At 46.8% G+C, this 72,089-nt stretch overlaps 1 long non-coding RNA gene across 2 annotated transcripts; it reads right to left on the bottom strand.

The window, feature by feature from the left end:
* Positions 1-33,468: 33,468 nt before the first annotated feature.
* Positions 33,469-57,404, bottom strand: LOC139049811 (uncharacterized). 2 transcript variants are annotated; one of them, XR_011508574.1, is made up of 3 exons: positions 57,353-57,404; positions 56,979-57,263; positions 33,469-34,206 (listed from the first exon to the last, which is right to left on the bottom strand). It is a non-coding gene; the product is annotated as an uncharacterized lncRNA (long non-coding RNA). The 2 variants fall into 2 exon arrangements; XR_011508572.1 differs by having other exon boundaries at positions 57,061-57,263.
* Positions 57,405-72,089: the final 14,685 nt, after the last annotated feature.

Below are 72,089 nucleotides of genomic sequence, written 5' to 3'. Positions count from 1 at the left end.
TAAGAGCACAATGTCTTTGTACATCGTCGTCCAGATGATTGTTTCTATTCTGTATCTTTCTCTCTCTTCTTTATAATCATTATTCATTGATGTCACATCTTACTCGCGTCGTATTTCATGCGCAATTACATGGACCTTTTCTCATTCAGCGTCGACTCTTGGTTGACTTTCTCTTTTTCTTTTTGATCAGGAGGCAAGCTGGGCTGATGCCGAAGATTGTGCTGTCGTCTATTGCGCAACGGTGTTGTTTCGACAATGTTAGCGCTAATTAAGGCCGTACGGTTAACTTTACCTTCTCTACCACTAGTTCTCGTTTGGTGCGGGTACCAGCTAAGCTGCCTTTACGACACCATTGCCTCGCGCGAGCTCTCACGCGAACCATTTCCCAAAAGTTTGCTGTACGGCGGCTTCGCCTTAATATTACTATATCTACGGCGGTGCACGCTTTACAGGAGTGTAGTGCAATGCGGTTAATTTTTGGCGACAGTGCAATCTCGGTAAACAACGAGGGTTGGCCGTAAAGTTCCCTATGATTTTTCACAATGAAAAACATGTTTATTGGAATTGAATATCGCATTTTTGGAAATCTTACTTCCCGTATTTTTCGACACAATTGCCGTTAAGGGCAATGCATTTTTCCTTGCGGTGTACCATCTTCTTTAAAGGCAAGCTGAAACGGTTTTCAATTTCCATGAATTGCTGGGATTGGGAAGAACAGACCTAATAATTTACGGTTCCGAATTTTTTTCTTCGTTTTGTTAATATAAGGGGCGGAAATCGCTTTCTAAATCACCCCCGCGAACACGCCCCCATGGCTTCCCGGAGCGTCGGGTGAGGTGGTTGCCAGAGGGCGGTGTTGCCATTGTTATCCATAAGAGCATTGCATGTCAACTTTTACAGCTACAAACGCCTCTCTAAGCAGTGGCGGTTCGAGCTGTACTCCTAAACAAACTCATCACCATTAGCTCTCTTTACATACCCCCACATTACAAATTAACGAAGCATGAATTCCAATCCTTTATTGACCAATTGCCAGAACCTTACGTTGTTCTTGGCGATTTCAATGCTCACAGCTCTCTGTGGGGCGACTCTCGTATAGATGCGCGAGGTCGTCTTGTTGAACAGTTCCTTTTCTCTTCTGGTGCGTGCCTTCTGAATAAGAAGAAACCCACATATTACTGTCTTGCAAACAATACCTTTTCTTCAATTGATCTGAGCATAGTTTCTCCGTCCATACTGCCTGAACTAGAATGGGAAGTTACGAACGATCCTTACGGAAGCGACCACTTCCCCGTACTATTAAGAACACTTAAAGAAGACGAATATCCACCACAGGGTCCTAGGTGGAAGACTGAGACAGCAGACTGGGAGAAATTCCGAAACTTAACTAGTATATCATGGGATGACATGTCCTCGTTAGGAATTGATGCTGCCGTGGAATATTTTACAGCTTTCATAATAGATGCCGCAACTAAATGTATATCACAAGTAAATGGATTGGCATGCAAACGGCGTGTCCCGTGGTGGAACGACGATTGTAGGATCGCTCGTAAGAAACAAAACAAAGCGTGGGGGATGCAACGCGCCTCCCCCACTGCGGAGAATCTTATCAATTTTAAAAAAGTAAAATCCCAAGGCAGGCGAACCCGCCGACAAGCCAGAAGAGAGAGTTGGCAGAAGTTTTTATCTGGTATCAACTCCTATACAGATGAGGCCAAAGTCTGGAACAGGGTTAATCGGATAAAAGGGCGACAAACATATTCACTTCCTTTGGTGAACACACAAGTGGAAACACTGAAAGATCAGGCAGACACACTTGGAGAGCACTTTGAGAGCGTGTCGAGTTCACACCACTATTCGCAATCATTTTTGAAATACAAACGAATAGAAGAATGTAAGCCAATAATACAAAAATCCAGACAGAATGAACCTTATAACCGGCCGTTCAGTATTGCGGAGTTGAGAGCTGCTTTGACCACATGCAAAAGCTCTGCACCGGGACCTGATAGAGTCATGTACGAAATGATCAGAAATTTACACACCGACACCAAACTTACACTACTCACGCTTTTCAACGCTATTTGGGCTACGGGATGCCTCCCATCCGCATGGAAAGAAGCGATTGTGGTCCCTGTTCTTAAGCAGGGTAAAGACCCTTCCTTGGCGGCAAGCTACCGTCCGATAGCTCTTACAAATTGTCTTTGTAAGCTTTTTGAAAAAATGGTTAACCGCAGACTTGTACATTTCCTTGAACTTAACAATATCCTCGATCCCTTTCAGTGTGGCTTCAGAGAAGGGAGGTCCACAACCGATCACCTTGTGCGCATTGAGGGAAACATTCGCGACGCCTTTCTACATAAACAATATTTCCTATCAGTATTCCTCGATATGGAGAAGGCGTACGACACTACGTGGCGCTATGGAATCTTGAGAGACTTGTCGGGAATTGGCATCCGTGGCAATATGCTCGTCCTAATAGAAAGCTATTTGTCCAACCGTACATTCCGCGTGAAAGTCGGCAATGTATTGTCGCGGCCTTTTATACAGGAAACTGGTGTACCTCAAGGAGGTGTACTTAGCTGCACGCTCTTCATCGTGAAAATGAACACCCTTCGTGCTTCATTACCACCAGCCATTTTTTATTCTGTTTACGTAGACGACATACAGATGGGTTTCAAATCCTGCAACCTTACTGTATGTGAGAGGCAAGTTCAACAGGGCTTGAACAAAGTGTCCAAATGGGCAGAAGAAAACGGATTTAAAGTTAACCCCAACAAAAGTTCTTGTGTGCTTTTCACAAGAAAAAGAGGGCTCATTGCAGAACCCACTATCGAAATGTATGGTCAGCGAATTCCTGTGGAAAAAGAACACAAGTTCTTAGGCATCATACTTGATTCCAAATTAACGTTTATCCCACACATAAAGTACCTCAAGGACAAATGCTTAAACACAATGAACTTACTTAAAGTGCTATCCCACACAACATGGGGCAGCGACAGAAAATGTTTAATGAATCTTTACAAGAGCCTCATCCGATCACGGTTGGACTACGGTGCCGTGATCTATCATTCTGCAGCCCCGAGCGCGCTAAAGATGCTAGATCCGGTCCACCATCTAGGAATCCGACTGGCCACTGGAGCTTTCAGAACAAGTACTATTGAAATCTTATATGCAGAATCAAATGAGTGGTCACTTCATCTGCAGAGAACATACACCAGCCAAACATGTTTTTTGAAAGTCCACTCCAATCCTCAACATCCGTGTTTTAATATCATTACCGATACGACATATGCTACACTATTTAATAATCGCCCTTCCGTAAGACAGCCTTTCTCGCTGCGTGTGAGGGAACTTAGTCACGAAATGCGTGTCCCAATCCTCGAGCTTTGCCCAATGCATCCAGCCAAGCTGCTACCTCCTTGGGAGTGGCAGCTGATACAATGTGATATATCCTTCATGCAAGTTACAAAACATGCTCCAGAGATTGAAATCCAAATGCATTTCCGGGAACTCCAGCACAAATACTCCTGCACGGAGTTCTTCACAGACGCATCGAAGTCACACGACGGGGTGTCTTATGCAGCCGTCGGCCCATCCTTCTCTGAAACCGATGTACTGCATCCGGAAACTAGTATCTTTACGGCTGAGGCTTACGCACTGCTGTCGGTCGCAAAGCATATAAATAAGTCTAAACTCCAGAAATCAGTTATATACACGGACTCCCTTAGTGTTGTGAAGGCCTTGATGTCTTTCTGTAGCCACAAAAATCCGGTAATTAATCAACTCTACTCCGCACTGTGTAAAGCATATATATCTAACCAACATGTCATTATATGCTGGGTACCTGGTCATAGGGGCATTGAGGGAAACGTACTAGCTGACCAGATGGCCACATCCATTTCATTGCATGCAGTTAGTCCTACTGCTTCGGTCCCTGTCACAGACCTGAAGCCTTTCTTAAGAAGAAAACTGCGAAACCACTGGCAACGTATGTGGGACGCAGAAGTAAATAATAAACTGCACGTAATAAAGCCACAGTTAGGTTCTTGGCCCTCCGTAACAAAATCGCGGCGAACAGATGTCCTATTCTGTCGCCTCAGAATAGGACACACATTTGGCACGCATAACTATTTACTCACTGAAAATAATCCTCCAACCTGCGGTAGATGCGGGGAGAGGCTGACCGTCCTCCACGTCCTCCTGGAGTGTCGGGCAGCCGAATCCGAAAGAAGGAAACATATTTCGCTAGCATACCGGCAGCACATCCCCCTACATCCCGTAATGCTACTCGGCCCAGAACCTTTATTTGACACCAACGCAGTCCTAAGTTTCTTGAAAGATGTTGTCCTGCATGTTTTTAGCCCCACATGTTCGTAGCGGGTCCTCTCTTCAGAGGATGCCGCTGCGATAGCTCTTTAGTATAGCACATGCCTCTAGGCCCTTGGGTTTCAAGGGCTCTGGCGAGGCAGCAGTGCTCCAAGTAATTTTACCATCCTATATATTTTTATTTTGCATCATCCTTTTACGATGGATTTTAATGTTCATAGTATTAGTCATTCGTCAACGCCATAATCTTATAGTACATGGATTTTACGCACTTTATAGCGACTATTTTTAGGCCACTTTACAGCCAAGTCACATCCTCCATAATACATCGTTAACACTACCACTTGTCATGGCGCTCTTTGGCCAAACCTGGCCCTTGCGCCAAAAAAACACCACACATCACACACATGACAATAAGCCGCTAAAACGGATCTAACACCACGCTAAGTTTCATCTCCTTTTCCCAATTAGGTGGTTCACAGTGAATTTGTAGATATTGTAGAATTCCCGTCTGCTATGCGTTTGTACTTGCACACGTCACTATTTCATAAAAGAATAAGAACAAATTACTCCACAGTCAAAATTTCCATTCGTTGGCTGTATCCTTCAATACTTATAATAATAAGATAAAGAATAACATATACATGGATGCGTCGATTGAAGTAAAACGCACCGCAGCTTCGCTGCTCCTCTTTCCCCACAGAGTGGAAAGATCGGTGAATTTTAGTTTTCCACAATTTTATAGCAAAGCTCTTAGGTGCCCCTTCCTGCGTTGGCTGTCGGCGTCAGCGTAACCGAGCGAAGGAGCACAGCGAAGTATGAAAGAGCGAACTGGGAGAGCAGCAGGGCATGAAAAACGGCAACAGCGAAGAAAGTGCGAATAGGAAAGCGGAGGAGGAGGATGTGGCGAGAGACATGCTCTGCGCGATAACCACTACAAGATGGCACCAGACTAGGGCGTCGTGGTCTGTTCACCGATGACATGCGGAAAGCACGTCGACCGATACCATATGTGGAAACAAAGCGCTGCATGAGCGGTGGTCTGTCTGCGGCGACTGCTGTGAATCGCGCCCGCGCTTCACCCACGCGCTGCCTCTCGCGATTTCTCCATCAGCGAGGCAGTCGCGCCACACTTTGCTCCGATTGCAATGGCTCGCACGAGACAGATTGTCCGCGCCAGCCCATACATCGCGAAATGAAAACGCGTACTGGTTTCGCATAATAATTAGGGAGCGTCGTGTACGTCGGCAAATGTTTTTACTCCCGAAAGATACGATACAAGATGGGCCGAACCCGAAGGCGGTACAATATCTCGCGGCATCTTCGTAGCGCACAGCTACGAGGAAACGGCTGGGAAATGGAAGCCGGCCCCGAAGCCGGGGGAGCAGTTTAACACAGTGTCTCAAAGCATTAGCTGCTACTAGGCGAGAATGATGCAAACCGACACGCTGCCGGACGTGAAGCGAGGAAGGACCTCATTAATTCTAGTAGCCGAATGGACGCTAGAGCTTGAGAGCTAGAGCTAGAGCTAGAACTAGAGCTAGAGCTCCTGCTATGTGGGACGCGATGTATTCGTGCCAGTCGTGCCAAAAAAGTTTCATACAGTCGAACGTCTTTATCATTTCATTGTCTCTTCACAATAAAGGTCGCGCAGCGCAAACGCTCCCACAAGAACAGGTCATTCCGTTCTACATAGCGGTGCTCGACTGGACTTCGCGTCCGCGTGAGAGAAACATGCGTCTGTGTGTCGATACCACCGTACATGAAAAATCACGGAGTTGGGGCTAGCTAGCATGGCCATCGGAGCCAAATAATGCACGCACCAGCCTACCTCTTATTGCTCCTAACCACCAATGTCACTGCGGCTATCTTTGTGGTCTTTTGAGAAACACTTCGTCAATGTAGGAGTAACGAGAAACTCAGAATAGTTGTCGTGTACCACTTCGGTGGCAGCGATAGCGTTTTAGCTCAATATCTCCTATGCAAGCCCTTAAATAGCATAAACGCGATGCTGAAGGTCACATTTGGCAAGAACGCGCTTTTTGAGAGTCGGGAAAACACCACAATCTGTACTCCGACCCTCATTTGCAAGAACAATTGCATGAAGGGAACGTCACCGTGCGAACGTGATGTGGTGATACTTTCAGTGACACAAGTAACCGTCAGAAAAGGTTCGTTGAAGAGCAGCAGATAAACGGAAGCTCCTGGGGCACGTACCCAGTGGCACACACCCTGTAGCCGCGTTATACATAAACACTGGTATGTATATTATGCATTTTTTATACATCGCCTGACTGCTTGCCCCATTTACATAATTAAGTGCGCAACAATGTTAACGTACACATCAAGATAACATCTGGAATATAACTGCTGGAGCTCCACATCGTAGCTTTACCGCGTCGGCCTCCGTGGGCGGGGTGCACTTCAATCGCAATTTGCACTAGTTTTGTACCTTATTTTGTACCTGGTACCGCGAACGAGGCCTGCCTCGTACAAATGGCTACCTTTCCCAAAAGCAGACACAGGAAAATGCGTTTTCTAGTAGGCCAGGCTTTAAGACGTGCAGTGCGATATCACTGGATCCACCGTGAGAGCCTTCGCCCCGTCGTCTGCTCCACATGCCAGTGGACTGACTTCTGTTCGCGGCACTGTTGGCCTACACGTCGCTTACGACAGCCGCCCGGTGCATATAGTTGGCTCGAGCCATATAGTTATTCGACGGCGACAGCGTCAACAAGAAAATCCGTGGACAGCGAAGCACTTGTTACGAGTTGTGAATGCGAACGAATGAATATCCAATTGCACATCGCTGAGTGGTCCTTCGAGTTATGATCTCTTCGCGGACAACGAGCGCGTCGAGGCGCTTGACCAACGCCTCCTAGACAGCACAAGGCAAGTGCACTTATTTCTGTGACGTCACGCTACCTTGTCCAGCTGTAATATAAGCTAATGGGGATGCTCTCGAATAAGCCGTGGGGATTTTTTCGTCACCGCTTCCGTCACGCCGGGCTTGTCGATGGAAATTTTTGCTCCAAGTAGCATGACGTCTTAAAGCAGAGCACACAGGCCTGTCATCTAGGAGCAGCTGGTTTAGTTTAGTTGGTAAGAGACTGGGCCTCTGAGCGTGCCGTCGTAGCTTCGAAACCCACTACCACGAGCGCCTTTCCTCTCCAATATATTCTGAATAAGGCGCATTAATTTCTTTATAGCAATTACCGACGCGAAGTGAGAACGCAGGCTAGAACTTGCGCGGACACGGTACGATCGAGTAACAAAGGCCTTCGAGAGTGAGAGTGTCGTGGCGTCGCGACGTTGCCCTCTCCCCTCACGCAACACCTGCCGTGCCGCCCCCTCTTCTCCGTCGAGGCACGGACATCTCGTGGCGTCGAAGCCAATAAGAATTTAGGGGATGGTTCGCTGCTACAGACGCCAGCCCTTTCTCTTAGTGGGCCATTTGATGCTGTCGCCCATTAGCATCTTCAAGCCTTTACGGCTGTGACGGCTGCGATGAATAGTCTCAAATGAAGGAAAGGTGGAACCGCTCCAGAGGATTGCGGTACTATACCTAACAAGACCAGAAGCGGACTAAGACTGTGAAGCTCAATATGGCTGTTGGCTATGCAAGAGTTTCGTCGGGCAGCAAGTGCGCAGAGTGGTGGCGCATTCACTGGCGGTTCTCAGTATTACTGCTTTGTACTACGGGCTTCAAGCTGACGCATATCCTTTAAACCTGATGGTACTGCTAAAGTACATGCAATGGTCAGATGCCAAATTAAGATGTAATTTGTGCAACATACAAACTTGGCTAATTATCAGAAACATCGCAAGTTTGCAATGAACACGAATGTAATATTCGACCAATACCTCTGCTCTCTCGCCAGGTTTTGGACACTGCAAGGAGAAGTGCGGCAGATCACGCGCTGACACTCTTGTGTGCGAGGCATCACACTCACGAGCCAATCGCGGCTAAAAGCTTCCGCCACGCAGAAGGTATACGTTGTTGCAGGCTCTGCGAACGCCCCCATATTGGGCCTTAGAGCTCTTACAAGCTTCTCTTATCTGCACTTACGGGGACGTAGTATGTGACATGGATGCGTTCGCCTGGCTCTGCCTGTGCCTAAATGAAAGGACAAAGGCTCCGCTTGGGACTTTGCAAAGAAAACACTCTGCTTAGTATGCGGAACAGGGTTGCTACAACGTAAAGTCATTCCACTCTGACTTTATTCCAATATTCTGACGTCATATACTTAGGAGTTGTATACTTAGGGGTTGCAGAGAATCCTTTTCTCTGCATCCACTCCACTCAATTTGGTGAGGTTTGTTCCACGTAAGTGTGACTGTTAGTGGCGAATTTTCTACTTCGGACGTCAATTTTCTGACAAATATTGTTGTGAATCGCAAATGCCCGGAAAACGGAACTGTCAAGTTTACAAAATTGGACGAAAAACGATACTACAATTCTGGGAATTGCATCTGATAGATCTAAAACGTACACACTGGCTTGTTATACGTGGCTATCAAATAGGCCGCTGATATGCCAGTAAGACTTTGCTAAGCCCTTGCGAACACTGAAACAAAATCGCGTAAGATATAAATTGATATATCAAACTTGTCCTCTTTAGATTCTCTAACTTATGCAATTGATGGAAGTGCGATATTTGTTTTGATGCATTAACTCTGCATCAAGACATAAAAATCCCGCTTCCAACACTCACTAGGACCTACCTTTCTCTCTCAGATGCACCATATATGATATAATAGGTCCAGGGGTTATCTAAGAAATGCATTTGTGTGGTTTACATCTGTTTGAATAGGCGGCATCGGAGTTGCACCCCTGCTGAAGCTTGCTCTTGAAGAGGACGTGTTCAGAATCTTGCTGGCACACCCGTTGCATTTCAGTTGCACCACGCTGGAAGCCGCCGTACATGTGCATTCTTGTCCTTCCAGCTTTCTCAGTGCATCTTCCACACTTGACGTCAAGTCTTGTTCGCTATGGAGGCAGCAGCGGACTTCGAAGGGCCTCTGCTCTTATCCCACTCAGGGAACGAACATTCTCGCCGGTCAGCTGACTCCCTCTTTTATGCACGCTGTCGCTGGTGAGCTTAGGATAGACACGTGTGGTTGCAACATAAACGTTGCGTGCCATTTGCTTCGTCTGCTTAGACAGCCATTTGTCAGCGAAGTTCGTCACAAGCTTCTGTGGCGAGACGACGGAAGAACCAGAAGGTGACGAAGGCTCGCCTGAAGACTGAGACGCTATTTTGTTGTTGAGGTGCCCGTAAAAGGTGCGTCATTCTCACACGTTTAAGAACTCGAAATTGCAAAGTACAAAGTAATAAAAGTTTAAATATACGCCAAGTGTATGCTTTGTGCTTCTTCAAAGAGCTTCCTGTCGAAAATGAAGGAATGTTTTTTTCTTATTAATATTAACATATCTCATGCAGCCAACACCACTAGAATTGTGGTGCTACATTCTTTCGCCATAGCAGTCACGCAATTACCGCTATAGCGTACCCTTCTTTGCCAAGTTGTCCGCGAGTATTGGTGACGATTTCTCGACGCCCCATTTCAAATGGGATAGCAATGTGTTTAGAAAAACTTTATTCAGCAACCAACGATACGGACAATGAGTCACAATCACGGCACAATTCCACCAGGTCGATGACATATACAAAGTACGAAACACTGTATACAGGGCACGTTTTTATAGAAGTGTCTTAGTCTTCACTCACTAACACATAACCCGATACACCCACGGAACACACAGTTACACAAATACTAATTGTCGCGTTATATAAAATGATGTGCATGCAAACAGTGTGCAAAATGATTGTGTACAATGATGATGCGACAGAGACATTTCACATAATTTTGAAGTGTTGCTATGAGATGGGTATGTACAAAAATGATTAGGTATACGAGATCACGCACACACACAAGTCACAGGCACCTACATTCTGTACACATTCAGTGAACACCTCTGGCGGCCTGGCTACAACAACCAGGCTGGTCGAAAATTAAGCCATAGGCGTCTATCAGGCACCGACAGGAAACGGCATGACCACTGTCGAAGGAACTCTGCCTCCCCAAGGACGAGCAACTCCTCTGACAGAAACGGCAATAGCTCAAGGTGGAGCCTTCCCAGAAGTCGAAACGGAGCGGGGCGACGATATCCCGCGGCAACTGCTTCGTACCGGTTACGTTATAGACAAAAGGCCGCGCAGCAATTGAAAGTCGCGCAAAGCGGCCACGTGAGCAGCGACCAGATGTGATAAAGTGGTTAACTCCAAGGCCACGGAAACCAGTATGCACGGCCCTCCAAAATACCCTGGCAACGACGCATTCTAGCAGCACATTTTCATTGGATTCCTGAAAGGGCGATTTGGACACAGCGAAGATGGGACTACGCCCCATCGCTCTAACTTGCCCCGATTTGGAAGCACTTGCCAACCTAGACGCCACATGAAGTCGCGTAGCTGGCGTGGCAGAAATGACGCCATTATTGCATCCCACGAAACCTTAACGGAACGTTGGCGGCGCGCAATGGGAACTACAGGAAGCAGTAAGGCTGATATAATATCTACAAAATGGTTTTTGAGAATGTCTGCATCAGGACATACCTGTTATATGTGGCGATAAAGTGCCACGGCCGTAGGCGTAGTACCTTCCGCTGCGTATGGAGCCGCACAGTTACGTATGCCATGGTAGGGCTCTCGTTTAGGAAACAGCAAAGCCACAAGGTTTCCCTAAGTTTTCCTGTAAACTCCAGCTCTCCAAACTGCCGATATAAGCATTTTTAGAAGCCAACGGTTATATATCGCTCGTAGCAGAGAGGCTTACTTTATAAGCTTCAATAACATAGCACCAAAGTCGGGTTTACGCGCGAATATCACTGCTCTATTTTTAACCATTCCATGCGTTTGTACTCTCAACCTCGGTTCAGCGTTGACATGGTTCGGAAGAGGTACTCGCTCTTTTTCCATTCTTCATCATGATACCCTTGTTACAAGGGTATCCCTAACGACATCGCTAACCGCGATTAGCCCGACTACAGAGATGGAGAAGCGATGGTTAGGCGGCTAACCTCGGTCACCGTGGCGGCGGTTACCATTAACCGTTATTAGGGCAGTTTCACAGCAGTTAAATCGGCCACAAACACGCTAACCGTGTTTGATGCCAAACCGAGCTCGGTAGCTTCGCCTGAGAGGTGTCAGGTGACGGATCTATCGACATTGGGGTGCAGAGCGGGCACTTCGCAGTCTTCCTCCCAAATGCGCGTCGGCTGGCCCGACTCGACAATGGCGACGCTGATATACAAAACTGGGGCGCGCACGTGGCTAGGACGTCTGGAATGGCCGCCTGTGCGCCTTACAAATCAGCAGTAGTAGCTGTTTCTCCTCGTCCATCAAAAGAAGTACTCGACTCGAAGATACCTAACACCTCAAAGAACACAAACTTTTGTCGTAATATGACTCATTAATTTTATTTCCGAGGGCATTAAAGAAGTGGAACATGTTCTCCAATGATCTCGAACACAGCCATTCCGCCGAGTCTATAACAGATCTGATTGAATTTACTGTTCCTGAAATGCTTGATTGGAACAATAAAGTAAATAAAATCAGGCTGGTGGCAGTGCTCTAGTGCAGCGCACTACATTTGAGTGCCTCTACAACAAACGGCTCTACAACGAAATAGCATGTATAACGAAGAGAATATCGTTTCCAAGTTCCATTGTAAGTGGTGCGGTGCGCGCCCTTTACAATAAAGTGACCTGTATAGCGAATTTAGTTATAAGGGCATTCTCCTATATGAGGCAGTAGAGCAGAACCAGAGGGGCTATAACGCAACACTATTCCAAACTTTTCTATTCCATTACTGCAATCAACCCTCCGCGATTGGTCAAAAACATTTTGCACCTCCCCCACTTCACCTGTCTGTCAGGCGACGTCATGAAACCGCCACAGCTCCCCGTCTGATATGACGTGTACACACTGATTATGCATGCTTTGACCAAACAAAAGAAAAATTCTTATTTCTAATGCGACGCCTTTTCGCCATTAGCCCTCGGTTGCTCGTCAAAAGTTTTTGGGCTGCACCCACTTCGCCTGCCTGTCACACGGCGTCATAAAACCGCAAAAACGTTCCACGTCAAGGTGACGTGTACGCTTTAAAGATGCATTAATATGCCGAACAAAACTGAATTTTCTTCTGAATAGTCGCAGGCTGCCCCGTTCCGAAAGGAATAAAAGACCGCTGCCGCCGTTTCCTCAGGCATTGGCTACTCGCACCAGCCGGAGAAGATGGGTTTATTTGAGTGTAATAAAACTTCCTTCGTAGCTGTGTTACGTTTGCGAGCACTTTCGGCGCGTTTATGACCTCTTTCTGCCATCTCTTCTTTGTTTAGGATCCGTTTTAGCGTCGTTTATAAGATTCCGTTGCATGCCGCCGCGATTTTTGACCAGCCACTGCAAGCTCAGTAAGGGAAAGCGCACCAATCGCAGACACCGGCACTATCCTCTTCATCCGGTTAGCGAATTTCAGTACAGTGGCTCGGCCCCATCGAATCCCTCTCCTCTTGAGTGTGATCCTCGCCTCTTGTCAGCCAATTCGATAAGGAAATCTGCTCAATGTGGGTAACTGTTGGGTCGGCTGGCGCTCATCTTGATAAGAACACTCTGCGAAGTGCGCATGCGCCACTAAGTGTTCAAAGCAGAACGCCCCTTGCTAGGGGCCCTCTTTTTTTGCCCGAGCCTCAACCCACAAGCATGGGTTAATACACGCCGTTCACCCGGAACTTGTCTGATCCTTTCGGTACGGCGTCGCATAACGTAACAGTAATTCTATTCAATTTGAATGCAAAAAAGAAAAGTGACCCCCTATAAACGAGGAGCGCGTTTGATTGGGCTTTTCAAACAAGGCTGCCGATTACCACCCAATGACTGCGTCGGTGGTTACATAAATTTGACGTCGGGAGATCAGAATAGTCTTGTGTCGGTAGGGCCCAAAGTCACAGATAGACTTGGACAAAGTGGACGACCTGGAACTCGGTCCAGCAAGCGGATAGCGTTGCCATCGCTAGCACTCCGCTTAGCTTTTTGTAACTGTGAACACAGCTTCACTCGAGCAAAAGGTTAAGCTTAGCAGTTCATTGCCGCTTAATCTTCGTTGCTACAAGTTCAAACGGTTTCAGAGAAAGAACCTTCTAAAATTTCGCGCCGAACTAATGTCAGTGCAGCTGCATCTGAACGCTGTATTATGGGCGTCGAGGAACATAGTAACGGGAGCCATGTTGTTCAGCGTCTGCAGTGACGGCATACTTCTTCGCCACCACGGCAGCATGAAAACGGTAAAACTGGTGTCCATACAGGGTGCCCTATTGAGCATGCAACAGTTTAACAACAAAAAAAAACGTGTGCTCCTGTGTGGACAAAACCAGCAATGGGTTCTCACCTCCGCCCAAAGAAACCTCCAATACCTTTTTTTTTTCCTTTTGCTAATAGATCAAACGGACATAACTGCTTAATCTACTGTTAGACTGGTCCGGACCGCAGCACTATTGCATAAGTGCGCGCAGCAACATCGTGACGTAAACGTGTGGCTTCCATTGGCGCTTTTGTCGACGTCCCTTTAGTCACGCGCTGCAAGTCAACCCGTCCTATACGCACCAACCTCGCGTCAGTATATGAACAGGCCAGCGTCAATTCGGCACCCGCGCCTGTGGGTGGACCATCGCGGGAGGCAAACGTGCGTCAAGGCCCTACAAACTACGCAGTTCCGGCCCAAGACGAAGGCGAAGCGGGCGCTGTGGGCCGGAACTGTCACACTAGCTTATGTGCCGGGAAGGCGTCCGCATTTTGTCTCCCTCTTGGCCCCTTCGACAACTTGCGAGGAGATCCGTAATACGCTGAAAAACGGTTGTTTATTGTAACAAAGTTGACTGCCAAAAGCTCGAAGCGATGCACGAGAGTTACGTTTCCTTGCGTTTCACAGCGAACAAGAACGTCTTCCCCCCAAAAAATATACTCTGTAGACATTTGGTGGAAGGATTGCCTGTTCAGGGCTTTCTATGGCGGGCATGATGCATCCAGGGACGCCGGCGACAAAATAACAGAGTTTTCTTTTGTAACCTCACTAATAAAATGCTCCGTTTTTGACCAATACGTTCGTTGTCTACGCAAGAAATCCTTCTATTTGGACGAGAACGTGCCAGCTTGTTCGTACCGTGTTATATCCTTAACTTAAACTTGGCTTTGCAACGACTTACTGCCAAAGAATTACTTTTTACCGGAATAAACAGTTCATAGATGCGAACGCGTGTGTGATGCACCTGTACAATACCGCGGTGGCGTGCTGATTGCCATGCTGAAGAATCTTAGCGTTAAGTGGCGTGCGGACCTTGAGATTGTGCCGTAGACTGTGTGTGTTGAATTTCCTGTTAAATGTGGCAACAATGGGCTGCTCTGCGCAGCTGACCACTCCTAACATGAGTAACTTGCAGTTTTCTTAGCATATTGTTACGTAGCGTAGCGAATGTTGGGGAGAATACTATAACGTCGTCTAAGTAGCATAGGCACGTGGACCATTTGAAACCGTGAAGAAGGGAGTCCATCATGCGTTCAAAATTGGCAGGACCGTTACATAGGCCGAACGGCATCACCTTGAATTGATAAAGACCGTCGGGTGTTACAAAGGCAGTCTTCTCGCGGTCGAGATCGTCCACGGCAATCTGCCAATAGCCGGAGCGAAGGTCAATAGAGGAGAAATAGCGAGCACCGTGGAGGCAGTCAAGGGCGTCATCAATCCGAGGTAGGGGATACATGTCCTTTTTGGTAACCCTGTTAAGGTGCCGATAATCCACGCAAAAGCGCCATGAGCCATCCTTATTTTTTACCAGCACAACCGGTGACGCCCATGGACTACATGACGGTTCAATAATGTTCTTGGCAAGCATTTTGCGAACTTCGGTGTGAATCACTTGACGCTCAGCCGGTGATACTCGATACGGGCGGCGATGAATAGGAGGGGCATCTCCGGTATTAATGCGATGTTTAACAACTGTTGTTTGGGCCAAAGGACGATCGTTGAAGTCAAAAATATCTTGGTAGGAAATGAGAACGCGGTAGAGCGCACGAGCGTGGTCGGACGGCATGTCGGGTGCAATCATTTTCTGTAAGTTGGCGATGGTACAAGTCGCCGACTGCGATGGTAGAGGAGGATCGGTTGAATTGTCGTCTATTGAAATCGATGCTACAGAGTGATCCTCGAATGAGCAAAGTTGGGCCAGAGACATCCCGCGTGGCAGCACTTGTGTCGTCAAGGCAAAATTGACCACTGGCAGACAGACGCAATTCGCCGTAATAGATAAAATAGTATGAGGTAGTGTGATCCCGTGTGTAAGGAGGACGTCTTGCATAGTAGCCGCGAAGTAGTGACCGTCGGGCACTGGCGGGGATGACACGAAGTCAACGTAAGTCAGTGCCGAAGGTGGCAAGCGAACGAAGTCGACGGAACTGAGGCGAGGAAGGTGTTCTTCAGCGGGATCCAGAACAGGCAGGTTGAGGCGGAGAGTACTGGCGGAGCAATCGATGAGAGCAGAATGTGCGGAGAGGAAGTCGAGGCCGAGGATGATGTCGTGGGGACAGTGAGCGATGACTGTGAATAGCACGGTAGTGGAGCGATCGGCGAAGGAGACGCGGGCGGCACACATACCAATTACGGGGGCTGTGCCGCCATCGGCGACACGGACAACAGGCGTCGTGGCGGGCGTGATTATTTTCCTCAGCCGGTTACGAAGATCCGCGCTCATTACCGACAAATGCGCCCCAGTGTCTGTGAGAGTTGATACAGGAACACCGTCGACTTGCACGTCAAGAAGGTTCAGATGGGTGGGCAACGTCAGGAGAGGATTTGGCGGCGTAGGGAGCAATGCAGCGTCACCTCGAGGCGCTGCAGCGGCTAGTATTCCGGCTGGGAGCGGCGTCCGAAGGGAGTCGGCGAATAGGAACGACGGGGCTGGGGAGAGCGAGATTGTCGTCGTTGGGGCGAAGGCGAACGAGAATAGGGTCGGTTCGGCGCAGGAGAATCGGTGGCGGCAGTATCGGAGCGGGCAGCATAGGGACGAGAAAGGCCACCTGGGGGGCGAGAGTAGGCAGTATATGTAGACTGGTTCAGGGAACTCCAGCGACTGCGGCAGTGCCGAGAAATGTGCCCAATTCGATGGCAGTGAAAACAAATTGGCTTGTCGTCGGCAGTGCGCCATTCAGAGGGGTTGCGGAAACGTGGAGAATAAGAAGGGGCGGGACGGGGTGGAATCGAAGATGCCGGGTGGGGATCAGGGCGATGGGCCGAGCAGATGGTGTGAATACCCATGTTGGCGAACTCCTGGCGGACAATTGCCTGGATCAGGGAAACAGTGACTGCAGGTGCATTGGGGGGGCTGGATTCGAATGCAGCCGGATAGGCGGCCTCGATCTCACGCCGGACAATCCTGGTAACATCGCCAGTGTTGTTGGGACGAGGAGCGTCTGCACAGGAAGATGTCGCTGGGGTGTTGGGCAGACGGGCAAACTGTTGGTCGATACGTCGGCTTTTAGCGAATTCCAGGCGGCGGCACTCTTTTATAACTGCATCCACCGTCGCGACGTTGTTAAACACGAGCAAGTTGAAGGCGTCATCGGCAATGCCTTTGAGGATGTGGGAGACCTTGTCGGACTCAGTCATTTGTGCGTCAACTTTGCGGCATAGAGCCAAGACGTCCTGAATGTACGTGACGTAGGGCTCCGTTGACGTCTGCACACGACCGGAAAGCGCCTTCTGCGCGGCAAGTTGGTGACCGTAGGGGTTGCCGAACAAGTCTCGAAGCTTTTGCTTAAGCGAATCCCAACTGGTCAGCTCATCTTCGTGCGTCCGATACCAAACTCGAGGTGTGCCACCGAGGTAAAAGACAACGTTGGCGAGCATGATAGTTGGGTCCCACCGGTTATTGCGGCTGACGTGTTCGTAAAGGCTGATCCAGTCCTCGACGTCTTCCCCATCTATTGCCGAGAATACGCCAGGATCACGGGGAGCGGAGAGGGTGATGTAGGTCGTCGAAGTGGCAGCAGGTGTCGGAGCCGGTGGAGTCGGGTTGGCGTCGCCGGGAGCCATGAAGGTAGGCTCGACGGACCGTCCACTGCGAAGCTCCGTGACGAGGTACAGGGAACGTCCACCTCCACCAAATATGTTACGTAGGAAGACACCGACGAAAAGCTATTTACAAGTATATTTACAAGGCAATACGCCGCAGTTGACCAAGAGGCAACAGCCCGCGCTAGCTTCCAATCATCGTCTTCGTCTTCTTCCTGCGCGGCTCTTCGTCAGTGGGAATACGACCCCGTAGCAATATTATCTGAAGGTATTGATGTTGCAAAATATAATGTCCTCGTGGCTCTTGATTTCAATGTTCCATCTATGGTTGGGGTTTCCTCACGCAACATCCGTATCTTTGTCATCCTCTCGCGTTAGTTCGCTGTTCTTCTCTATGGAATTTCTTCGATTAACGCAGTTTAACGCGGTTCCAAACTCAGCTGGCAGTGTTATGGATCGGATTATGGCTAATATCGGCCTTGCTGAGATTTCTGTTGCTGTTAGCTGTTTGATTCCTTTTGACCACTGGCATGTTCCGCTCGAATACGCAATTTTTTTAGAGGTGATTCATGTGTTGAGCGAACCTGTTCGCTCATTTGTTTTTCCCAACGGTGACTACCTAGGTATTTACCAATATTTCAGTGATTCCGACTGGTCTGGATGGTACCGTGCTACAGATGTCAACAAACCGGGTGGCATACTTACTGATGATGTAGAATTTGATTTGGCAGCCTTCAATACCCGAAGATAGTTTTGTCCTGCTCGCTATGCTACATGGTTTTCTGAGGAATTGCATGGCTTACATCGTAAATCATCACTACGTAGCGACAGTGATGCATGCGTTAAGTTTTTCCTGAAGCAGGTAAAATGCGATCCCAACGTTTCTAGACCTATGTTAAAAGATTACAGTTCGGAGTGAGCTGAGGTTAATGTCATAAATCATCCATCTCGCTGAATTCCTCAAATCAACACAGTATCGCCAACGAATTTGCTGAACATTCTTTTTAGCGTTTTTTCGCTGAATACAACGTATATTATTAGCTCTGGGGACTCGCAGCACATCTGCAGTGACCATTTGAACATTTCATGTTTTTCAGAAGACGATATTGCGGTGGTCGTAAGTAAGTTGAAACCGAAGCCTTCTCTTGCTTACACCCACATACCAATTTTTTTTCTAACATAGGCTCTTCTGTTTTTGTTCCTCTCTTTACGCACATCCATAATCTTCCTTGCGTACAAGTGCCCTTTCTTCTTGTTGGAAGAATGCATAGACGTGCCAGTTCATGAAAGTGGCAGCATAAATAACATTCAAATTATGACCTCGTGTCCCTCTTGTGTCCGCTTGCAAAATTGTTTGAAAAGTTGCGTTTGCACATCTGTCGATTTTCTTTAAGCATAAGATTAGTATATACCAACATGCCTTTCTTCATGGCCGGTCTGTGGAATCAAAGCTTCTTTCCTTTCTTGATGCTGTGCGACCAGCTTTTGACAATCGGAGGAACAATTTAAGGCACATTTTCCTTCCTCGCTCTTCCCAACTGTAGTTGCGTCCGGCGCATGCATGTTTGCTGTGCATTGACGCCGATCGTAAAGGCACCGGCATGTTCGCACTCGTCGCCACAGATGGCTCTCATTGCAGCAAGCTGCGTCAAATGGACCATGACTGAAGATTGGGCTAGTTCCTAAGACTATAAGAATGACGAAGAATCGCAAATATTAAAGTAACTGCAACGGACAGTGAAAGCGAACTTACCGACATATGTGCGAGCGTCGAAGCAGCTCAAGAAACAGAAAAGGAGACCTACGGCTCCTTTTACAGCGAAGCTCTATATAGTGTACCCTTCGTCAGTGGTCGATGTCCGCCAGTCCAAGGGTCACGTCGGCACGAAAGAATTTTCGTCTCCAGTTTCTCAATAGCCCTCAATATAATGTTGGTATATTGAAAAGAAATATGCCTAATTTGACCGCTATACCGACTCTATCATTTCGCCGAGTTTCATTTACTTGCCTTAATCGCTTAGTTAACAGTGCAGCTGCAAGCTTTACAGAATTCCCCTCTGCTGTTAATACGTGGCCATCTAAGGAGGGAGTATGGTCGCAGAAAACGGCTGTAACCCTTGTTTTATCGGAACTATCCCGAAACGAATTGCATGAATATTAACCGCTTAGACGACTCTCAGATTACGCTGAGTTCTATCTACTTCTCTTAATTAGGTAGTTCACAGTGAATTTGTACATATTGTGGAATTCCTGTCTGCTATGCTGTGGTACTTGCACACGTGTCTACTTAACAAAAGAATAAGAACAAATTATTCTACACTCAAAATATCCATTCGTGGTCTGTGTCCTTTAATAATAATAATAATAATAATAATAATAATAATAATAATAATAATAATAATGTACATACATACATAGATGCGTCGATTGAAGTAGAACGCACGACATCTTCGCTGCTCGTCTTTCTCCACAGAGTGGAAGTACTGGTGAATTTTTTTTTTCATAATTTTAACGCGCAGCTTTTAGGTGCCTGTTCCTGCGTTGACTATCGGAGAAAGCGTAACAAAGTGAACGAGCACAGCGAAGTATGAAAGAGCGAACCCGGAGAGCAGCAGGGTATAAAAAACAGCGACAGCGAAGAGAGCGCGAGGAGGGAAGCGGAGGAGGAGGATACGGCGACAGACATGCTCTGATGTAACAACCGCTGGGAAATGGCGCCAGACTATTGCGTCGTCGTCGTTTCACCAATGCCATGCGGAGAGCACCTCGACCGACACCATATATGGAAGCAAAGCATTGCATGAGCGGCTACGGCGTCTGTCTGCGGCGACTGCTGTGAATCGCTCCAACTCTTCACCCACACACTGCCTCTCGCGATTTCTCGATCAGCGAGGCAATCGCGCCACACTTTGCTCCGATTGCAAGGGGTCGCACGAGACAGATTGTCCACGCCAGCCAATACATCGCCAAATGAACACGAGTAGGGATTCGCATCATAATTAGAGAGAGTCTTAATCATCGGCAATCTTGTTTCACTCCAGAAAGGTACGATACAACCTGGTATAATCCGGAAGGTTGTACAATATGGCGCAGCACCTTCGGAGCGCAAGGCGAGGAAAGGACTGGGGAATGAAAGCTGCCCCGAAGGCGGGGGTGCAGTTTAACACAGTGCTCCAAAGCGTTAGCTGCCACGAGACGAGAATGGTGCAAACCGACACGCTCCCCGTCCAGACGCGAGGGAGAAACTCATTAATTCTAGTAGCCGAATGGAAGCTAGAGCGCACGCACTTAAGTGCTTTAGCTCGTGTTATGTGGGACGCGACGTATTCGTACCACTCGTGTCAAAGAAGGGTAATACAGTCGAACGCCTTTGTAACAAAGTGCTTGCGGCATCCGAAACTCTTCGTTATACACGTCACTTCATTGTAAAGGTTGCGCGGCCCAACAGCTCACACTAGAACCGGTCATTCCGGTCAACAGAGCGGTACTCCACAGGAGCTTGCGTCTGCATAAGAGAAGCATGCGTTCCCGCCGTACGCAAAAATGTAAATAGGTCGTGGCTCCTGTTGAAGCCAAAAATGACACGTACGAACCTACATGCTATCGCCCCTAACCAGCACAGCCTGGCAATCGTTGTAGTCTTGTGACAAACACTTCGTCAATGTATTATTCATCCCACCGTGCTTAGAAAAAGTTTATTTAAACAAGGGACGATGCGAAAACCGAGTCACAATCACGGCGCAATTCCACCAGGACGATGACACAGACAAGAAACGATGTATTGTATGCACAGCGCGTTTTCAAAGTGGTGTCCGAGTTCTCACTCAGAAAAGGAGAAACCATGCGGGCAGCGCTATTGGAGCCAAATAATGCATGCACAAGCCTACATGTTATCTCTCGTAACAACTGCAGTCACCCTGGCAAACTTTGTAGTCTTGTGAAAAACACTTTGTCATTATATGAATAACGAGAAAATTAGAGCAGTCTTTTTCCACCAAATCGGTGGCAGCGAAGGCCTCTTAGCTCAATATCCTCAATGCGTGCCTTTAAAGAGCTCAAACGCCGTGTTGAAGGTCAGATTTCACAAGAACGCGCTTTTAGAGAGAGGAGAAAACCACAACGATTCCGACCCTCACCCGCCGTGGTTGCTCAGTGGCTATGGTGTTAGGCTGCTGAGCAGAAGGTCGCAGGTTCGAATCCCGGCCATGGCGGCCGCATTTCGGTGAGGGCGAACTGCGAAAACACCCCTGTACTTAGATTCAGGTGTACGTTAAGGAAACCAAGCTGGTCTAAATTTCCGGAGTCCTCCACCACGGCGTGCCTCATAATCAGAAAGTGGTTTCGGCACGTAAATCCCCATAATTTCATTTTGCTTTACTCCAACCCCCATTTGCAAGCAAAAACCGCGTCGCGGGAACGTAACCGTGTAGGTGTGATGTTGTGACAATTTCAGTGACCCAAGTAGACGTCAGAAAATGTTCATTGCATTGCATTCCACATCACGCGCTGACACTCTTGTGTGCGAGCATCGCACTCACGACCCCCCCCCCCATCCCCTCCATCCACGACTCAAGGTTTCCACCTCGCACGAGGTATACGTGGTTGCCGGCTCTGCGAACACCCCAGCTTGGGCCTTGTAGGTCTTACTAGCGGAACAGTGTCGCTATAACCTAAAATGTTTCCACTAGGACTTTATTCCCATACACAGACGTCATATGCTCATGTAACCGCCGACCCAAGCACGCGCGGTTACTCCTGCTATTGTTTTAACAGTTCATTCAAACGCTGTCCTCCTTGGCAGGAGTGACTTGTTTGGTTACAAAGCGGATAGTATTACCTGCCGCAACTGGTTATCCTATATGATATGACTCAAAATAGAGATAAAGAGCGCGTAGGAGACGAGGCGCTTTCGTTGGGGCCGAGGTAGCGCAGTGAAAGTAGATGACAGGGTGAGCAGGATGGTGCCGGCGTCTCCGATTGGCTCGCTTCCCATTGCTTAGCTTGTGGCCGGCTCGTCCGTAACTTTCCCAGCGTGAAAGCGGCGTTCGAAGAGCCACCAAAACGAGTGCTCAATGAAGATTTCGCAGAGTGATGTATTCACGCCGAAAGGGTTCAGCAACGGTTATGTGGCCACGCAAAATTTTCTTTATGCGCAAAGAAATAAATTCTCGCTGGCAGCTCAGAGTACCGCATTTACTTGAACATAAAGCTACGTTTTTTCTTTTTTTATGCTACCCTGAGGGCGCCATCGACCATATTACTAACCTAAGAATCTTGACCTACTCGTATATTCATGAACAAGGTTAGCAAAATTACCGAGCTAACGGAGTTTTTCCGTGGTACCCACCAGAAGGCAAGTCTAGAGATTATTCAGACTGGCTTTAGTAAAAGCTGCAACTGCAACGAACTCTAGGGCACTGAGTATGACTTAGGGGTGTCGAGGACACCACTGAGTCTTCTGACGAGGACGACTTCTATGTCAGTTCTGACGAGGATGCAGCTTATGGCATCGAGTATAAAAAAACTTGGTAGCCGAGCTTAAGGTAAGTGAAGGTGTGTCGTGTTCCAAGTCAGCAATCATTCTTACGCTAAGAATTTCTAACAGAAGCATTGTGTTAAGGTTTCAGTGTTGTGTGGCTGATGGGCTATTATTCCAGGTGTATAGTCAATATAGGTAACCTAAGAAGCAATAAATTGACATCATTCATTGCTCCCCGAAAAAACATTTCCTCTACTCTTTTAGAATATTTCACAACAAATTGATGAATCTCATCAAAACATCAATAAAGCTGTAAGAGGAATCCTTAGCTCGAGAGCTATCTAAATACATGGGAGAAGAGGAATTGTTTTCTCTACAACCACCTCACGAAATTTGATGAGGCTTGTTGCACGAAAACTAATTGTGACTGTTAGTAGCAAATTTTCTGCTTCGGTCATCAATTTCTTTTAATAAATATTGCTCAAGATCGCAAACGCCCAGTAAACGGAACACTCATGTTTACAACTTTGGACGAAAAGCGATACCACAATTCTGTGAATTGCATTTGATAAGAGATCTGAAGTGTACAAAATATATTTGTTATACATGGCTATAATATAGACCGCTAATATGTCAGTAAGGCTTTTGCTAAACCCATGTTAACAATGTAACAAAATCACGTAAGATATAAATTGAGATACCCAATTTATCCGCTTTAAATTCTCTAATTGATTCGGTTGACAGAACTGAGTTGTGTGCTCTTGCTGCGGGGTTGCGGATTTATAAACGTCGTGCTTCTGTTTCTTTTTTTTTGAGACTTACCAATGTTCTGCACTTTTCGTAATACTCAGGTCTATCATAAACATTCCTCTTTCAACAGTCACTAGAACCTATCTTTCTCTCTCAGATGCACCATATTTTATTTAATTCGCCCATGGCTTATCTCGGAAATGAATTTGAGTTTTACGTGTACTTGAAATAAGCGTCATCGGAGCTGCGCCCGTGCTAAAGCATCTCTTTAAGCAGGATGTGTTCAGAAGCTTGCGGGTACACCTGTTGCATTTCAGTCATCCACAGACCATTGAGTGGGATAACAAACATATTCACATAATAACTACTCATCATCGATGCTTTCAGCGTGATTCTTTTAGAGGCGTCAACCGTTTTAGAGCGTTTCATGCCAACCTGGGTTGAAGGGTATGCGCCGGTGCCTATGTGGCACTCTTAAATGAACCTTTCAAGGCCCAGCACATATGTCGCTGCGTATGTGAAACTAGGTATGCGCCATACTTCATTCAACCTATTTGATGTAAATTGTGACCATTGAATATGGGCAACTGGGTCTGCGCAACGCTTCAGCAAACATCTTTACAAATTGGGTCATTGGTGATGTGCCACTGTTTATGGGACACAAACTTTGTGCCGCTGTTCAGTGAAAGTCTTTTACGCCGGCTTGGCTCACTAGCTAAGTGTTATTCTAACCGCTTTGCTGCCAACTTGGGTCTCTGGCAGTGTCCGTTACATGGTCTGATAAGGAGCCATATTGGATGTGCCTGACGCCAACATGTGTGGCTGGGTATATGCCACAGGGTATGTTCTGCTCTTCACTGAATCTGTGGCGACGAGCGACCTCGTAGACGGGTAACGTCTCGGGCTCTCGCAGGAGAGGAAAAACCGACACTCCTTCTCTTAGCGTAGCATCCCTTTTAATAATCTTTCGGAACGCTATCCCGTGCGGGAGCGTGGCAACCGCTCGTGCCTCGTGTAGACGCGAGCGTCTACATAACTCTCATGCGACGCCGATGCTGCTGCCGCTACAGAGGGCTCCCTCCTTAGAGAGCAGGAAAGTTAGACGAACGATAGAAAGTCCACATGACGCGGCGTGTCTTGGCGGTGGTCTTGGGTGTCACGTGCGGAGGTGGCGGTGAAGGATGCAGCAGTGTTGCGTCGCACATTGGTGGAGCCGGTGGTGCGGGTGCTTCAATGTAGGCGCGGTTGAGACGTTCCATGGCAATTGTGTCTTAACGGCCGTTCACAATCACGTCAAAAGTGCAGTTGCGTCAACTGTAGTGCAGACATAGTCTCAATCAATGTGGGTAGCAGACACTAAATAACGCAATGGTGTACTTTTGTGTTGCGTTTCACTGAAGTGATGTCTATCGTTTCAATTAAACGAACTAGCACGCGTTTTATTTGAACCATTCTTATTTTCGTCCAATCACTTCGACACTACTTCACGAAAGAACGTGAGTACGTTTTATTTACATTTAGTGTGGTTTGGACCTGCAATAGTATTTATCTACTGTCATAAACAAAACTCGTGGCCTGCAGGGTTTGCTACAAAAAATTATACTATTGGGAACAACGTCGCCAGTCTGTGAGAGCTGAAAGCATTGCAGTTCAGCCAGCATAGGAATGATGGTTAGTTCATCGATTTGCTTAAACTTTGTCGTTCCGACTTCGACCGCTTTGTCAGTTTCCAAAATCGATTGCCTTCAACAAGATATTGCGTTGTAAATCCAACAGTTCGAATGAGTTCCACATGAGCGCTGAGTCTCATTGGTGTCGGCGTTTGCGAACCTTGGATGGGATTGGACAAACTTAAATAAAGGTTTGCCCAATGTAATCCTAGGTTCACAAACGCCGACGCCTAGGATTGCATAGGAAGCTAGGATTTCTTTAAAATTTATACCAAGAAACGCAGGTAAAGCACACTAAAAAGAGCCGACAAAATGCTGCAAAATGCGACCAACAAGGTCAGACAAATTCATGTACCGCTAACCGTGATTTCCATATACAGCAGCTCAACGCCCGCAGTGCCCGAGCTCCAAGTAATTTTTTTTGTAGGAAGCTCACGTGATCTGCCTGTGCGATTGCGTAGCAGAAATATCCCCGACTGCCGCCCCCTATGCCGCTGCCTATTGCTTTTCGCCGCTTGAGTCCGTCCGATGCAGATAGCCGCTTAGGACGCATGCCTTGCCCGTGTGAGCGTTGGCATTTGTCCTCTGAATCACGCTTTCGTTTTCTCAACGGCCATGTCGGACACACCCCTGGAGGGGCTTTAGGAGGGTGACCGTACCATCGCGTAATATAGGACGCGTGCATATGCGCACTGCGCGTTACGCACACCAGAGGAACTCAAGCGTCGCGGTGCAAGGTGGCCTGGTCATGCAGGTCAGTTTAGCTTGGCTATGCCCTGGTAGGGTTTTGTTACATTCACGTATACTAATACTGGGAGTTACTTCGACTACATAATTTCTTTATAAGCCCATGAGCGCATCGAAAGGGGCATTTTGTGAAGGAGTTCCTACGCAAGACTTGCCAACTTTACCACTATTAATGCAACTTTGAACTCACAATAAAAAAAATGTGTTTATTAACTTGTTGTGAGAACCTTGGAGCCTGGTATTTATATGGCAAACATTTCCATACATCCATGTTCTTTCAAATCTTGACAACTGCACCCCATTCGAGATATTCATAATCGAATTTTGACGCTCACTCCAAACAATCCAGCCCACCTTGCTACGTCATGCGGCAATGTGCCGTGAAGAAGTCTGCGGCCAAGTTCGAATGATGGTAGGCTGCGGCAATACCTGATGCCGCACACAGCCGCAGATGCTTCCCGTGAAAAACTTGCCATGTCGGTGTACGCCTCGACCGGCCCCGACCATCACCCTCGAACTTGTTCGTTCCTTTCGAAATCGGCATTTCCGTCCGTAGTGATAACGGGCCTGCTACTTCGGAGCTCCTGTCGAGCGCTAGTTTACATTTCTTAGATTGATCCGGAAAATTGGGCGATGATTATCTCAACAATTTAGGTACGATTGTTCAAATTTGAAGAAAATAGTTGCGCTTTGAATTATGACTGCCTCCAAATTTGCCATATAGATATCTACCTCCAAAGCTGTAATGAAAAGCTAATGACTTTTGGTAATTCATCTTCCGAAACTTGCAGTAATAGTCGTAAAAAATGTCCGCCGCACCTATGAACTCATATGCAATAACGCTACGTTCGGAAGGCCCATTGCATTTTTAAAGTAATATTCTTTGTGTTTATTACGTGTTTTTCATGTCTTCGACATGCATTTGCCGTTTGTGTGCGAGGTTTTATGCCGTATTCATTCTCCTTTGGACTGGAAACTAGTCTCTGGCTGTAGTGTCTAGTTGGGCTTCTTGGTTTTTCGTGGTGCAAAGCAAGATCGGAGGAAGCTCACAAAGGCGACGAGAGGGAAAAATAACACCTTGCTGTGTGCGTCTTTACTGTGCATCTCTTTATGATCGACGGGTTTCTGAGCAGTACCCCTCCACTAAGGCTATACGTCGAAACATCTTTGTGCAAATATCTGTTATATATGCTGAATGAAATTCAATCCGGTTCATTATACGTGATTATTCAACGCATGCTCTGTGACAAGAATAAACCTTCTAAATATTTTAAGTTCGTACGAAGCTCCATCTCATTTGGTACATGATTACTCATCCATGTAAGCGACTCTGTTATTTTTATGCAAGTGTTGAGCCTGCAGGCTGTTAAACACAAAGCAACATTTATGTAAATAGAGCCCACAACTGTCTCCAAAACGTTTTATAACCTCTTTGAACGATAGCCTGGGTGATTTCACGAGCCATCGCAGTTTCCACTCCCCCCATGTTCAAGGACCTGGTAATGAATTATGATAAAGCTTTTAGAGGGGTGCGTCGTTTTCGACATTAACGATGATGGGTCGAGGTATTCTTGTGTAGCTAAAAAAGCAGCTCCACTGTGACCGTACCGAATGTTTTGGGGTTTTGGATATGACTTTCGTGATTGCAGTAGGCTGTGTCCTCCATTAACTATATTCTCCTGCGCATTCATATATTTCACGAGCTGCTATAATGAACCGGTCTTATTTGGGCATTAATGCGTATATACATACCGTTATTAACATATCGGGCCCTGGTAACAAATATGAATGATAATTTAATTTCCGCGTAACGAGTGATGGAGCGACATATGTTAGGCGTAGCGTTAAGAGATAGCAAGAGAACAATTTGGATTAGAGAGTGAACGGGGTAGTGGATATTTTAGTTGGGATCAAGAAGAAAAAGAAGCTGGTAATGCCATATAAGGTGCAGGGCAGATAACCAATGGTCTGTTAGAGTTAGTGAGTGAGTTTCAAGGGAAGAGAAGCGCAGTAGAAGATGCTTGTGGGTTGAAATTACAAAATTTTCTGACAATCTGAGGTCAGATAGCGCAAGACAGCGGTAAATTCAGATTGCTGGGAGAGGGCTTCATATTGTAGTGGACATAAATATAGGCTGCTGCTGCTGATAATAATAGATAGCTCGTTTATTTTGATGCTTGGAAGCTCGAGCGGCATGATTTGCAAGAAGTACCGAGAACTTACGCTTAGTTGAGCTCCCAGTTTAATAACCACGTGCAAGCGTCGGGTGTGATCGCACGCCCTATCATTCTTGGAAACAATCTTTGCCCCTGTGGGACTCAAATGTTTTCACCATTTGTCGGTTGCGTTCCTTGTCTCCGGACATACGGATGCACCTCCCGCCTGGATTCCCACGACGTGAACAGACCATGCTCTACCATCTGTGGCTAAGCGTTGCCTTTACAAACGCCTATGCTTTCCTCATAGGAATGGCCCACAGCCCCACGTGCGACACATGTAACATCGTCGAGACGCTCGTACACATTTTCTGTGTCTGCCCGCGATACAATGCTGAGAGACAAGTGATGTGCAGAGTACGGGACCAGTTGGACAATCGTCCACTTTCAGAACTAAAAGCTTTAGGCCGATTCTCCGAATGAACATCCGCGTTGAAGGCCTTACTCGCGCTATTAAGGTTCTTGCGGTCTACGGGGCTTCACGACAGACTCTAAGAATGCCGCCCCCTACCGCTCTGTAGTGTACGCGCTTTGTTCGTGCTTGTCTCCCTTTCTTTCTATCTCCCCCTTCCACTCTGTTTCTCTTTTTATCCCCCTTAACCCTTCCCTCTGCGCAGGGTAGCCAATCTGAACTACCTCTGGTTAACCTCCCTGCCTTTCTCTGCATTATTCTCTCTCTCTCTCTCTCGCTTCATAATAATTGACAATTCTTTTCGCATTCTGTACCTTTGTATTGATTCTTCATACTTTGTTTATCGATCATGCTTTGTGCGCCTATTTGGTTTGTAGGTACTGTTGTTAAAAACAATTACGGGGTTTTACGTGCCAAAACCACTTACTGATTATGAGGCACGCCGTAGTGGAGGACTCCGGAAGTTTTAACCACCTGGGGTTCTTTAACCTGCACCTAAATCTAAGCACACGGGTGTTTTCGCCCACATCGAAATGCGGCCGCGGTGGCCTGGATTCGATCCCGCGACATCGTTTTCAACAGCCCAACACCATAGCCACTGAGCAACCACGGCGGGTAGCTTCTGCTGTTAGTCAAATACGACTGTTGCATTTTTCAACATACATATAATTTGGTGCACTTATATATGCTGAGGCCGGTATCAAGATACGTTAATAACATGCTGGAACGCATGTGCCGCGTTATTAAAACAAGAAAGATGAAGGAAGAGTCAGCCATGTGTCGACGCTAAAGAGCAAACGGTCTTCGTACATCGTGGTCCAAATGATTTTTTATATTCTGTATCTTTCTGTCTCTCTTTTATAATCATTATTCGTTCATTTCGTATGTTACTGGCATCGTGTTTCACGCGCAATTACGTGGGCCTTGTCTCATTTAGCCGCGACACTCAGTTAACTATCTCTTTCTTTTTGGCCCGGAGGCAAGCTGGAGCCGATCCCGAAGATTGTGCTGTCTATGGTGCAGCAGTGTTTTTTAGACAGTGTTAGCGCTACTTAAAGTGGTACCGTAAATTTTACCTACTCTGTGACTAGTTCTCGTCTGGTGCGGGTACCAGATAAGCTGCCTTCACGACACCATTGCCTCGCGCGATCCCTCACGCAAAGCATTTCCTAAGAGTGTGCCGTACGGCGGCTGCGCCTCAATATGACCATGTCTACGGCGGTGCACGCTTTACAGGAGTATAGCGAAACGCGGGTAATTTTTGGCTACAGTGGAATCTCGGTAAACTACGAGAGTTGTCCGTAAAGTAGGGTTACGTATACTTTTTCACAATGAAAAACATCCTTATTGGCATTGAATAATGCATTTTTCGAAAACTTACTTTCCCCTATTTTTCGACGCAATTGTCGTTGAGACCAATGCATTTTTCCATGCGCTGTACCATATTCTTTAAACCTGAATCGCAGAACTCTCCTGCCGGACTGTGAAAGTAGCTTAAAACCTCTTCTTTCAGCTCCTCTCCGCTTCTGAAATGGGTCCCACCCGAGTGTTTCTTCAACTCAGCAAAGAGATGGTAGTCACTTGGGGCTATGTCTGGGCTGCACGGCGGGTGTGTGACAGTATCCCATCAAGCTGCAGTCGCGAGTAACACTGTTACGCGGGATTCGACGACACTGACGTGTAGCTTTGTTTCCGATCTCCCAGTACCCGCCCTGTGAGCTGTCTGCGAACCTCAGTCTTGGCTTGGAAGTCGTTACAGATGGAGCTCCCACTCGCTTCTTCCACCAAGTGCGAATTGCGCTCTGTTATTCGTTGTTAGTGAGCAAAAAACACCACACCGGTGCACATTCATTCATGCTTGATGAGATCGTTTCTTACACGGATGATGTGCGGACGAGCGTTGTCCTGATAGAAACGCACTCCCTTCGTGTGAGCGTCCCTCTCCTATTGTTTTGAATCGTGCGGCGAAGGTTCTGCAACGTGTCACAGTAGCGGTCCGCATTGATTGTTGTACCGCCAGGCGTGAATTCGCACAGCAATAATCCCTCCCTGTCCCATAAGACGATTCCCATCACTTTGTCGACAGACAGTGTTTGTTTGAACTTCCGCGTTTTCAGCGACTATGGATGTTTCCACTGACGAGTTTGTTGTTTCCTTTCCGGTGTCGTGTAGTGAACGCAGGCCTCGGCCCCAGTGACAATAGAGTCCAGAAATTGCTCGCCGTTGGTTTCATAGGCCTGAAGAAATTCACGGGTTGTTTCACCACGTTGCCGTTTGTGGTATTCCGTAAGCATTCTCGGGACCCACCTTGCACAAGCCTTGGCATGCCGTAAATGGTCTGTCGAAATTTCGTCAGTGCAGGTCTTGCTGACATCAGGATTCATCTCGCAGAGCTCCTGAACCATCACCTTTCGATCTTTCAGCATTGTTTCTTCCAATTTCGCCATCGTTTTGTCCGAAACCGGTGGTCATCCAGAACGCTGTTGATCATGGACGTCTGTACATCCGTCTTTGACTTCTCTCCACTATTTGCGCACGTGTTGTACGCTCATGCACTTTTCTCCGTAGATATAAGACAGCTGGGAGTGAATATCCCCTGGCGCAGTGTTTTTTTTTTTTTGCACACGAAAAACGAATCACAGAGCGTAACTCACACCTGTCGGGAGAAGCTAGTGGGAGCTCCAATTCTTGCGGCTGCCAAGCCAAGACAGCATCGCAGACAGCTTGCCGGGGTGGGGACTGAGAGAGGGTAAACCAAGCTACACACCCGTGTTGTCGGATCCTTCGTAACGGCGTTCTTCGAGACTGCAGCTCCTTGGGGAACTTGTTTTACGGAAAACCTTCGTAAAATCGTTGAAACGAAACATCCTTACTATTTGTTGATTGGTATTTGCACTAAAGCAATTGTTACTGCGTGAATAAATGTCGGATGTGTGGCGTATTGCAGCCGATGGGATACGTTTCTTCAGTATGTAAGAGGCCGCGTGTTAATCGCATATTAAGAATTGCCCGGCGCTTTGATGAAGTGTGTCAGAAACTAGCAAGCTTCTTTTATTCAATAATACTCCAGAATAAAAACATTGGAGCCGATGAAAGTGTGAAATACAAATAAAGTGTCTTCATGCGGCAGACTACAAAGCAAACGCTTTTTTTCCAATTTAGCATAACCTTCAACGACTTTTTTATAACGACTTAACGACTTTTTTAACGACTAACGACTAACGACGACTTTTTTAACGACTAACGACCTTTTTTATCAGCACCAACATGGTTTCCGAAAGGGACTTTTTACAGTAACCCAGCTCGTAGAAACTATTCATGATTTTACTTCAGCTATAGACGCCCAAGAACTAATTGACGTCATCTGCGTAGACTTTGCGAAAGCCTTCCACAAAGTTTCGCACAATAAATTACTTTTCAAGTTACATAAAGGAGGAATAAATGGCACTATTCTAAAATGGATTGAAGCCTACCTACACAATCGCAGGCAGGTTGTGCGTGTGGACGAGTGCTTGTCCCCTGCGTTAGAAGTGCTTTCTGGTGTTCCCCAGGGGTTTGTTCTGGCCCCATTGCTGTTCTTGGTTTACATTAACGACATTACAGAGATTTTCCAGTTCCCTGTGAAATTGAAGCTTTTTGCTGACAACTGTTTAATTTATTCTACGGTAACACACTTTCACGACCAAATCAGAATTAACCGGGTTCTTCATTCCCTTCACCTTTGGAGTGAAAAATGGGACATGGAAATCAATTACAACAAATCGACTTTTACACATGTTACTAACAAAAAAAGTGTGGCACCATTCTTTTATAATATTGCAAGCAACAAACTTAGAAATTTAGATACGTTAAATATTTTAGGATCACAATTACACATAACTTAGACTGGCGTAAACATATCGATAACCTGTGCTCGACGGCTTCACAACAACTGTATTCACGGAAGAAAAAGCTGGAACATGCAACGAAAGATGCTAAATTAATTGCTTATAAAACTCTCATACATCCATCTTTAGAATACGCTTGCGTTGTCTGGAGCCCACACCAAAAAGTCTTAATACACGAACTAGAAAGAATTCAGAGAATGGCTACTCGTTTTATTGCTTCAAGGTATCGAAGGACTGACTCGGTGACAACAATTCTGCGTTCGTGTGGGCTTGCGTTGCTGGAAACCCGAAGGAAGAAAGCCAGACTTAAGATTTTTTTTCAGATACTTCAAAGGGTTCTGAAGATAAAAACGGAAACATATGTCCAGTTCCCTGCAAATCGTAGCGAGAGAATAAACAACAGCAGAGCCGTCAAGCCTTATAACACACGTGTTGACGTTTTTCGTTATTCCTTTTGCCCGGACGTGATTGAAATGTGGAATGCCTTACCTGATGTTGTTGTCGATCAGACGGATGTGCACAAATTTGAATGCTTGATTGATATTTTGTACACCCAACCCGATGCTATCAAATGTCAATTTTGCTTGTGTTCTACTATTTTCCCTCCCTGTAACAGCCCTCAAGCGAGGGTTAACAGTAATAATAAAAAAAGAAAGCAAGAAAGAAAGTTTTGCTGTGATAACTGTAGAGCCGCTCGTCCTGTAATTCGAAATGGCTGCATTGCCCGCCGATGTCACAATCGCTCAACGCTGTAAGAAAGAAGTACCAGACACCTCAGAGTAAGGGATAAAATGTTGAGATTAATTTATTCACTGAAAACTATATAGTTTGGTATATGAGTTGCGGATGCAAAGCGAGCAACCAGTCGTAAGTAAATTTGGTAGACTGAAAATTTCAAAAAGCAATAGGTAAAGAATTTTTTTAAAGCTACAACTTGCTTTTCTAACAAATCGATGCCAAGTCGTACGAAAATTCATGCAATATTTGTGAATTTGATCGGAACCTAACGACTGCCTCGCCGCATTATCCTGCAGCATTCCGATCGTACATCATCGCAACCTAAACTCCTAACCTTAAACGTTGCCTCCTAGACCGTGCTTCGAGTCTTGGAGGCCATGATTGAAACGAGTATCGCTGTATACAGAACCACTCTTCCTTTCATGCCAGCGCGCTTCCCTTGTAGTGTGGTGCAATAATGATAGGATTTTTTTTCCTTTTGCTATCACGTCGCCTCGCAGGAGCAGATGGTGCATTCGACGTTCAGCATTCCCGCCCTCCAGGAGCTGCCGGGCCTCGAAGAACAGGCAGTCCCTCCTGGCCAAGGCCGACACGACGCTCTCGTGGAGCGAGGGACGCCTGTCCTTCCAGGTGAGCGACCGGGCGCCTTCGCGCGTCACGTCCACCCGGTAGGTGAACCTGTCCGCCTCGCGGGGGTCGCCGACGTGCTGGGCCACCAGGCAGCAGCCCTTGCTCGCGTCCTCGTGGTCTCGCCAGAAGACGAGCAGGAAGTTTCGTCCCAGGCAGGACTGCAGGCACAGTCACTTTCCGAATCAGGCGCAGTCCGCGTCGTCGGTTTTGAAAACCACCGTCTCGCCTGCGAAAGAAGAATTCAAAGAAAAACGCCAGAGCGCGACAAAATTAAGGTGGCCCTGGTTTTATAACAGCGCCCGGTATATCCTACTGAGGCCCAGCAAAACCCGAGACAACACATTTTGAGTCGGTTGTTTTTTTCTACCGGTCTGTTACGATTCTGAAAAAAATAACGTACTTGCCCAATTCAATTTAAGGACACATGGTCGCCTCAGCACATTCGCATAGGTAGATAGAGAGGCTGATTCAGCAGTTAGCTTAGATGAAGGCTTGTTTTGCTTTCCTTGACACATGTATAGATACATGTTTAATATCACGTGGTGGTTCCTCATTTTTCCTTTTCATCCTATATATTGCCGTGTCTTCTGGTGGAACCTTAAATATACAACCTATTGATTATTCTTCGTCGGTGACGGTACCACGCAAGGTATGAATTTTCTCGAAAAACAGGGATAACGAAACTATTACACACGTGACATATGATGTCGCCCGAGACAAGCCGTATGTTGCACTGGATTATTTTAGCTAATCGTTCCTGGCTTAACATTGAAATTGATCAAAGCCGTTGTCCACACTGGTGGACACAAGGCATGAAGAAGAGGGTGACACGTGTACTTGTTTGTCTTTATCGGGTGATACATTTCACCACCTAACAAATGTTATCGCAAAGCGCAGGACGCGCCCGCATGTATCGGAATTTTCTGGAATGTTATCTATGCTTCCATCCGCTGTCTGTGACCGAACCTTTTGTAATCTGATTGCATGTGTGCGCGACGCGAATAGTGTAGAACTTTGTGTAAATCGCGCGGGTCCCAGCGATAACTCTGGAACATTCGACGACTGATGGATAAAAGCCGACGCGCTTGACCCGCTGATCACATTTTGAAGATCGCCGACTGTGTTCGCCGTTGTCGCCGTTCTTTAAGTGTAGCGTGATTTTGTGGGCACAGGTACGCCCAATAAAATTTTCATCTTTCACAGTGTATTCTTCACGCATCACTCCACGTGACAATACCATGGACTAAAGGTGTCGAGTCATTAACGTATCACTTGCGGTCGCCGACCATTGCCTAGTATTTGACTATGTGTTGTTTTCTAGTCACCTTGAAATAAAATGCGATGCGATAGCCATTGCCGCCTTGTACTTCAAAATGACAAAAGTTTATTTCGCAACAGTACGTAAAAATGCCGTACTCAGGTATACGCACAAAAAGAAGTTTGACTGAGTCTGTACTTCCGATGCGTAATTTTTTTTAACGTTAGCATCAGTTGCAAGTTTGATGTCGCGCCGTATATTCCGCGTTTTCCCGTCTTTTTTCTGCTGCCCGTCCACGAAAACTGCTAACTGAGGCAGCCAAATGGCAATGTAGGAATTATTCCTGCATTTACGACTAAATGATTTAGAATTTGACTGTGATAGTTAATGTTATAGTGGCGATTTTCTCGCCGAACCTGATGTCCGCAGCTCCTGCGAAGCTTCCACGGTATAGGAAAACTATCATTTTTGTTTCGAATCGCCCGTTTAGCGCAATCTAAGATCGTCGTCGCAGGAACGATCGCTTATATGCACTTACCACAGAGTAAAGGTGCGTTGTGCGCCTGGCGTATGTAAGAATCTATGGTGCAGAGTGCTCCGTCCCACGTGCACTTGGTCCAGGGCAGGGCGCAGGAAAACGGCCTTGTGAACGAACTATGGGCAACGACATATTGCAAGTGCGCTGCTCGACGAGAAGTTTAGGCCTAACCACAACACCGCAGTCTTTGTTGGGACGGAGCATGTCGTACACACGCTGCTTAGATTAGTTTAGACTAGTTTTGGTTGTTAACGTATTCTTCAACTCCACTGTAAATTGTTGAGTTCCCGGTCACAAGCTGCTTATTAGAACAGAAAATGATCACAATTTTTGTTTGTTTTTATTTTATTTTGCGGCAGAACGCGAGGACCGCTACGTCAGCGCAAGGCCTTTTTTTTGCAATTCGCTTAGAGTTCACAAGAAGTTCGTGAAACTTTAGTTCAGTCTTTAGCTATATAAAATACAGTGTAGTTCATTTTTACCGATAAAAGGTGAACTAGGCTCGGCCGGGTGGCGTCAATATACAAGGCGTCACGGCGCTTGCAGGTGCTGAAATTTCAAGGTGGTACTTTGCCCCTGTGGGACTCGAATGTTTTCACAATGTGTCGGTTGCGTTCGTTGTCTCCGGACATACGGATGCACCTCCCGACTGGATTACCCTGACGTGACCAGACTATGCTCTACCGTCTGTGGCTAGGCGTTGCCTTTACAAACGCATATGTTTTCCTCATAGGAATGGCCAACAGCCCCACGTGCGACACATGTAACATCGACGAGACGCTCGCACACATTATCTGTGTCTGCCCGCGATACAGTGCTGAGAGACAAGTGATGTGCAGAGTGCTGGACCAGTTGGACAATCGTCCACTTTCAGAACTAAAAGCTTTAGGCCAATGCTCCGAAAGAACATCCGCGTTGAAGGCCTTACTCGCGCTAGTAAGGTTCTTGCGGTCCACGGGGCTTCACGACAGACTCTAAGAATGCCGCCCCCTACCGCTCTGTAGTGTACGCGCTTTGTTCGTGCTTGTCTCCCTTTCTTTCTATCTCCCCCTTCTACTCTGTTTCTCTTTTTATCCCTCTTAACCCTTCCCCCTGCGCAGGGTAGCCAACCGGAACTACCTCTGGTTAACCTCCCTGCCTTTCTCTACATTATTTTCTCTCTCTCTCATTTTTCAAGGCGGCGTCATCACGGATTGTAATGCGATTAACATTCTTTCAGCTACTTCAGGTACTTAGATGCTATCTATATCAAGCCTCATATGGCAATCCAGTGACCCAAGTTTTCTACTACTTTGGGACATTATGGGACATGATGGTGAAAGTGGCAGCATTATTGAGGTTCAAAATATGGCGCCGTGTACCACTTCTCTCCATTTGCAAAATTGTTTGAAAAGTTGTGTTTGAACATCTGTAGGTTTTCTTTAAGCATATTATTAGCATATACCAACATGCCTTTCTTCATGGCCGATCTGTGGAAACAAAGCATGCTTCCTTTCTTGATGCTGTTCGACCCACTGTCGCTTATCGGAAGCACAATTTGAGGCACATTTTCCTTCCTCGTGCTTCCCAACTCTAGTTGCGTCCGGCGCATGAATATTTGCTGTGCATCGACGTCGAACGCAAACGCGCCGGTATGTTCACACCCCTCGCCACCGGCGGATCTCTTTGCGCTAGGCTGCGCGAAATGGACCATGACTGAAGACTGGGCTAGTTCCTAAGACATTAAAAATGACGAAGCATCGCAAAGATTAAACTAACTGCAACGGACAATGAACGCAACTTACCGACATATGTGGGACCGGCGAAGCAGCTCACGAGACAAAAAAGAGAGACCTACGGCTCCTTTTACAGCGAAGGTGTTTATAGTATGCCCTCCGTCAGTGGTCGATGTCTGTCCGTGTAAGTGTCGTATCGACACGAAAGAATGTTCGCCTCCAGTTTCTCGTGAACGCTCTGCAGCCCTCAATTCAATGTAGGTATAGTGGAAAAAAAGTATGATTAGTTTGGTCGCGGAGACGACTATATGATTAGGCCGATTTTAATTTACTTGTCTCAATTAGTTTGTTCAAAGAGAAAATGTAAACTTTACAGAATTCCCGTCTGCTGTTATTACGTGGCCGTCTACGGAGGCAGTATGGTTACAGAAAACGGCTGCAACTCTTGTTTTATCACACATATCCCAAAAGAAATTGGTGACAATAAGCCGCTTTGACAACTCTAACATCACGATGAGTTTGATCTACTTTTCCTATTTAGGTGGTTCAGAGTGAATTTATACATATTGTAGAATTCCCGTCTCCTATGCGGTGGTACTTGCACACGTCACTATTTCATAAAAGAATAAGAATAAACTACTCCACAGTCAAAATTTCCATTCGTTGGCTGTGTCCTTCAATAATTATAATAATAAGATAAAGAATACCGTATGCATGAATTTGTCGATTGAAGTAAAACACTCCACAGCTTCGCTGCTCGTCTTTCTCCACAGAGTGGAAAGACCGGTGAATTTTAGTTTTCCACAATTTTAGAGCAAAGCTCTTAGGTGCCTCTTCCTGCGTTGACTGTCGACGTCAGCGTAACCGAGCGAACGAGCACAGCGAAGTATGAAAGAGCCAACTCGGAGAGCAGCAGGGCATGAAAAACGGCGATAGCGAACAAAGTGAGAAGAGGAAAGCGGAGGAGGAGGATATGGGGAAAGACAGGCTCTGCTCGATGACCACTACGAGATGGCACCAGACTAGGGCGTCCTGGTCTGTTCACCGATGACATGCGGAAAGCACATCGACCGATGCCATATACGGAAAGAAAGCGCTGCATGAGCGGTGGTCTGTCTGCGGCGACTGCTGTGAATCGCGCCCGCGCTTCACCCACGAGCTGCCTCTCGCGATTTCTCCATCAGCGAGGCAGTCGCGCCTCACTTTGCTCCGATTGCAATGCGTCGCACGAGACAGATTGTCCGCGCCAGCCCATACATCGCGAAATGAAAACGCGTATAGGTTTCGCATTGTAATTAGGGAGCGTCGTGCACGTCGGCAAATGTTTTTACTCCCGACAGATACCATACAAGCTGGGCCGAACCCGAAGGCGGTACAACATCTCGCGGCATCTTCGTAGCGCCCAGCTACCAGGAAAGGACTGCGGAATGAATGGTGGCCCCGTAGCCAGGGGTGCAGTTTAGCACAGTGTTCCAACGTGTTAGCCGCCACGAGGCGAGAATAGTACAAACTGAGACGCTCCCGTTTTTGACGCGAGGCAGAAACTCGTTAATTCTAGTAGCCGAATGGAAGCTAGAGCGCACACACCTAAGTGCTTTAGCTCCTGCTATGTGGGACGCGATGTATTCGTGCGAGCTGTGTCAAAAAACTTTAATACAGTCGAACGCCTTTATCATTTCATTGTCACTTCATAATAAAGGTCGTGCAGCACAATCGCTCCCACAAGATCAGGTCATTCCGTTCTACATAGCGGTGCGCGATCGGACTTCGCGTCCGCATGGCGGAAGCATGCGTGTGGGTGTCGATACCAGCGTACATGAACAATATGAATGACGCACTGTCATCGCCATTGGAGCCAAATAATGCACGCACCAGCCTACCTCTTATTGCTCCTAACCACCAACATCACTGTGGCTATCTTTGCGGTATTTTGAGAAACACTTCGTCATTGTATTAGTAACGAGAAAATCAGAACAGTTATTGTGCACCACTTCGGTGGCAGCAACAGCCTTTTAGCTCAATACCTCTTATGCACGCCCTTAAAGACCATAAACGCGAGGTCACATTTGGCGAGAACGTGCTTTTTGAGAGTCGGAAAAACACCACAATTTGTACTCCGACCCTCATTTGCAAGAAAAATCGTGTCACCGTGCAGGCGTGATGTTGTGATACTTTCAGTGACCGAAGTTGACGTCAGAAAAGTTCATTGCAGAGCAGCCGATACCCGTCAGCACCTGGGGCACGTACCCAGATGCACACACCCTGTAGCCGCGTTATACATACACACTGGTATGTATATTATGCATTTTTTATACATCGCCTGCCTGCTTCCCCTATTTACATAATTAAATATGCCACACTGTTAACGTGCACATCAAGATAACATCTGGAATATAACTGCTAGAGCTCCATATCGTACCTTACCGCGTCGGCCTCCATGGGTGGGGTGAACTTGCATCTCAACATCTACTAGTTTTCTATCTTATTTAGTACCTGGTACCGCGAACGAGGCCTGCCTCGTACAAGTGGCTACGTTTCCCAAAAGCAGACACACGAAAATGTGTTTTCTGGTAGGTCAGGCTTTGAAATGTGCAGTGCGATATCACTGGATCCACCGTGAGAGCCTGCGCCCGTCGTCTGCTTCACGTGCCAATGCACTGACTTCTGCTATTCGCCTACACGCCACTTACGACGGCCGGCCGGTGCATGTAGTTGGTATGAGCCATATAGTTATTCAAAGGCAACAACGTCAAAAAAAAAGAAAAATCCGTGGACACCGAAGCACTTGTTCTGAGTTGTGAATGCGAACGAATGAATATCCAATTGCACATCGCTGAGTGGTCCTTCGAGTTATGATCCCTTCGCGGACAAGCGAACGCGTCGAGACGCTTGTCCAACGCCTCCTAGACAGCACAAGGCAAGTGCACTTATTTATGTGACGTCACGCTACGTTGTCCAACTGTCATATAAGCTATTGGGGACGCTCTGGAATAAGCCGGGGTTATTTTGTCGTCACCGCTTTCGTGACGCCGGGCTTGTCGATGGAAATTTTGGTCCAAGTAGCACGACGTCTTAAAGCAGAGTACACAGGCCTCTTATCTAGGAGAAGCTGGTTTAGTTTAGTAGGTAAGAGACTGGGCCTCTGAGCGTGTGGTCGTAGCTTCGAAACTCACTAACACCAGCGCCTTCCCTCCCCAATTTATTCTGATTTACGCACAATAATTTCTTTATAGCAATTACCGACGCGAAGTTAGAACGCAGGTGAGAGCTTGCGCGGACACGGAACGACCGAATAACAAAGGCCTTCGAGAGCGAGGGTGAAGTGGTGTCGCGACTATGCCCTCTCCCCGTACGCAACACCTGCCGCGCCAGGCCGGCACAGGTGTATTCTGCCGCCCCCTCTCCTCAGTCGAGGCACGGACATCACGCGGCGTCGAAGCCAATCAGAATTTAGGGACCGGTTCTCTGCTACAGACCTAAGTTAGTTAGTTCGAAATAACTCGAAACTCGAAATCTCATTACAGACGCCGGCCCTTTCGCTCCTTGGGCCATTTGATGCTTTCGCCCATTACCGTCTTCCAGCCTTTACGGCTGTGACGGCTGCGATGAATAGTCTCAGATGGAAGGAAAGGTGGAACCGCTCCAGAGGATTGCACTACTATACCTAACAAGATCAGAAGCGGACTAAGACTGTGAAGCTCAATATTGCTGTTGGCTATGCAAGAGCTTTGTCGAGCAGCAGGTGGGCAGAGTGGTGGTGCATTTTCTGGCAGTTCTCCATATTACTGCACGGCACTGCGGGCTTCAAGTTGAAGCTTATCCTTCACACCTAATGACATCTCCAAAGCACATGCGAAGATCAAATGCCAAAATAATATGAAATATGTCCAACACACAAGTTTGGCTAATCATCAGAAACATCGCAAGTGTGCAACGAAGACGAGTCTAACATTCGACAAATATCTCTGCTCTCTCGCCAGGTTTTGGACACTGCAAAAGTATGTGTGGCAGATCTCGCACTGACACTCTTGTGTGCGAGGCATCGCACTCACGACCCATCCGCGGCGCAAGGTTTCCATAACGCGGTAGGTATACGTTGTTGCAGGCTCTGCTAACATCCCAGCTTGGTACTTAGAAGTCTTACAAGTTTCTCTTATCTGCACTTACCGGGACGCAGAATGTGACGCGGGAGAGTTCACCTAGCTCTGTCTGTGCTTCAATGAAAGGACGAAGGCTCTACTTGAAACTTTGCAAAGAAAATTTTCTGCTGAGTATGTGGAACAGGATCGCTATAACATAGAGTGATTCCACTCTGTCTTCATTCCAATATCCTGACGTCATATACTTAGGAGTTGCAGAGAATCCTTTTCTCTGCATCCACTCCATGAAATTGATGAGGTTTGTTCCACGTAAGTGTGACAGTTAGTGGCTAATTATCTACTTCGGACGTCAATTTTCTGACAAATATTGTTGAAAATCGCAAATGCCCAAAAAATCGAACTGTCAAGTTTAGAAAATTGGACGAAAAATGATACCACAATTCGCCGAATTGCTTCTCATAGGTCTGAAACACACAAAACTGACTTCTTATAGATGGCTATCAAACAGGCAGCTAATATGCGAGTAAGGCTTTGCTACACCTTTGCGAACATTGTAACAAAATCACGTATGATATCAGTTGATTTACCAAATTTATCCGCTTTGATTCTCTAAGTTATGCAATTGGCAGAACTGGGATATGTGTTCTTGATGCAGCTAGAGTTACGGATTTCTAAAATTCGTGCTTTTGTGTTTCTCTGTTTTTCGGACTTAGCAACTTACTGCAGTTTTTGTAACAATAAAATTTAACAGTAAAATGAAAATTCCGCTTCCAAAGATCAGTGGAATCTACCTTTCTCTGTCAGATGCACCATATTTTATATAATCGGCCCAGGGGTTATCTAGCAAATTCATTTTTTGTGTGTTACATTTATTTGAATAGGCGTCATCGTAGTTGCACCCGTGCTGAAGCCACCCAATCTCATTACAAAAATAATGTTCTCTCTCTCTCCCTTTCTCTCTGTCTTGCTCTTAAGCAGGACGCGTGCAGAATCTCGCAGGTGCACCCGTTGCATTTCAGTTGCACCAAGCTGGAAGCTGGCATACATGTGCGTTCTTGTCCTTTCAGCTCTCTCGGTGCTTCTTCCACACTTGACGTCAGGTCTTGTTCGTTTTGGAGCCAGCAGCGGACCTCGAAAGGCCTCTGCTTTTATGTCACTCACGGAACGCACACTCACGCCGGTCAGCTGACTCAATATATTATGCATCGCGACGGTGTTGGGCTCCAGATAGTTGCGCGTGGTTGAAACATAAACGTTGCACGCCGTTTGCTTCGTCTGCTTAGGCAGCCATTTGTCGGCTAAAGTTCGTCACAAGCTTCTGTGGCGAGACGACGGAAAAACCAGAAGGTGACGAAGGCTCACCTGAAGACGAATACGCTGTTTTGCCGTCGAGGTGCACGGAAACGGTATGTCATTGTCACACGTTTAAAAACTCGAAATGTCAAAGTACAAAGCAATAAACATATAAATATTCCCCAGGTGTATGCTTATTCCTGATTCAAATAGCTTCGTGTAGAAAGTGTAGCAATGTTTTTTTATTAATATAATTATTAGCATTAATATTTCTCACGCAGCCAACACCGCTGGAATTGTGGGACTACATTATTTCGCGGTAGCAGTCGCGCAATTTGCCTCTATAGCCTTTGCCAAGAAATGTCTGCGAGTGCAGGTGATGAGTTCTGCACACCACGTTTCAATTCGGATAGCACTAGACGATCACAACGCGAATGCTTCTGCACTGCTATTGGAGCAAAATCATAAGGTATGCTGTGATAGGACTCTCGTTTAGGCCACAGCAAAACCACAAGGTTTGCCTAAATCTTTCTGTAAACTACAGCGTTCTGACTGCCGGTGTATAAGTGCTTTTAGAAGCAAATGGCTGTATTTCGCACGCAGCAGTGAAGCTTACATTAAAGCTTCAATAAAATTGTATCACAGCGGGGTTTACGCTCGAATATCACTCCTCTATTTTCAAGCATTCCATGCGTTTGTATTATAGACCTCGGTTCAGCGTTGACATGCTTCGGAAAAGGTATTCGCTCTTTTGCATTCTAATTCATAATACGCTCGTAACAATGGCCTCCCTAACAACATCGCTAACTGCGGTTAGCTCAGCTACACGCAGGCCTGGAGGGGAATGAGAGGGCTGACGCTCTAGCTCGAGAGCTCACGAACCGAGCGGAGCAACCATCGCCCTCCCATTCACAACCCGCAACTTCACAGGAGAGTCGACGCGAGGAGGAGGATAACGATCCGGCACGTATGGCACCACGCGATATTCTTGCTCACCAGCGCGGCATGCGGCAAAAATACGGCGCCCCCCACGCATCTTTGCAAGGGGAAGACGCAATAGATCTCCGCAGGATTCAAACGGGGGTCTACCCAAATTTATTAAGATTAAGCAAAATTTTCCCAACGATGTACGGGCGTGCCTGTCCGTGGTGTAGCGACTCACCACCGCCTTTGTACCACATCTCATGGGGATGCCAAAATAGACCGCCGAATTTAAATTCCTACTTAGTTAGGTATAATCTAACCAACACACTGGAGCAATGGGAGGCACAACTCGCCAGCTCAGACCCGATGGTGCAGAAGGCCTTTCTTGGTCACGTTCGGCTAGCGGCAGAAGCCAGTGGAGCCCTGGACTTGGGGCACCACCCATCAAGCTCCTAATCCCCTATCCCCATTTCCCCAATTCAATAAAGTTATTCTCTCTCTCTCTCTCTCAGTTACACAGCAGGAGAAGTGACGGTTAGGCGGCTAACCTCGGTAAGCGTGGCCGCGGTTAGCGTTAACCATGATTAGTTCAGTTTCACAGCAGGCAAATCGGCCATAAGCATGCAATCCCCACTTGACGCCAAACCGAGCCCGGTAGCCTCGCCTGAAAGTTGTCAGGTGACGGATATATCGTAGGCGGAGCGCAGAGCGGTATCTTCGAAAGTGGGTCGCGCAGGTCGCTGGAACGTCGGGAATTCCCCCATGCACTGCTTACAAATCAACAGTAGGGGCTATTTATCCTCGTCCATCACAACAACTGCTCGAGCTAAAGGTACCTAACACCTTGAAGAACGCAAATTGTATTGGGATAATTTGAGGCATTCATTTTTTTCTTTTCCGAGTGCAGTAAGGGAACGGAACGTGTTCTTCAATGATCTTAAGGGCAGGCATTTCACCGAATCTATGAGCTATCCGATTATATTTACTGTTCTTGAAATGTTTGATTGTAACAAAATCTTGATGCTTATTTACACTTCTATGTTACAGTCACCTTCTCCTTGTCGCAAGCGTCATTCACCTTTATTTCTGATTGAATGTGGATGATTCGGTTTTTGTTCTTGATCTTGCTGTGTTCCCATGGTTGGTTGCGCAGTGCTCGATTATTTTCACCCCTGATTGTTTAGCGGCTCTTTACTTCTTGGCTGCTTACACGCGAAACACCATGTAACGTGTTTCGAGGATCTCTCTTGATATTCTAGTAATTGAATAGTTATACAGATCCAACGTATATATTGTAATCTATGTGATGCGGTAAATCGAATGCTATAAACTCGCCTATTTCATGGTTCTGTATTTGGCACAAAGGAAACGGCACACACCGCGATCATCTCAATGAAATAGTTTGAGCTGGCACCATGAAACTGCACGAGTGGTTCCGGCCTATGGGGCTGTGGCCTAGTCAAGCTGTTCTGAAAAACAGCTTTTTGTCACAGTCCTTTTTTCTGTATAATTGACAGAGTGAAAATAAAGATTGATTGATTGGTTGATTGATTGATTGATTGATTGATTGATTGATTGATTGATTGATTGATTGATTGATTTAACTGTGCGCGCGTGACATCGTGCTGGTTAATTTAGTTAAAACGCGTTGACGCGCTAGTTTATTTGAATCCATGCCAGAATGTGTATTTGAAGCAGTAACTGAGCACGATAAGAACACGGAAACAAGGATGGTGAACAAGGACAAGCACAACAGTCAACTCTTCTAGAATGTGTAAGAGCGACTGAGCAAGGACCTAGAAACAAGGAGACACACAAAGACAGCGCTGTCTCTGTGTGTCTGTTTCTTTCTGCGTCCTCGTTGAGCCACGCTTACGTATTCTGCCATTGTTAATTTGCTAAGTAAGCGAATGTTTACAAGTTCATATGGCCGATAAAACTACCATCCTTACTTCGTGCAACTATCTACTAATTTGCTATCGCAATCGGTGCTTCACCTTTCGGGCGGAAGCGCGAATAATATTATTAGGACACACCTGACAAAGAGCACAGCAGTGAAATGGCGTTGTCACACTTGTCAGAAATGACCAGGCTCTGATTTGCCACAACACGCTGCGGTAGCCGAGTGGCTATGGCACTGCGCAGGTGAGCTAGAGGTCGGGGGTTTGCATACCTTTGGGGCGGAATATAAGAACGCCGGTGCAACATTCCAGACGGCCAAAATTATTCCGCAGCACCGCACCATGACTTGCTTTTATATAACCAGATTGTGCTTTTGGCGCGTAAACACCAAGGATGTCATTTCTTCCTTGCCACTGCTTGAATTCTACGAAAAGCTTCCAAGGGAGCATGCTTCCAGCGTACGCTTCATGCAGGGGTGGAGACTATTCCATACGTGCACGCCCAGTGGACTATTCATTTCGGTCGCTGCTGAATGGCTGGAGATGCACCAGCGAGAACAAGACTGGCTGGATGCTTGTCTCTCGTACTCCAGCCAAGTCAATCCGCTAGCGTTTCACCAGCAGGCAAAATGGACGTGTTAACTAGGAGGAATGTCTTAGAATACGACCTCCCGCCCTCCCCCCTCCCCTACCCCTCTACTTACTCATGCCGGGGTTGCGCTACGCCTGTCTGCAGACGCCCTCGCCATATGACCACCTAAAGTCTGGGATGTAAGATGCGTCACTAGCCTTTCTTTGTATCTCCGAGAACGACCACGGCGCGAATCACCACCGCCACGTACTTTCCACATACTACACACTACAGCAACACATCTACCGCTGCACATACTACCGCCACACATACTACGGAAACACGTACTACAGCAACACATACTACGGCAACACATAATGCAGCAACAAAATCGCTGTGGAAATGCTTCGATCTTCAATTGCGCCCAACACAACAGATAATCGCAACAAACACAAACACGACGCAAATTGGGGTGCGCAGTCTGGGTTTCTGAACGCGCGACCTCTGCTCCCTATAACACATGATATGAATCTAAATTTTTTAAAAACCAGTGGAATGCGCAACATAACGAACTTCATATTCGCACATACCGGTATCGCTCGTTGAAATTGTCATTTTTCGGCGACACTCGCTTTACATTGCAGGGTACTTCGTCGGCGGGAAGACTTGAGCTCAGCGTACAGGTCGTCGCATTAGGAGCAAAGCCTTCTTTCCAAAGATCCCCGGACTTTCCCGATCGTGGATGCTGGGTGCTGCTGTTGTCCTGTCGAATAGCTCATGCCTAAAGAAAAAAGAAATTGATTACCGACTAGAGGGACATCAAGTCCCACTGCACAGCAGCCCGACGCTCTAACCATTGTAGGCCGGAACCACTCGTGCAGTTTCATGGTGCCAGCCCAAACTGGCTCTTTGAGATGATCGCGGTGTGTGCCGTTTCCAAAACATGAAAACATCTCGCTCATTGAGCGCGGAAACCGGCTGTGAAAATTCTGGAGTGAGGAATCGACCTTCATGTACGTCCTGCTTCAGCGCGAACGTAATGTCGAAATCGCAGCGAATACGAAGTTGCTGGCACTACACGCACTCTGCAAACATCGCAGATCGCTTTCCAGACACACGGGCGCAGGCTACGCGTCTACAACGGCGTCCGCCAAAGCGTCTACTACGGTGTCCTCGGTTCGGTAAGATGTACAGGCGTCCATAATTTCATTCCAAAGCACTGCAATAACGTGCTGTCATATCGGTAATTTTCCGTTAACCATGCATGCGTGTTTAGCAGGATGCGTTGTTGGGCAAGTTGGTTCATTGTAATAGGAAACATTGGTTGCGCTTCCTAGACAATCACATGTAAGAAGACAGGACAGGCGCCTGTCCTGTCTTCTTACATGTGATTGTCTAGAAAGCACAACCAATGTTTCCTATCACAATGCGTGCGTAATTTCATCCCACGGCACCGCTAAAACACACGCTGTCACTTACAGGATTGTCCCGTAAAAGACAAGAGGGGGTCTACCTTAATTCCGTGGAACCAGAATCACATGCCCTCATGATTACCACAATTTTAGCAGCTTTTCTGTGAATTTTCCAACAGTGCATTTGGATGAAAACGAACCTGCTACATTTATTATTCCTCATTAGAATGACATCCCTTTTAGCGGGAACGTGTCCTTTCTTACCCTTGCTGCGAAGTATCTTTGCTTTACCGGACACAAGTTACATTATCGTTCCCGAGTTATACATTGAATGTGAATAAAGGCAAATAGCTGGAAACACTCTGAAAAATAGGTGGCTGGCATTAGAACCAAAGATACAGCTGGTGCGAACATGAAAGTATGTTTGCCCTTATTTGAAACTCATTAGAAGTCCCGTTACCTGAACAAAGGAGACAGGATATTTTTGGACGAAAAAGCATGCAACCAAAACATCTTAGCGAATAATATGACCACTTTTATATTACGGTAACGCTGGCGGAAAGAAACTCTACCGCGAAACTCTAAACAGCTCTACCAAAAGAAACCTCCAATATCTTGTTTGTTTGTTTTCGTATAGATCAAACAAATATAACTGCTTAATCGTCTGTTTGACTGGTTCGGAAGGGAGCACTAGTGCACAAATGCGCGCAGCAACATCGCTACGTAAACGTGTGGCCTCCATTGGCGCTTTCGTCGACGTCCCTTTGGTCACTCGCTGCAAGTCAAGCTAACCCATACCCACCACCCTCGCATGGGTGTATGAAAAGCCTATCGCCAATTCGGCACCTACGCCTGTCGGTGGGCCATCGCGGGAGGCAAACGTGAGTCACGGCCCCACAAACTACGCAGTTGTGGCGCAAGACGAAGGCGAAGCCGGCGCTGGGGGCCACACCTTTTTGACACTAGTTCTGTGCCGGTAAGGCGTCTTGGCCCCTTCCACAGCTTGCGAGGAAATCCGTACTATGTTGAAAAACAGTTGTTTATTGCCACAATGTTGACTGCCACATGCTCGAAGCAAAGCGCTACAGTTGCGTTTCCTTCCGGGCCACACTGGACGAGGACGTCTTCCCCCCCAAAAAATCTTCTCGGTAGATATTTGGCGGAAGACTTCCCTGTTCGGGACTTTATACGGTAGGCATGATGCGTCTAGGGACGCCGGCGAAAAAATAAGGTGACTTCTTTTCTAACCTCACTAAGGAAATGCTCCGTTTTTGACGAATACTTTCTTGGTCTATGCAACAAATCCTTCTATGTCGGCAAGACCGTGCCTGCCTGTTCGTAGCATGTTATATCCTTAACTTAAACTTGGATTTGCAACGACTTACTGCCCAAGAATTACTTTTCATGGGAATACGCAGTTCTAGATGCGATGGTATGGGTGATGCTCCTGTTCAATACGGCGGTGGCGTGCTTGTTGCTGTGAGGAAGAATGAGATTGTGAGATTGTGAGAACCATGAGATTGTGCTGGAGACAGTGTGTCTTTAAATTTCTGTTAAACGTGGCAACAATGTGCTGCTCTGCGCCGCCGACTCCCCTCCTAACATGAGTAACGTGCAGCTTTCTTAGCATATTATTAGTGGAAGTTATTGATGTTGCAAATTATGATGTAGCTGGTGATTTCAATGTTCCGTCTATGGTTGGGGTTTCTTCACGTGCGACATCCGTATGTTTATCATCCCTTCGCTGTAGTGCGCTGTTTTCTGTGGAATTTCTTGGGCTACCGCAGTTTAATGCGGTTCCAAATTAAGCTGGCAGTGATATGAATCTGGTTCTCGATAATATCTGCGTTGCTGAGATTTCTGTTGCAGTTACCAGTTTGCTTCCTGTTCAGTCCTGGCATGTTCCACTCGAATACGCAATTTTTAGAGGTGATTCATGTGTTGAGCGAACATGTTCGCTCGTTTGTCTTTCCAAACAGTGACTATGTATGTCTTTCCCAATATTTCAGTGATGCCGACTGGTCTGAATTGCTCCATGCTATAGATGTCAAGAAAGCGGGTAGCATCTCTACTGATGACGTAAAATTTGCTCTGGCAGCCTTCAGTACCTGGAAATAGTTTTGTCCTGCTCGTTATGCAACATGGTTTTCTCACGGATTGCGTGGTTTACTTCGTAAAGCATCACTGCGCAGCGACAGTAATGCATACGTGAAGTTTGTCGAGAAGCAGGAAAAATGCGATCCCAAATGTTTCTGGACCTATGTTAAAAGATTGCAGTTCGGAGCGGGCTGAGGTGAATGTTATAAATCATCCATCTCGCGGAATTCTTAAAATCTAACACAGTATCGCCAATGTATTCGCTGGACATTCCTTCATCGTTTTTCCTGAATACAGCGCAAGCTATTAGCTCTGGTGACTGGCAGTATATCTGCAGCGACCATTTCAACATTTCATGTTTTTCAGAAAAATATATCGCGGAGGCCGTAAGTAAGTTGAAACAGAAGCCTTCTCTTGCCTAATAATGTGTAGAAAAATTATGTTTTTTATGGAAGGTTCTTCTGTTTTTATTCCTCTCCTTACGCACCTCCCTAATCTTTCTTGCGCTCACGTGCTTTTTCTTCTTGTTCGAAGAATGCAATAGTCGCGCCATTTGATGAAAGTGGCAGCATAAATGACGTTCACATTATGGTCCCGTGTCCTTCTTGTCTCCGTTTGCAAAATTGTTTGACAAGTTGTGTTTGCGCATCTGTCGCTATTTCTTTAAGCATAAGATTAGTTTATACCAACATGCCTTTCTTCGCGGCCGGTCTGTGGAAACAAAGCTCGTTTCCTTTCTTGGTGCTTTGCGACCCGCTGTTTCTTATCAGAGGCACAATTTAAGGCACACTATCCTTCCTCGGGCCTCCCAACTCTATTTGCGTCCGGCGCGTGAATGTTTGCTGTGCATAGACGTCGAACGCAAACGCGCCGGCATGTTCACACCCCTCGCCACCGGCGGTTCTCGCTGCACTAAGCTGCGTGAAGTGGACCATGACTAAAGATTGGACTAGTTCCCAAGACATTAGGAATGAGGAAGCATCGCAAAGATTGAAGTAACTGCAGCGGACAGTAAACGCGAACTTACCGAAATATGTGTGACCGGCGAAGCAGCTCGAGAAACAAGAAAGGGAGACCAATGGCTCCTTTTACAGCGTATCTGTATATAGTGTACCCTCCGTCACTGGTCGATGTCCGTCCGTCGAAGGGTGGAGTCGACACGAATCAATGTTCGTCAATCTAATGTCGGTATATTAAGAAAAATTGCCTAAATTGGCCGCCAGCCCGATTGCATCATTTTGCCGATGTTTATTTACTTGTGTTAATGAGTTCTATGTGAAGTTGTAATGTTTACAGAATTCCCGTCTGCTTGTATTACGTGGACGACTACGGAAACAGTATGGTTACATAAAAAGGCTGTAAATCTTGTATTAGTGGAACTATCCTGAGACAAACTGCATTGAAAATTAGCCACTAAGACGTACCTAACATTACGCTGAGTTTCATCTCGATTTCTTTATTAGGTAGTTCACAGTGGATTTGTACACATTGCGGAATTCCCGTCTGCTATGCGGTGGTACTTGCACACGTGCCTACCTAATAAAAGAATAACTTATGCCACAGTCAAAAGATTCATTCGGTTTATGTGTCCTTCAATAATAATAATAATAATAATAATAATAATAATAATAATAATAATAATAATAATAATAATAATAATAATAATAATAATAATAATAATAATAATGTTTATTGCTACACAACGTACAAAACAACACAAGCAGGCTGGTCTAAGCCTTAGTTGCCTTGTAGGACCGTGCCAATGAATATGATAGACAAGGCAAAAAGATGTACAAAAATTGATGAGAGATGAATAAAAAAATTAAAAAAACAAAATAAAATGAAGGGCAAAAAATTAAAAAGAACAAGATAACATTTGGTTATCTTCATATAACAAAAATTGAAGAGGTAAATATTGCGATGCAAAAAAAAAAAGAGAATGTACAAGAGGGTAATTTTACTCTAGCTGCTTTAAGATGTGTTTGAGTGTTCTTTTTGATGTCGCGTTAAATATCTCTTCTGGTAATTTATCACATATGTCAGGCACATAAGCACAGCGTCTGGCCGCGCCATACCTTGTGGCTGAACGCGGAACTACATAACGGACATGTTTTCTAAGCTCCCTTGCGGCGGCACGTTTTTTATGAAAGCGGAATTCCCGAAATGTCTAACGACAACTGTTTCTATAAGTAATCAATGGCAGTTTGGTAGCCCAAGTTCACGGAAGATGTTTGCAGATGTTACTATTGGGGAATTGTACGCAACGTTTTTAAGAATGTTTTTTATAATCCGGTCAACCCTGCATCTCCAACGATCCGAACAAAAGCCAAAGACTGTAATGCCATACCTTAACACACTGTAACCTAGTGCCTGTGCTATAATCTTTTTTACAGAGAAGGGTGCAATACTTTTGATACTAAATAACAGCCAGGCTACTGACCTCAGTTTGGAACAAATAAGTGATAAGTGATGTTGCCACGATAAATTACTATCGAAATAGATTCCGAGATATTTCACACAATCCACGTATGGAATAGGTGCGCATTTACAATGAACACAGTCTGCCTCATGCAAGTAGAGAGGCAAGTTAATAACAGTAGTCTTAAGTGGGGAGCGAAAACAAACAAGTTTTGTTTTTTGGGCATTTACAACAATTCCATTATTAGAGAACCAAAGCATTGCCTTGTGCACGTCATTTTGCAACATTTCAGTGGATGTTTTATAAGAAAGGTGTTTCGCTAATAATACAGTGTCGTTAGTATACTGGAATACTGAACATTTCGAAATTGCCAAAGGGAAGTCGTTAACAAAGATATTAAACAACAATGGCGACAAAATGGACCCTGAGGAACTCCAGCTTTTACCGACAGCTTAGAACTAAATATGGGCTTATCATCGGTAGAGACCACCTGAAATCTGTTGCTCAAATAATTTTCGAGAACTTTGTAAAAAGGCCCACAAAATCCCCAAAAATGCAGTTTACTTAACAAGATTTGATGATTCAGGGTATCAAACGCTTTCGCTACATCTAAAAATGGGGCACATGTGATATGCACAATAATAATAATAGTAATAATAATAATAATAATAATAATAATAATAATAATAATAATAATAATAATAATAATAATAATAATACCTATATATGCATAGATGGCTCGATTGAGGTACAGCACGCCACATCCTCGCTGCTCGTCTTTCCCCACAGAGTGGAAGCGCTGGTAAATTTTTTTTCGTAATTTCGGAGCGGAGCTCCTAGGTGCCTGCTCCTGCGTTGACTTTCGCCTTCAGGGTAACCGAGCAAACGAGTACATCGAAGTATGAAAGAGCGAACTCGGAGAGCAGCAGGGCATGAAAAACAGCGATAGCGAAGAGAGCGCGAGGAGGAAAACGGAGGAGGGGGGGAACATGGCGAGAGTCTGGCTCGGCTACGAGATGGCGCCAGACTAGTGCGTGGTCGTCTGTTTCATCGATGACATGCGGAGAGCACGTCGACCGACACCATACAAGGAAACAAAGCGTTGCATGAGCGGAGGTCTGTCTGCGGCAACTTCTGTGAATCGCACCCACGCTTCACCTGCGCACTACCTCACGCGATTTTTCGATCAGCGAAGCAATGGCGCCACACTTTGCTCCGATTGCAAGGGGTCGCACGAGACAGATTGTCCACGCCAGCCAATACATCGCGAAATGAACACGCGTAAGGTTTCGCATCATAATTAGGGAGAGTCTTAATCGTCGGCAATCTTTTTTTTACTCCAGAAAGGTATGATACAACCTGGTATAAACCCGAAGGTGGTACAATATCGCACAGCACCTTCGGATCTCACGGTGAGGAAAGGACTGGGGAATGAAAGCTGCCCCGAAGGTGGGGGTGCAGTTTAACACAGTGTTCCAAAGCGTTAGCTGCCACGAGACGAGAATGGTACAAACCGACACGCTCCGCGTCCTGACGCGAGGGAGAAAGTCATTAATTCTAGTAGCCGAATGGAAGCAAGAGCGCACGCACCTAAATGCTTTAGCTAGTGTTATGTGGGATGCGACGTATTCGTTCCAGTCGTGTCAAAGAAGCGTAATACAGTAGAATGCCTGTATGACAAAGTGCTTGCAGCGTCCGAAACGCTTCGTTATACACGTCACTTCATTGTAAATGTCACGCAGCGCAACTGCTCACACAAGAACAGGTCATTCCGTGCGATAGAGTGGTGCTCGACTGGAGCTTGCGTCTGCATAAGAGAAGCATGCGATCCCACCGTACACAACAATAGAAATGGGTCGGGGTTTATATTGAAGCCGAAAATTGCACGCACAAAGCTACATGTTATCGTTCCTAACCACCACAGTCTGGCATCCTTTGTAGTCTTGTGAGGAACACTTCACAATGTATTTATCCCACCGTAGAGGAGAGATAGAGGTCGCTATTAAGCGCTGTTGAAGCCAAACAATGCACGCGCAAGCCTGCATGTTATCTCTCGTAACAACTGCAGTCAATCTGGCAGTGTTTGTAGTCTTGTGAGAAACACTTTGTCATTGTATCATTAACGAGAAATATCCAACAGTCTTTTTGCCCCACTTCAGTGACAGCGAAAGCCTCTTAGCTCACTATCTCCTATGCGAGCCTTTAAAGAGCACAAACGCCATGTTGAAGGTCGTATTTCGCAAGAACGCGCTTCTTGAGAGTAGAAAAAAAAAACCACAAAGTCGACTCCAACTCTCATTTGCAAGAAAAATCACGTCACGGGAACGTCACCATGTAGGTGTGATGTGATACTTTCAGGGACCCAAGTTGACGTCAGAAAAGGTTCATTGGAGAGCGGCAAATACCCGTCGGCTCCTGGTCCACGTACCCAGTAACCTCATTTTACATGCCCATTGGGACGTATCTTACACATTTTTGATACGTCGCCTGCCTGCTTCTCCTATTTACATAATTGGGTATACAAAAATGTTAACGTGCGCAGCAAAATACCATCTGGAATATAATTGCTGCAGCTCCACGTCTTAGCTTATTGCGCCGGGCTCTGTTGGCGGGGTGCACTGGCATCGCAATTTGTACTAGTTTTCTACTTTATATAGTACGTCGTACCGCGAACGTGGCCTGTCTTGTACAAGTGGCGACCTTTCTCAAAAGCAGACACACGAAAATGCGTTTTCTGGTAGGTGAGGGCTTAAAACCTGCACTGCGATATCACTGGATGAAGCGTGAGAGCCTTCGCCCCGTCGTCTGCTTCACATGTGAGTGCACTGACTTCTGCTGTTCGCGGCGCTGTTCGCCTATTCGCCACCTACAATGGCCGCTAGGCGCATTTAGTTGGTATCAGCCATATATTTATTCGACGGCAACAACGTCAGCAACAAAGAGCCGAGGACACCGAAGCAGTCTTTATGAGTTGTGAATGCGGAAGCATTGGTGTCCAATTGGACGGCGCTCAGTGGTGCTTCGAGTTATGAACTCTTCGCAGGTGTGCGAGCGCGTCGAGACGCTTGACCAACGCCTGCTAAATAGCGCAAGGCCTGTGCAGTTATCTCCGTGACGCAAGGCTACCTTGCCCAACTGCCATATAAGCTGGTGGGGACGCTTCCGAATAAGCCGTGGTGATTTGGTCGTCACCGCTTTCGTCACGCCGAGCTAGACGATATAAATTTTGGTGCAAGTAGTATGACGGGATAAAGCAGAGTGCACAAGCCTGTTATCTAAGAGCAGCAGGTTTAGCCTAGTAGGTAAGAGACTCGGGGACGGAGCTGGGGTCGTTCCTTGGAAACTCACTACCACCAGCGCGTTTCCTCTCCAATTTATCCTGACTTTTGCGCATTAGTTTCTTTATAGCGATTACCGAGGTGAAGCGCAGGCAAAAGTTTGCGCGGACGCGGAACGGGCGACTAAGAGAAGCCTCCGAGACCGGGAGTGACGTGGCGTCGCCGCCGATGCGTATTTAGGGGCTGGTTCGCTGCTACAGACGCCGGCTCTTTCTCTCAGCGGGCCATTTGATGCTGTCGCCCATTATCATCTTCCAGCCTTTATGGCTGTAACGACTGCGATGCACAGTCTCTAATGGAAAGAAAAATGGAACCGCTCCTGAGAATTGGAGTAGTATACCCTAACATGACGAGAAGCGACGTAAGAATGTGAAGCTCAATTTTGTGTGGTTGTGCAAAAGCTTTGTAATGCAGGAGGTGCGCAGAGTGGTGGCGCATTTACTGGCGGTTCTCAGGTTCTCAGTGTTACTGCAGTTAATTGAGGGCTCCAAGCTAGCGAGTATCCTTCATACCTGATGATATCGCTAAAGTACATGCACAGATCAGATGCCAAATTAAGGTGGAATTTGTGCAATACAGAAGCTTGGCTAATCATCAGAAACATCGCAAGTGCGCAATGAACACCTATCTAATTTTCGGCCAATATATCTGCTCTCTCAGCAGGTTTTGGACACTGCAAAGAGATGTGTGGTAGATCACGCGCTGACACTCTCGTGAGCGAGGCGTCGCACTCACGAGACTTCCGCAGCGCAAGGGTTCAGCCACGCAGAAGGTATACGTTGTTGCAGGCTCTGCGAACACCCCAGATTGGGCCTTAGATGTCTTACAGGCTTTTCCCATCTGCATTTACCGGGGCGCAATATGTGACGCGGAAGCGTTCACCTGGCTCTGCCTGGGCCTAAATGAAAGGACGAACGCTCCACTGGGGTCTTTGCAAAGAAAACTTTCTGCTGGGAATGCCAAACAGGGTCGCTATAACGTAAAGTGATTCCACTCTGACTTTATTCCACTATCCTAACGTCATATACTTAGGAGTCATGTACTTAGGAGTTGCGGAGAACCGTTTTTTTCTGCATCCACTCCACGAAATTAGATGACGTTTGCTCCTTGTAAAAGAAAGTGTGACTGTTAATGGCGAATTTTCTGCTTCGGCCGTCAATTTTTCGACGAAAATTGTCGCAAATTGCAAAAGCGCACAAAACGGAACCGTCACGTTTACAAAATTGGACGGAAAACGATACCACAGTACTGTGTATTGCATCCGATAGAAGACCTCAAACGTACAATACTGACTTGTTATATATGGCTATCAAATAGACCACTAATATGCGAGTAAGACTTTGCTATACCCTTGCGAAGAATGTAACAAAATCACGTAAGATATTGTTACGTAGGAAGACACCGACAAAAAGCTATTTACAAGTATATTTACAAGGCAATACGCCGCAGTTGACCAAGAGGCAACAGCCCGCGCTAGCTTCCAAACGTTGGCGAGCATGATAGTTGGGTCCCACCGGTTATTGCGGCTGACGTGTTCGTAAAGGCTGATCCAGTCCTCGACGTCTTCCCCATCTTTTGCCGAGAATACGCCAGGATCACGGGGAGCGGAGAGGGTGATGTAGGTCGTCGAAGGGGCAGCAGGTGTCGGAGCCGGCGGAGTCGGGTTGGCGTCGCCGGGAGCCATGAAGGTAGGCTCGACGTACCGTCCACTGCGAAGCTCCGTGACGAGGTAGAGGGAACGTCCACCTCCACCAAATATGTTACGTAGGAAGACACCGACGAAAAGCTATTTACAAGTATACTTACAAGGCAATACGCCGCAGTTGACCAAGAGGCAACAGCCCGCGCTAGCTTCCAATCGTCGTCTTTGTCTTCTTCCTGTGCGGCTCTTTGTCATTGGGAACACTACCCCGTAGCACTATTAATAGATTTACCAAATTTATCCCCTTTAGATTCTCTAACTTATGCGATTGACAGAACTGGAATATGTGTTCTTGAGACAGAGTTACGGATTTGTAAAGTTCGTGCTTCTGTTTTTCTCTTTTTTTTTCAGACAGCAATTTTCGGCACTTTCCTTAACATTAAAATGTATCACTAAAATAAGTATTCCAATTCCAACGATCACTGGAACCTACCAATCTCTGTCAGATGCACCATATTTTATATAATCGGCCCAGGGGTTATCTTGGAAATTCATTTTTGCGTTTAACATCTATTTGAATATGCGGCATCGGAGATGCAATCATGCTAAAGCTTGCTCTTAAGAAAGACGTGTTCAAAATCTTGCAGGTACAGGAGTTGCATTACAGTTGCACCAAGCTGGAAGCTTTCGTACATGTGTATCCTTGTCCTTCCAGCTTTCTCAGTGCTTCTTCCACATTTGAATCAGGTCTTGTTTGCTTTGTAGGCAGCAGCGGACCTCGAAAGGCCTCTGCTTTTATCCCACTCACGGAACGCACACTCACGCCGGTCAGCTGACTCACTATTTTATTCACGCCGATGGTGACCAGCTCCCGATAGTCACGCCTGGTTGCAACATAAGCATGGCCCGTAGATATTTTTTTCTCTTTACGTATGAGACAGGACAGCAGCAGCACCCAGCAGCAGCGATCGGCAAAGTCCGGGAATGTTCGCGAAGAAAGCTTTGCTCTTATTGCGACGACCTGTTCACTGAACGCAAGTCTTCCCGCTGATGAAGTACCGTACAATGTAAAGCGAGTGTGGCCGAAAAATGGCAATTTCAACAAGCGCTACCGGTATGTGGGGTTATGAAGTCCGTTATGTTGCGCATTGCACTGGTTTTTTATGTAATATAGATGCATATCGTGTGTTGTGGGGAGGAGAGGTCCCGTGCTCAGCAAGGCATCCTGCGCGCCCCACTTTCCGTCATGTTTGTGTTTGTTGTGATTGTCTGCTCTGTCGCGCGCAATTGACTAAGATCGAAGCATTTTCAACGCGATTTTGTTGCTACAGTATGTGTTACCGTAGTATGCGTTTTCGGAGTATTTGTTGTTGTAATATGTGTATGTGTTGCCGCAGTATGTGATGCTGTAGATGTGATGCTGTAGTATGTCTTGATGTAGTACGCGTTGCTACAATATGTGTATGTGTTGCCGTAGTGTGTGGCCGTAGTATGTGTTGCAGTAGTCGTGTTGCCATAGTATGTGTTGCTGTAGTATGTGGGAAGTATGTGGCGGTGGTGATTCGCGCCATGGTCGTTATCGAAGATGCAAAGAAAGGCTAGTGCCGTATCTAGCACAACGCCGGCGTGGCTACATCAGAGGGGGGGGGGGGAGGGGGGGAAGGGGAGGTCGTATTCTGAGACTGTCCTCCTACTTGACATATCCGTTCCTCCTGCTACTGAAGCGCTAGCTCTTGGACTTGCTTGGAGTACCGTATCATCACGCGGGTGGTCCGGCACGCTCTGCTTTTGTGTAACCAGCGGGCGACGGCGTTATTTGCGAACTTTGTCACTGTAAGTCTGTTGCGAATGGGGTGCAGGCGGGTCGGGCTCGGAGAGCTCTGGCCAGTCGTCATTCCACTGGAGCACCGCAAACGTGTTAGATGTCGGCACTGTTTGTGTGGCAGCATGCGGAGGCCATTGCATATGATTCCCGCGATGAACCTCCTGAGTGGCCTTTTGCTTTGTGGGACAAGTTGTAGAAGTGATCTCGTGGTCATCGCACTTGCAGAGTCCACATCGATAAGACACTGTGCCAGCTAGTACAGCTTCATCGGGCGGTGTAAACGGAGAGGATCGGCGCATGTGGCCAGGTAGGAAACAGTTGTAACAATAGACGCCACTGGGTTTATATGGCCGATGTCGTAGAATGCAGCCATACTAGTACAGGCGGGCTGGGGGAATTGGTGGGCCCTGCAAGATGACGATGAGAGAGTGCCCCATTCTCATGTAACGCGCTTGAATTACACGGCGAGTAGGACAGTAGAGCTCACGCAGGAGCGCAGTCTGGTCCTCGCCAGCGTCAACGTTGTAAACGACACAGCGCTGTAAGTCCGAGCCCTGTACCAGGTACACCAGGACCGGCACGGAGACTTCGCTTGTGATCGAGAGACGCTGAAGCGTTTACAAACTCTCGACAGCCGCCAATGTCGGGAGCCACACAGCGGTGGTATTTGACTTATCTTGGCCGTGAAGCTGCGGAAGCTTGTGGTGCCAAGACAAGTGTCGAGGTTCGCATAAATAATCCTCTTCGTAATCTCCGTGAGGCTTGTGGGGGCCAGAGCTGTAATGGTTGCTTTATGGCAAACAGAGCTGGGTGTGGACAACTGGGTGGTCAGTTGCTAGACAGTAACGCTTGCCTTGGGAGCCGTTGTTGGCCGAAGACGAATATTGTGCAGATTGTTCCGAAGGACGCCTCTGAGAACCACAGGTAGCCGACGGCAAAGATGGTAGCGCAGACGACAAATCCGTAAGGGTACTCGGTTCGTCAAGCACAACAATTGGAGCACCATTCCCAATCGGTGACTGGGAAGCCATCGCCGGGATCCGGCCTGAGGCCAAATCATTCATGGTCTGATGTGCATTTTGGAAAGGCGGTGGGTGGGCTGTAGCCGACGGACTGGGGGCAGGAATCAGGAGCTGGGATCAAGGCTCAGGTGTCAATTGTGCGGCCGGTGATGCCGTTCTCATGAGCGGCGCCGGCGATTCTACCACGGCAAGCGCGTCAACGGAGGCTCTAGGCCTAGTCTCGGTGCATGCTTCAGCTGCAGAGATGGAGTGACATTCGCTGAATGCGAGAAAACCAGACTGCGCATGAGCGTCCGGCGCGTCCTCGGATGACTTGTGGTCTAACCACTTGAAGTATGGATCCTATTGTCGAGAGAGAGAGAGTGAACTTTAATAAGCACCAGCAGTTTTGTCGGCTGGACCTAGGCCTCCCACGATGGGACGTGTTATACTAGATTTTTCACGGGAACAATGTGGAGCCACCTTAGAAGGGACACTTCGTCGTCTTCCATTTTCGGGTGCAGTTGAAGACAGTGTTCCAAAGTGCTTGCTGCCACGAGACGAGAATTGTACAAAGCAACAATCTCCTGTTCCTGACGCGAAGATGAACCTCAATAATTCTAGTAGCGGAATGGAAGCTAGAGCGCACACACTTAAGTGGTTTAGTGGGCGCTTAGTGGGACGCGACGTATTCGGTCCAGTCGTGACAACCTAGTGTAATACAGACGAACGCCTTTATGACAAAGTGCTTGCGGCGTCCGAAACTGTCCGTTCTACACCTCTCTTAATCGCAAAGGACGCGCAACGCAACAGCTCAGACAATAACAGATCATTCCGTTCTATAGAGCGGTGGTCGACTGGGGTTTTCGTCTAGGTTTCGATCCCCACAGAAACGTGGAACAAAAAACGCCCTTTCATTGGAGCCAAATAATGGAAACAAAAGCCTACGTGTTGTCGCTTCGAACCACCCTAATCACTCTGGAAGTGTTTGAGGTCTTGTGAGAATTGCTTCGTTATTGTATGACTTGAGAGAAAATCAGACCAAACGTTGTGCGCCATTTCGGTGGCAGCAAAACCCTTTTTGCTCATTATCTCCTATGCAAGCACATAAAGAGAACAAATGTGATGTTGCCAGTCATTTTTGGCTAGAACGCTATTTTTTTAGTGTAGAAAAGCGCCGCAACGTTGGCTCCGACCCTCATTTGCTAGAAAAATCGCGTCGAAGGAACATCACCGTGTAGGTGTGATGTGATACTTTCAGTGACCCAAGTTGACATCATAAAATTTTCATTGCAGAGCGGTAGATACATGCTGGCTCATAGAGCACGTACCAGTGGCCGCATGACACATGCCCAACAGTACGTATCTTACACATTTTTGATACATCGCGGGCCTGCCTGCTTCGCCTATTTACATTATTAGGTATGCGACAATGGTAATGTGCACAGCAAAATAACATCTGGAATATAAACCTTGGAGCTCCATGTCTTAGCTTACTGCATCGGGCTCTTCTGGCCGGGTGCAATTGCATCGCAATTCGCACTAGATTTCTACTGTGCATAGTACCTGGTACCATGAACGTGGTATGCCTCGTACACGTGCCGGCCTTTCTCAAAAGCAGACACACGAAATTCGTTTTCTGTTAGGTCAGGCCTTGAAACCTGCAGTGGAATATCTCTGGATGCACCATTAGGGCCTTGGCACCGTCGTCTGCTACACATGCCAGTGCACTGACTTCTGCTGTTCGCGGCGCTGTTCGCCTACACGCCGCTTACGACGGCCGCCCGGTGCATGTAGTTGATATGAGCCATATAGTTATTCCACGGCAACAAGGTCAACAAAAAATCCGAGGAGACCTAAGCACTTGTTATGAGTTGGCAATGCGAAAGCAATAATGTCAAATTGGACGCCGCTGAGTGGTCGTTCGAGTTATGAGCTTTACGCGGGCAAGCGAGCGCGTCGAGACGCTTTACCAACGCCTTTACCAAGGCCAGTGCACTTATTTCCGCAACTTCATGCTACCTTGCCCAACTATTATATAAGTTAATGGGGACGCTCACGAATCAGCCGAGGTGATTTTGTTGTCACCGCTTCCGTCTCGCCGGGCTTGGCGATGGAAATTTTTGTCGAAGTCGCATGACGTCGCAAAGCAGAGTGCACATGCCTCTTATCTAGGAGTAGCCGGTTTAGCTTAGCAGGTAAGAGACTGGGCCTCTGAGCGTGGGTTCGTAGCTTCAAATCTCACTACCACTAACGCTTTTCCTCTCCAATTTATTCTGATTTTTGCGCATTAATTTCTTTATAGCGATTACCTTAGCGAAGTCAGAACGCAGGCGATAGCTTGCGCGGACATGTAACGGGCGGATAACAAAGGCCTCCGAGAGCGAGGGTGACGTAGCGTCGGGACGATGCCCTCTCCCCTCACGCAACACGTATCGTAGCGTCGCAGCCAATCGGAATTTAGCGGCTGGTTCGCGGCTACAGACGCCGGCGTTTTCACTCAACGGGCATTCCATGTTTTCGCCCATTACCATCTTCAAGCCTTTACGGCTGTCCCGTCTGTGATGCACAGTCTCAAGTGGAAATAACGATGGAACCGCTCCAGAGGATCGCAGTAGTATACCAAACATGGCCAGGAGCGGCCTACGACTGTGAAGCTCAATATTTCTGTTGGCTATGCAAGAGCTTTGTCGAGCAGCAGGTGCGCAGAGTGGTGGCGCATTTACTGGCCGTTCTCAGTATTACTGCACTGTACTGTGGGCTGCAAGCTGACGCTTATTCTTCAAACATGATGGTATCTCTAAAACACATGTAAAGATCAGATGCCAAATTAAGATGAAATTTGTGCAGCACAGAAGCTTGGCAAATCATAAGAAACATAGGAAGTGTGCAACGAACACGCATCTAATATTCGGCAAGTATGTTTGCTCTGTCACCAGCTTTGTACACTGCAAAGCGAGGAGCGGCAGATCAAGCACTGACACTCTTGTGTTCAAGGCACCCCACTCACGAGCCATCCGCGGCTCAAGGTTTCCGCCATGCAGGAGGCATACGTTGTTGCGGGCACTGCGAACACCGTAGGTTACGCCTTATAAGTCTTACTAGCGGAACAGGGTAGCTATAACCTAAAATGATTCCACTCTGACTTTATTCCCACACACTGACGCCATATGCTCATGTAACCGCCGACGCAAGCACGCGCGGTTACTCCTGCTGTTGTTTCAACAGTTCATTCAAACGCTCTCCTCCTTTGCAGGAGTGACTTGTTTGGTTACAAAGCGAATAGCATTGCCTACCGCAACTGGTTATCTTTTATGATATGATTCAAAATAGAGATAAAGAGCGCTTAGGAGATGAGACGCTTTCGTTGGAGCCGTGCTGGCGTAGTGAAAGTAGATAACAGGGTGAGCAGGATGGTGCCTTCGTCTCAGATTGGCCCGCTTCCTTTTTCATAGCTTGTGGCGGCCCGTCCACAACTTTGCCGGCGTGCAAGCGGCGTTCGAATAGTGGCCAAAACGAGTGCTCAGTGCAGATTTGGCAGAGTGATGTCGTATTCACGCCGAAAGGGTTCAGCAGCGGTTATGTTGCCAGGCAAAATTTTCTTTATGCGCAAAGAAATAAATTCTCGCTGGCAGCTCAGAGTACCGTATTTACTCGAACATTAGTCTACCTTTTTCGTTTTTTTTATGCTACGCTGAGCGCGCCTTCGACCTATATTACTGACTAAAGAATCTCGTCGTACTCGTCTACTCGTGAACGAAGTTAGCGAAATCTCCAAGCTAACGAAGTGCTTCCGTGGCACCCGCCGGAAGGCAAGTCCGGAGATTATTGAGACTGGTTTTTGTGAAAGCTGCAAATAGAACGCACTCTAGGGCACTGCGTACGACTTAGGGGTGTCGAGGACGCCGGTGAGTCATCTATTGAGGACGACTTCTATGCCCGTTCTGACGAGGATGCAGCTTATGGCATCGGATATAAAGAAAACTTAGTAACCGAGCTTATGGAAAATGAAGGCCCGTCGTGTTCCCCGCTTTGTTCTACGTGGGTGGACCCATTTTCGAATTATATACTTCCTTTTATTTTTCGTCGAGTTGAATAATAGGTGTAGACTTATATTTGTCTATCTTCGAATAAACACGATGGGCACACTGAGCCGGAATCATCAGAGGGCCGCAACATTTTATTCTTTTCGGAACGGGACACTCCTCAGGCTATTAAAAAATACAATTGCAGTTTTGTTACGCATATTAATGCTTCAACAGAGCGTACACACGTAACTTTTACGTGTAGTTTTTCACAGTTTTGTGATTTGACCTGACCGACAGGCAAACTAGGTGGGGTCCTAAAACTTTTTCACCTGTCGCAGATAGCTAATTGTGAAATGGGCGTAGATTCGGAAAGAAATGTTTTCGTTTTTCTTTGGTTCGGGCTAATCCTACATAATCAGTGTGTGCACGTCACCTTGAAACGGAAAGTTACTGTGGCTTTTCAGATGTCTTGCGAGAGACAGGTGAAGTGGGCTGAGCTCCAAAAATGCTTGATCAATCGCGGAGCGTTAACGAAGCAAGCGGAACGGAAACAGATTGAAATAGCTCTTACTCATAACGTTCCAGGTATGCTATAACGCAAATATCCTTCGTTGTGATTGAACTTCGCAATCGCCGAAGCTAACCTCGGTGGGGAACCTCAATATTTTCTTTAACAGGAAAAATCAGACGCTCTCCTTGTTTACAGGATGTCCCTTTTGTTTAGTTTACATAGCAAGTGGCATCGCCTACTGCGACACGTTTTCATTCATCCACTGGTTTACCAAAGGCCAGGCGCGCGCTGAAGAGGCGAGGGTATTAATGTGGTTGGGCCATTGGAGCGAAAGTAGTGCGCCAGAGGATGAGCGTCGCGCCAGCTGCATCTAATACGAAAGGTGTATGTGAGGACTGAGGTGTGCCAGCGTCTCCGATTGGTCCGCTTCCCCTTGCTTACGCTCGGCTGCTTCCTCGACCATCGCGGTGACGTGCGACCGGGCGCTAAAAAACACCGTCGGGCAATCTTGGCACCGCCCGAGAAAAAAAGGACGGACAATCTTGTACCACCGAAAGAGGTGCAGAGCAGCAGCACCGTTTAGAGCAGATTATAAATTTCAGCGCTCAACGCCGATAAACAGCACGTCAGCAATCGTGCATTAACACAAGCATTTAAACATTTAACACAAGCATTGTGTTAAAATTTCAGTGTTGTGTGGCTGATGGGCTATATTCCATGCGCATAGTCAATATAGGCAACCTTACAAGCAATAAATTGACATCATTGATGGCCCCCTGAAAAAAAAAATCTACTCTTTCAGAATATTTCACAACAAATTGATGCATCTCATCAAAGCATCAATAATGCTATGAGAGGAATCCTTAGCTCGAGAGCTGTCTAGATACATAGGATAGGAGGAATCGTTTTCTCTACAACCAGCTCACGAAATTTCATGAGGCTTGTTGCATGTAAAAGTAATTGTGACGGTTAGTAGCGAATTTTCTACTACGGTCGTCAATTTTTTTATATATATGTTGTTCAAGATCGCAAATGCCCAGAAAACGGAACTGTCATGTTTACAACTTCGGACGAAACGCGATACGACAATTCCGTGAATTGCATCTGATAGAAGCTCTAAAGCGTACAAAATTGATTTTTTATACATGGCTATAAAATAGATCGTTAATATGTGAGTAAGGCTTTTGGTAGACCCTTGTAAACAAAAGTAAGGTAACAAAATCACGTAAGATATAAATTGAGATACCGAATTTAGCCGCTTTAGATTCTCACATTTATGCAGCTGACAGAACTGAGTTGTGTGCTCTTGCTGGTGGGTTGCGGCACTTTTCGTAATATTCAGGTCTAAAAAAAAATTCCTCTTTCAACAGTCATAGAACCTGCCTTTCTCTCTCAGATGCAGCAAATTTTATTTAATTGGCCCGTGGGTTATCTCGGAAATGCATTTCTGCGTTATACATGCGTTTGAATAGGCGGCATTGAAGTTGCGCCCGTGCTAAAGCTTCTCGTTAAGCAGGATGTGTTCTGAATCTTGCGGGTACAATCATTGCATTTCAGTGATCCACAGACAATTGAGGGGGCTAACAAACATATTCGCATAATAACAAGTTAACAATGATGCTTTCAGCGTGACTCTTTCAGAGGCGTCAAACGTTTTAGAGCGTTGCACGCCAACCTGGGTAGCAGGGTATGCGCCGGTGCTTATGTGGCACTCTTCAATGAACCTCTCTGAGCCAAGCATATATGTCGCTGCGTATGTGAAACTAGGTATGCGCCATACTTCATTTAACCTATTTGATCTAAATTATGACCATTGAATATGGGCAACGGGGTCTGCGCGATGCTTAAGTAAACATCTTTACAACTTCTGTCATTGCTTATGTGCAACTGTGTATGCGCCACACGGTATGTGCCGTAGTTCTGTGAAAGTCTTTTACGCCAACTTGGCTCACTAGCTAAGTGTTATTCTAACTGCTTTCCCGCCAACTTGGGACTCTGGGAGCGGGCATTCCATGGTCTGATAAATAGCTGTATTGCGTGCGCCTGATGCCAACCTGGGTGGCTGAGTATGTGCCACAAGGTATGTTCTATCCTTCAATGAATCTGTGGCGACGAGCGACCTCGTAGGTGGGTAACGTCTCGGGCTCTCGCAGGAGAGGAAAAACCGACACTCCTTCTCTTAGCGTTGCATTCTTTTTCATAAATCTTTAGGAACGCTAGCACGCGCCGGAGCGTGCCAGCCGCTCGTTCCTCGTGTGGACGCGAGCGTCTACATAACTGTCATGCGACGCCGATGCTGCTGCCGCTGCAGAGGGCTCCCCCCACCCCCCCTAGAGGGAGGAAAGTTCGACGAACGATGAAAAGTGCACGAGACGCGGACTGTGTTGGCGTTGGTCTTGGGTGTCACGTGCTCAGGCGGCGGCGAAGAATGCAGCAGGACTGCGTCGCATATTGGTGGAGCCGATGGCGCGGGTGCTTCAATGTAGGCGGGTTTGAGACAATTCAGGGCATTTGTGTCTGAGGGGCCGTTGACAATTAGGACAAAATTCGTCGGACGACGCTCGAGAACACGATATGGCCCGGAATAGTGTTGCTGCAAAGGCTTCCGCACGGCACACTTCCGCACGAAAACGTGGGTAGCAGAGCTGAGTGCGGGAGAAACGTACGGGGACCTTGCTTCTTGCTAACGTGTAGGCACGGGACGTATCTGGCTGACGGAAGCTTGCATTTCGGCAACGTAGTCGGCAGGTGATGGCATAGGTGCTTTGGTGCTGGCGACAAAAAAATCGCACGGAAGGCGTAGGTGAGTGCCGTTGGCGAGCTCCGCACAGGAGCAACCTAGGTCGCTTTGGAGTGCGGCTCTGATGCCAAGTAAGACGAGAGGCAAATGTAGGACCAACTTCTCGGGCGATTAATGTACCATAATGAAGGCCTTGAGGTGCCGGTGGAAACGTTCAACTAGCCCATTGGACTGCGGGTGGTAAGCATTCGTGTGAAAACGTGTAGTTCCGGGTTGTTTGAGTTGCTCGTTGAAGAATGCAGAGTCTAACTGCCGACCGCGATCGGCGATAATTGTGGATGGGCAGCCGTACCTTCCGATCCATGTAGACACGAAAGCTGCTCCAACAGTGGCCGCTGAGATGTCAGATATAGGGGTAGCTTCTGGCCACCGTGTATAGCGGTCAATGCATGTCAGTATGTAGCAGTAACCTTTCGCAGGTGGCAGAGGGCCGACGGGGTCCAGGTGTATGGTGTCGAAACGAGCTTGCGGTTGAAGAAAAGACTTAGCAGGCGGAATGGGGCCACGCTGAATCTTAGAGGGTTGACACGACAAACAGTAGCGAACCCAATCGCGAACTTGAGCTTTTAGCCGAGGCCATACAAAACGACTGGAAAAAAGCTTCCTTGTCGCACATATGCCAGGGGGCGACAAGTTGTGCACGGTTTCGAATAGACGTCTGCGAAGGGATGCACGAATGTATGGTCTAGCGTGCCGAGCTTGCCAGCCATTCCTGCGTCGCGTGGATGCGAGCGTCTACATAACTCTCATGCGACGCCGATGCTGCTGTCGCTACAAATCTCTTTGAGGCGAACTCGGGTAAATGAGCGTGTGCCAGGTCGTGTCTGGCACTCTTCAGTGACAAAAAAAGGTCCTTTGAGATTTTTCTGGTTCTATCCACGTCAACTTCGACGTCCATCGTAAGGTGGGTCCCGCGGATTTGTTTTTTTTTTCACTTAGGGATGAATATTTTCACGTAACTCTCCCATATCTATTTTCCCCCTCCACGATATTCGGCATAACGCAGAGTTTGGAGAACGTGCCCAGCCTATTTCATCGCTTGTTTGACTGTTTCCTTCGGTGCGTCCGTCACGGTAAAAATCATTACAGTATGTCGCGTGCCTGAGCGCTATACAACATAGAATAAAAAGAAAAAAATCTAAATTTTTACGTTTCTTGAAAGACACCAGCTGGAGGCGTAAATTGTCAGGGGAGGTTAACTTAGATGGGCCGGAAGGCAGGTAACATATCATTTTTTAGTAAATTAGTTGTTTTGTTGAGTTCAGTGGCTCGAAGGGCACATTGCAAAAACAAGCGCCAAGGATAGCAAGGTGTGTGGAACGTGGCACTGAAGCATTTGTGCCATGGCGAGCGTCGTTTTACTATAATATGGCTGCTAGTGCACTTGCGTGAAGTGTAGTGCAGTTATGGTCTCAATCAATGTGGGTAGTGGACACGAAATGACGCATGGTGTACTTTTGTGTGGCGTTTCACTTAAGTGATGTCTACCGTTTCAATTAAACGGACTAGCACGCGTTTTAGTTGAACCGCACCTATTTTTGTCCAATTACTTCGGCACTATTTCACGAAAGAACGTGAGTACGTTTTATTTACATTTTGTGTGGTTTGAGACCTCCAATAGTATTTATGTACTGTCGCAAGAAAAACTCGTGGCCTGTAGGGCTTCCTACAAAGAATTATACTAGAGGGAAAAATGTCGCTAGTTTTGGTGAGAGCCGAAAGCATGGCAGTTCAGCCAGCATCGCAATGACCATTAGTTCATCGATTTGCTTAAACTTTGTCGTTCTGATTTCGACCGCTTTGTGAGCTTGCAGAATTTATTACCTTCAACAAGATATTGCGTTGTAAATGCAACAATTCGAATGAGTTCCACATGAGCGCCGCTTCTCATTGGTGTCGGCGTTTGCGAACCTAGGATGGGATTGGACAAACTTTGGTAGAGGTTTGTCCAATCCAATCCTAGGTTTGCAAATGCCGACGCCTAGGATTGCACTCATAGGAACATAGGATTGCTTCAAAATTTAGACCAAAAATGCAGATAAAGTACGCTAAACAGAGCCGAAAAAATTCTTCAAGGTGCAACCAGCAAGTTCAGACAAATTCACGTACCACTAACCGTGATTTCCATATACAGCAGCTCAACGCTCGCAGCGCCCGACTTCCAAGTAATCTTTTTTTTTTGGAAGCTCACGTAACGTGCCTGTGCGATTGCGTAGCCGGACTATCCCGGACTGCCACCGCCTATGGCTTTTCGCTGCTTGAGCCCGTCCGATGCAGACAGACGTGTAGCAAGCATGCCTCCTCGGTTTGAGCGTTGGAATTTGTCCTCTGAATCTATGAGAAAATGTTCCAAAAGCCAGGAGAACTCATGCTTCAAAGTGTTGTTTACACTGGCTTTACTCAACAAAGTATAACAAAAACATAGACGTTTCGCCACCTATGCGGGTGGCATCGTTAGTACACAATGGCAACAAATGAGAAATACATCCTATTTATCTATGAAAGTGCCGTAAACATCCGGCAGGGGGCCACGGTTAGAGTTACATGAAGATTGATTACGACGGATGAACCATGATTCTACGAACTTTCTTGGGCCCCATCGGTGTTCCCGTGCTAGTGTGGTTACATTGTTAAAATCAAACATGTGTCCCTTTGATAAACAATGATCAACCAATTCTGTCTTGGCACGTGTAGCATGGGTGGCTTTTGTAGCATCTCTTAGATGTTCCTTGATACGGGTGCGCCGTCGCCGCCCTGTCTCGCCAATGTAGCTGGCATCACAGTCCGAGCAGTTGACCTTGTAGATGACACCACCTTGTTCGTCCGGAGGTGTGCGGTCCTTTGGCTTCGGGAACACGTTTGCCAACGTGTACGAGGGTTTAAACACAGTTCGAACACCTCTCTGAATCTAGCTGTCGCTTCCTCAACGGCCGCGTCGGACACACCCCTGGAGGGGCTTTAGGAGGATGACCGTACCGTGGAGTAATACAGGACGCGTGCATATGCGCACGGCGCGTTATGGACACCAGACGAGCTCAAGTGTCGCGGTGCAAGGTGGCCTGGTCATGCAGGTCCGTTTAGCCTGGCCATGCCCTGGTAGGGTTCCGTTACATTCACATATGCTAATACTGGGCGTTATTTCGACTACAGAATTTCTTTATAAGCCCGCGAACGCATAGAAAGGGGCATTTGTGTTAAAGAGTTCCTAGGCAAGACGTACGTACTTACTGCTGATGCAACTTTCGAACGAGCAATGAACAAAAATGTGTTTAACTTGTTACTAGATCCTTGGAGGCAGGTATTTACATGGCAAACATTTACATACATCCCTGTTCTTTCAAATCTTGACATTTGCACCGCATTCGAGATATGCACAATCGAATTTTGAGGCTCACTCCCAACAATCCAGCCCACCTTGCTACGTCACGCGAATATATCCCGTGACGAAGTTCGCGACCAAGTTCGAATGATGCTAGGTTGCGGCAAAACCTGATGCGCCACACAGCCGCAACTGCTTCCCGTGGAGTACGCCTCGACCGGCCCCGACCTTCAGCCTCGAACTTGTTCGCTCCTTTCGCCATCCGGTATTTCCGTCCGTAGTGATAGCGGGCCTGCTACTTCTGAGCTGCTGTCGAGCGCGAGTTTGATATTTCTTAATTTAAGCCGGAAAATTGGGCGATGATTATCTCAACAACTTAGGTACGATTTTTCAAATTTCAAGAAAATAGTGGCGCTCTTTTTGATGACTCCCTCCAAATTTGCCATGTAGATATTTACCTCCAAAGCTCTAATGAAAAGCTAATGATTTTTGGTAATTCATCTTCCGAAACTTGCACAAATAGTCGCAAAGAATGTCCGCCACACCAATGAACTCATATGCAATGACGCCACGTTCGGAAGGCTCATAGCATTTTTTAAAGTGAAATTCTTTGTGTTTTTACGTGTTTTTCATGTGTTCGACATGTATTTGCCGTTTGTGGGCGAGTTTTTATGCAGTATTCATTCTCCTTTGGACTGGAAACTAGTCTCTGGCTGTAGTGTCAAGTTGGGCTTCCTGGTTTTTCGTGGTGCAAAGGAACATCGCAGAAAGCTCAGAAAAGCGACGAGAGAGAAAAATAAGAATTTGCAGTGTGCGTCTTTATTGTGCATCTCTTTATCATCGACGGGTTTCTGTGCAGTAACCCTCCACTAACGCTATACGTCGAAACATCTTTGTGCAAACATCTTTTATATATGCTGAATCAAATTCAGTGCAGCTCATTATACGTAATAATGTCAACGCATGCTCTGTGACAAGAATAAACCATGTAAGCATTTTAAGTTTGTACGAAGCTTCATCTCATTTGGTTACATGATTACTCATCCATGTAAGCGACTCTTTTTATCTTTATGTAAGTGTTGAGCCTGCAGGCTGGTAAACACAAGGCAACATTTATGTAAATAGGGCCCACAAGTGCCTCCAAAACGCTTACAAACCTCTTTGAACAGTAGCCTGGGTGATTTCACGAGCCATCGCGGTTTCCACTCCTCCCATGTTCAAGGACCTGGCTTTTAGAGAGGTGTATTGTTTTCGACATTAACGATGATGGGTCAAGGTATGCTTGTGTAGCTAAAGAAGCAGCTTCAGTGTGACCATAGCTGATATTCGGGGCTTTTGGATATGACTTCCGTGACTGCAATAGGCTGTATCCTTCTTCATTAACTATATTCTCCTACGCATTCATATATTTCACGAG

This window comes from Dermacentor albipictus, chromosome 9 (assembly GCF_038994185.2).
Source record: "Dermacentor albipictus isolate Rhodes 1998 colony chromosome 9, USDA_Dalb.pri_finalv2, whole genome shotgun sequence".
Lineage (NCBI taxonomy): Eukaryota > Metazoa > Arthropoda > Arachnida > Ixodida > Ixodidae > Dermacentor > Dermacentor albipictus.
Note: the sequence above shows the minus strand (reverse complement) of the source record. Positions and strands in the feature narration are given on the sequence as shown.